We start from the raw sequence: 72,089 nt of genomic DNA, 5'->3' as shown, positions 1-72,089 counted from the left end.
TGGTGTAGGAGTCATTTAAGGCTCCCGAATATTTTTAAGTAGATCAGACACCATGGCCTTTTCTCATAATTTTTTTCATTTTTTTCATTAAAAAATGATCCAAGGAGAACTGTTCTCCTTATCCTTCAGTTCAAAGGGGGGTAGGAATCCTTCTACAGTTGGGAGTGGGGTGCAGACGACTTATTCTAGAGGTGTATTGATGTCTACTTGGTTCACTATTGGGTTCTTTTTTGACAGAGAGAAGCAGAGTATTGCAAGTGTATGATATATTACCCAAAAGATGAGTAAGTCAGGGGTGATCCTTTGTTTTTTTTTTTTTTTTGGTAAGGATGGAAGGATGTCAGGAATGGGTAGCTATTACTGTAGAAGAGGACAAGAATGCAGACAGGAGGAATCTTGTTATCCCTGTTGGTTAAATCTATCAACATAGTGTGGCTGCTGCTGGAGTAATGCTTTGTCTGGTGGGGGATGGGCAGATGAGTAAGAGAGAAGCCTGTGAATATTCTCTTGCATGTGCGGAAAGGATTGGGTCCCTTTTAGAATAAAGTTGCCCATATTGAGTATGTATGTATCATCACTGAATGTTAAGAGTGATTAGTCAGCCTTGTAAGTGTTGCATGGGGCAGTGATATAGATTATAGCTGCATGCATTCTGAGGAGGCTATTAATGCAGCATTTTGTGATATCTTGCAGCTGTCTATCATTAGGCTGTATAACCCTGTGAGTGTTGGACAATTTACGATAGTTTGTACCAAGAACATAACCCAAACACCTATGTGGCCTGTTGCTGTGATTTCATTCCATTTGCCAAAGTTCAGAACTTGAAATTAGAATAACTATCTGTTCTGAATGCTCTTTATTAACTTTCTTTGATATTTACAAAGAATTATATATGCTAAATAAGGAAAATTAAGTGCAGAGATAACACTTTTTTCTGTTTGATAATTCTAGAAATTTAGGAAATACTTTTTAAAACAAGTGGAGTATCTGATTTCTGTTCAGTGTAGCAAGGTTGCTGATTACTTTTTTCTGTAAAGTGGTCCAGTATTTTGGAACAGTTTTATATATTCTTACACTATTTATTGCGGTAATTTTCTAAAAGCATACTCATAAAGTGTTCTGTCTGGGTACTTGTAATGCACATAATGCTTAATGAATGCTCTGCAGTAAAACTGCATGTACCTTAGGATATAGTACAGAGACAGTAACACATATTGGCATCAGAGGAAAGCTACTTCACTCATTCAGTCCACTTTCATCTCGACATACTACAAGCTCTGCAAAGCATACCCTACCACTTTCTCTCTCTCTTTTTTTTTTCTGTTACTGTGTCTTTCATGTACACATTTGACATGACCACTATCGATCAATTGTCAAGCTTATTTATTTAACATTTATTTACTGGGAAAGTCCAACTGGACACAGGTCCTTTTTCAGCGGATGCCAAGGGGAGAAAAGCTCCATGAGTAACAGTAAATTTTAATGCACACATTACAATAATCAATAAAGTATAAAGTAAACAAAATGTAGTATACATACGAAAATACAAATTTGTTACATCTTGACAACAAAACCTAGGCTTTGAAGATAGCTAGTACTATTTGTAGGTATGACTTATGTCACGATATAAGGATAAGACAGGTCGGTAGGAATAAAGGATTAAATACCGATGAAGAAGTTGGATATGGTTGGGGTATACTATGATGTATCAGAGAATTCATGAGGGGTTAGTACAGGAACATAGCCACTTATTTTTTAGATAAGCTTTATGTGATGGCTTATGAACTACTCTCCTTTCTAAAGCTTAATTTCCATAACCTTATGTTGATGTTTTTACTTCACTGTATGTGTACACACATACATAAACACAGGGTATCAGCCACAGGTTGAGCAATGAAAGATTATATCAGCAAACTCTATCTGAACCAAAACACAGATAAAGTACTACATCAGTCACTAGGTTTTGGAAAAAAGATGCTGGTCAAAATCTAGGAGTACAGTATAAAACAAAATGCATGTTTCAACTAGGATTCAAACCAGCCCTTCAATGTTACTGCTGTGGCTAGTGAAGCAGTTGAAACTCGGTCAATGTTTTGAAGCTTCATCTCTCTCCCTCAAATATAGGTTATTACTAGGCTAGCTGTTCTTGTGGGCCATTGTAAGCCTTGCCAATTTCCCTTTCAAAGGTGAGAGTCAAACCCTGTACCTTGTGTCTATGAGGTAAACACCTTAACCATTATGCCAGCCACATCCCAATAAAAAGAATAATAAGAACACAGAAAGTACAGGTACATATTTATATTTCTTTATTATTTGCAATTTAATTATATATTTTCCCAAAGTAATTGGATTGGTCTACAAACCCTTTTTTCACCCAAAACTAAAGCTAATTATGGAGCAAATACAGAATTAAAAGCAGGAATACCTTCTTCCCACAACTCAGTATATGAGTAATCAGACAAAGAGTAAAAAAGGAGAGAGTATCTCAGAAAACTGTCCGAACCAGAACACAAATAAACTGCAATATTAATTAGAAGCTTTTGAAAGCACAGATTATATTAACACAGGATTTAGTCAAATATTTATATCTATATCTATCTATCTATCTCTCTCTCTCTCTCTCTATATATATATATATATATATGGGGCCAATAAATTGCATCAACAAAGCACAATGCCAATGGCTGACTGATCGACCACAAAAGATATACATATGCAGGTGCTCGACAGGTGTGATAGTTCGACAATCCCTTGGTGGGGGAATATTCCCTCTTTCTGAGGAGTGTACAATCTCAGAGTTAGTATATATAATCAGCAATGTGTGTTTGTGTCACACCTGTCGAGCACCTGCATATGTATATCTTTTGTGTGTGTTATTTTGTTTTTTTTTTTTTTTTTGGTTGTATGCAGCGAGGATTTTACTTGTGCATGAGCAGTTGACTATCGGTGTTTCCATTGTCAACTTTTTGTGCTTGACATTCTTGCCTTCGACATTGTGGTGTGTCCACATAATTCAGTAATCCCGTATATATGATTATATCATGAAAAGCTGAAAATTCAAAAGAGAGAATCACAAAACACTGAATACTTCTCTCCCACTAAAAAAGTCCTATATCATTAAACTGCAGCTACATAACCAAGATCAAGTGTCATCTTGATAGCGGTACAGTTACTAAAAGTGTTTTTAGTTCTGTAATGTGTAGGATAAAGGTTATGGTAAGGCTAAGCACCCACATCAGTAAGGTGGGCAAGGTTACCCTAATGTAGTGTGATGATCGTGGATCTGGTGTAGGGGATGGGGGCTAGAGGGAGCTTGCCCCTTCCAAAAATATTTTTTTTGATGATGGTCGATATTTTGAGTATATGTCTATGTTATTTAATTTTTTATATATATATATATATATATATATATATATATATATATATATATATATATATATATATATATATATATATATTTATATAGACATATATGGATCTGGTAGGAATAGTTGATTTGACATTAGGTTGACATGCTTAATATCAACACCATAACCTTGAATCACAAAATGTTGACACCTCTTGCACATGCTATGAGCTTACTCCTTGGGACATGCAAGTAGAAAGACGGTGTTTTTAAAGTTGGGAAAGTCCCCTTGCATCCTCCATGTTGGATGCTGTACTAGCACATCCCTTGCTAATTATATATATCCTAACTCTGAGATTGCATAATGCCAGAAGAAGGGGCATATTTCCCTTCCCCTGGGGTCATCCTTTCTCATGCAAATGTCAACTTTATGCACTGTCGACCAATATGGGTCAACCATACACAGGTCGCTCTTCATCATGATTGACCCATCTAATGGTAACCGCATATGTATTTATGTGTGTGTGTGTGTGTGTGTGTGTGTATCTATGTAGCTATATATCTATCTATATATATATATATATATATATATATATATATATATATATATATGTGTCTCTCTCTTTATATATATATATATATATATACACACACACACACACACACACACACACACACACACACACACACGCACACACACACACACACATGGATTACCTTCAAGTGATCTACCAATCACTTCATCTAGTCATAAATGGTCTGAAAAAGGTGATCTGATAGCAGTTCATCTAATGTTAGCCTACACTGCATACTAACAGCTAAACTATAACTCTAATAATAAGGAAAGCTGATCATTTTGTAATCATTGATGTTAGTTTTCTGTTTGCAGTTTGCTTTACCAAAATGCATTGCATTATGCAATCTGATGGTGCTCTTTGTGTGGTTGTCCCTTTTTTCACTGAAGTGAGACAGTGGAGCTGGTATATACAAGTCAGGGGTTTGCAGGGAAGAAGCCCCTCACATTGGGGTGCAGGAGAGTTTGACCCCTTGCAAAAGGCAGAGTTTTTCATTGAATAGTAAAAAAGCCAGTACAGCTGATCGAGACTCACTTGATTGAAAAGTACTAGCTTTTTTACTGTTTGAGATTGCTGAACAGCAGGGTTCAGATAATTTACCCTTTCTCCACTGTAGAGCAATATTGGAGTTTGTATATATAAATAGCAGGGGTGTGGGGTGCAGGAAGGTGTGCCCCACTGCAAAAAAATATGTTTTTAAATTGTTTTTCAGTGATTGGAGGTCCAACCATTTGTGGTTGATAATTGTAGGTTCGCTATTATGCTTTGCTGATGGAACATTATGCTTCCTTTTTTTAATTTCTCCAAATCTTTTGGGTATCTACTATCATAACTGGAATAAACCCATTCCTAAGTCAAAGTACAATTCAAGTTTATGAAATTAGTATTGTTTCAATCTATGATGTTAACCAAAAATGCTCTTCTCAGCACCCGCAATGTGCCCAGTAATGACTCCTTCTGCAATTCGCATGGAGTTACATGTATTGGTAACATATCTAAATATGATTGTAGATTCATTTTTATAAGATCCTTTGCTCCTACTACTATTGGAACTGTCTGGGTATCTTTCCACCACATTGCTCTCATTTCTGCCTGCAAATCCTGATATTTTATGACTTTGTATCTCTCTGTATGCAAGACACTGTAGTCACTGGGTGTGTCGATTTCAATGATCAATGCTACTTTTGTCTTCTTTTCATGGGCTGCTATATGTATCTGTTTTTCTCGCATCCATCTTTTGAACTATTGGTAATGGGTGATCCCATGTGATGTAGACTTCATCATTTTCTGTGATGCTCTGTGGTTCATGTTTCCAGTGTTTTTCAGCCACTTCAGTACCATAACGTTTGCACAATCCCCAGTACAACAGTCTTGCCACATTGTTGTGCCTTTCAGCATACATTTCTTCTGCCATTAGTATATCACAACCAGCAACAAGGTGTGAAACTGTTTCCAAGGTTTTACAAAACCAACATTTGTCTGTTTATACCACATGTTCAATGGACTTTGTAAGCCAACATGTACATAGCCCATTATCTTGGGCCACCAATATTAACCTTTCATCTTTTGGTTTGAATTCACCTCTCCTTAACAATTCCTGCATTTGATCCTGATCAACATGAGGTTCTTCCAGAAGTTTTTTATACTTGAAACTATATTTATGCATTTTCTACATTTCTTGCCTTCTCATCTGATCATTCACCTTATATTCTTTCTTTTGTTTTTTGGCACATTCACTTGCTGCCTGATATTTATCTACTTCTAGTTTGATTTCCATTCTTGCTTGATGCCGATATGCTTTTGCTAGACTAAGCAGGGAAGTCATCTTAGATTTATTCTCCTCATGTTTCAAAACTTTCTCTACATTTGGATCTTGTGAGGTCAGCAGATATATGTGCAGTCCCACAATTGCAGATCTGTACATGTAATCAATTTCAAGGAGGCCCATTCCTCATTTGGAATGGGGAATATATAATCTTGGTATACACTGATTTTTATAAATCATTTGGTGAGCATGAAGCATCCTTCTTGTTTTCCTGTTTAATCTATCCAGCATGTTTTTTGGCTAGCCAGTCACTCCAAAACTGTAAGTTAGGACAGGAAGAGCAAATCAGTTTATAGCTTGAATCTTTTTTCATAGATGTCAACACTGTTTTCAGGATTAATTTAAGTCTTCTAAAATATTCCTTAGTAAGTTTTATTCATATTTGTTCATGTTTTATTGCTGATCCTTCAGCAATTTCCAAATATTTATACACTCCCTCTTGCTCAAATTCTTTTATATCACATTCTTGTTCCAAACTGATGTTTTCTTGGTGCTGCAGTTTTCCTGCTTTAAAACTTGCTTTTGCATATTTATAATGACCAAATGACATTCTTATATCCTCTGAAAACGTTTTGACTATTTGCAGTTGTGCTTTCAGCTCCTCATCTGGTGAGCTATACCATTTTAAATCATCGACAAAGAGAAGATGAGAGGTCTTTACATTTTATTGTTTTCTAGGAGCCAAATTATAGCCATGACCTAATCTGTTACGTAGACAGCTTAACGGGTTAAGGGCAAGACAGAATAGCAGCGGTGACAGGGAGTCACCCTGGAATATCTACCTTTGAATTTTTATCCCTGGAATACTAATTCGTCCTTTATCATGGCTTAATTGCAAAGTGGTCTGCCACTGTTTCATGGTCACTGTAATGTAATTGATCAGTGTAGGGTTTATCTTATACATTTTTAAGCACTGTTTTATCCATGAATATGTGATACTATCAAATGTTATTTTGTAGTCAATCCATGCCATACTTAGATTCTTCCCCTTTTTACAGTTCTCCATTATGACTTTATTTAGTAACAGATGAATCTTTGTTTCATATAACTTTCTTTTATTACCCTTTTGTTCTATTGCCATGATTGAATTTTCTTCTAAATGACTATAAATGCTATTGGCATCAATTTCAGTGTATAGTTTATATGTCACTGGAAGGCAGGTTATTGGTCTATAAGTTTTAGGATAACTTGCAGGTTCACTCTTAAGTAGGAGCATTTTCCTGTTGTTAACCAGGTTGATGTTGGTGTCTGTTCTGCGTGCACATATAAATAGTTTTTACTCATGGCTAAATCTTTGTGCAAAGACGTTAATACTTTTAGCCAGATGTTAGGTACTGCATCTGGGCCTGGGGTTTTCCAGTTGGAGGCTTTTCTTAAATTTGTCTCAATCTGGCTGTTACTTCGTCCCATTTCATATCCTGTATCTTTGATCTTCTTATTCTGTTCTTTTACTTCTTCTGCCCATGTAGCATCTTTGTTATGTTCCACAGGATCTTCATAGATATTTCTCCAAAATGTATCTATTTCTTCTTTTTTTTGGGTGGTCTTTCAATTCCTTTTACCTTTTTTCCCCAATTCTCTGTAGAACTTTTTAGGGACACCAATAAATTCCTTATTTTGTACTTTTCCTTTATATTTATGTGTGTATCTTCTAAGTTTTTCTGCCTGTGCTGAGATTTTTAGTTTATTATTTGCAGTAGTTCAAGACAGATCCTGATCTGTTATAATACCGTGCATTGCTTTTATCACGTCTATCTTTCTGAGTATTTTTGTTGATCCGTTCCCTGGTCTATACTCTTCTAACAGTGGCACTTGCCTTATTTGCTTTATAGTTTTCTTTATTTGATAATTCCATGATGGTATTCAATTTCTCCCCTTCATTTCCCTTACTACCCTGTGTTCTTGTGGTAGAATTTTATCTGTTATTAATTTAGCTGCACAGTTACATATCCTGTTTACTTCTGTTATATCGCATGGATCTATATGGACAGTCCTAATTACTGTACTCATTTGTTTTATCAAACCTTTGACTTTTTGGGTTTTATTAACCATCTGCAGTCTATTTCTTTCATTGATGTTAATATGTCTATCTACCTCTATTAAATTTATTTATTTATTTATTTTATTTATTATACATTTGTTTACCGGGCTAGTCCAACTGGATACATGTCCCTTTGTCCCCCTTTTCCGGGGAGGAAAAAGAAAAACTCTATACTACTACTAAACAAAGTACAAAACAATCAAAATGTATACATACATAGTCAAAAAATAAAAAAAAAATCAAAATCAAAACATACTTTAAAAACCTAATAAATTTATTTTAAACATTTGAATAAAATAGTAAAACTATCTAGTATCACTATTACATGTTACGTGTAGGAGTATAAATCCAATTAAGTAAATAGTTACTGTATTACATCTTATCTTTATGAAAAAAGTAGAGATTTTGTTGCCTTATTAGATTATGACATAATAGAAACAGTTTGTAGAGAGAGTAATAAAGAGTAGATATAATAGAAACAGAGAGGGTGGAAAGAGTCCCATAGCAGGGAGGTACAAAAGGTTAGTCTGGGTTATTGCAAGAGCAAAGCCAATGGTTGGAGAAGAGTTTCAGTTTAGTTTTAAATAAATAGATTTTGAGTTTGGGTAGTGAGGTCTATATTTTTCAACTGAAAAAAAAAGAGTCATTGATGTCACTGATGTTTAGATGAAGAAGTATGAAAGTATATTTTTTGTTTAAGGAAGGTTCAGGTTCTTTCTATTGTTATGTATGGGTGGGAGAGCATTGGAGTATTTATTGTTAGTAGTAGAAGGGCTTTATGGGCAATTGTAAGTTGCAAGCAACTCTTCTCTTAGCTCATTTTCTTCTAAACTAAGGGCACATTTTTTTGTTCTCCATTTCCTGCGGGCACTCTATAGACAGTTCTATAACATCTTTCTGTGGCACATTCTCTTCAGTTTCATCCTGTGTCATCCATTGCTCTGTTATATGGGACTCACTGTCATATCACTCCTCAACATTGACTGCATCAAAGTTACCATAAGTTTCCTGTTCCTTCCCTTACTGTCGAGCTTCAAGTGAATGTTTATACTGGTTTTCTGTGGAAGTCTCCAAAATATCTTCATATGGCAACTGCCCAGTTGCTTCCCGTTCCACTGGTTTCCCCTTAATTTGGATATCCATTGCTCAATCATGTTTTGGTGCTTTCTGAGTTAGATTTTCTACACTGAATCCTTCACTTCGCAGGTACTCCATAACCTCAGTTTCTATTTCATTAACTTCTCCATTACTAATCTTTTTTTCTACTTTTCTTGTTTGTCTTCTTATTTTTTCTGTTATAAAGTTTTCCATGTCAGGATTCTTTTGCCTGTATTTCTCTTCACATATCTTTAGTGCTGCTCTTTTTGTATCTGGCTCAGTATAGGTGGCTCCATTTACAGTGAGCTCTGCACACAACTGTGTATTGCCTTTGAGGCTGTGGACATAGCTAAATAATGCATTGGGGTTCTCCTTGGCCTGGGAGGCCAAATTTAGCTCAAATTTGGCTTTGGTAGATTTTATCTGTCCTCTGAGTTGATTGTTTAGTTTGATGAGAGTGCTTTTATCCTGCTGGGAGCTACACCTCATCATTTTTGCCATGATTTTCTTCCTTCTGTTATGCAGCCTATTGTTTTTGTGATTCCACCAGGGTTGCTTGTTTTTTGAGTTAGTTCTGTACTTCTTCCTGGTGGGTACAGCTGCCTTTATGCAACTATTAACATGCTTGTACAGGGTTTCTGTGAACGGTTCTGCATATGGAGCAGTGTTCTCAGGGTTTATGGGAGCTTGTAATTTTGTCAGGTTATCATTTAATAGCAGAAGTTAGTCTTAGAGTACTTAGTAAATATTCCAGGGTTAGCTGGGTGTCACAATTTTATTTTTACTTCAAAGGAAATTATTTTGTGGACTGACCCTACCAGTGAAGACATTGCATTAGGGGGTGTGCAGCACTCTCCCATATCGTTGACGACCAGATCCAATATGGTTGCACCCTTGGTTGGTGTACTGACAGTCTGGTCCAGGGAGTTTGTGTTTACAAAATCCTAGAATCTCTGTGCTTGTATGTTTGGTGTTGTATGTGATTCCCAGTTAATAGTGGGGTAATTAAAGTCACCCATTAATACAGTGAATGTTTCCAATAGATTTAAATACATAGTATGGGTTTTCTGGGTCATAGAAGAGGACCTATAGCTTGCAAGGAAGTGGCAATGGGTTTGCATATGGTGATTTGAACATGGAGAAGCTCAAGTGCATTGTTCTGTTTGGCCAGTCTTGAGGCATATTTATTTTTGATGTAAATCGAGACAACTCCACCTTTAGTCCCTGTCTGTGTCATAGCTGGTGTAAATGTGTGGAAGGCATTATAACATTGCACTGTTGCTGTGCTCTCCGTGGATTTATACCAAGTCTCAGTGACCTCACAGACATCAGCATTCCCTAGGGTGAAAAGAGCTTCTATGGAGTGGATTTTTTTGTTTAGACTCCTAGCATTGAGCAGTAATACCTTTAGATTTTCTTGGTATTGATTTGCTATGCTGGAAGTACTTTCAGTTTGGCATTGCCTAAAAAGGCACTCTGGGGGAAGACAGTGTTTTAGTTAATATTCAAAAGCCTAGAGGGCAGAGGTGCAGATCATCCCTGGCAAAGCAGCATGGTCTGTTAACCATCTTCTTTCATACTGACAAATGTTGCACCCTCTTGGAATGACACCAGAAATTAAGCCAATTATTTAAGTCAGTCATCTTTTGTTCATATTGTGACATCGTCCTTAGAGAAGGTAAAATGCTGCTCAATGCTAGGCTTATACCAGCCTGCGACACACATTCTGAGAGCTCCATGATGTCTTTCTTCATATAGTCTAGGGAGGTAAGTCTCAGGTCATTTACACCCACATGAACTATGACTGAGTTATAGTGATACTTGTGGTCCAGTGACCTGAGTGCATGTGTAATGTGACAGATCCTAGCCCCTGATAAGCAACTGACTCTGACTATCTCCTTACTCAGCCAGGTGAAAGGGACATCAGTGTGTCACACAATAGAGCCCCCAATGTCCAGAATGCTGGATTGTGTAGTGGTTTGCCTTATGGACTTAGAAGTAGAGGTTCCATGAGATTTGGCTGTATGTGTTGATGTGTGTATTGTTTTGAAAGAATACATTCGGGGTTGCTGAGGGTATTTGTTGTGTGTACTTCATTTAGGAGGTCTTTGGGGTTTAGGAGGGTTACATTTAAGTGCCTCAGCATATGTGGGTCTATGTGTCTGCTTTGAATTGTGAGTGAGGGGTGCAACAGGTGTACTACTGACATCCTTATTGACATTAGAAGCACTTATGTAAGAGCTTTGCCTCCAGTGACATTGTGTAAATACATCTCTCACATATCATATGAGTTTGTTTGAGAATTAACTGGTTGTCAATAAACATGAGGCAATTTCTACATTGCCTCAGGATGTCCATATCCACTAAGCTGGTAATGGAGATACTGGGAAAGTACATATCCATGGCAACAGACCCTTTTTTATTGATTAGACAGTTGAAGTGAAAATATAAGGTAATGTCAGGAGTATCCAGTTTGCAACTCTGGGGACAGTGCTTGTCACTACAAACTAGTTGTCTTGTGTTCAACTAGGTATTGGTGAAATTTTAATTGTGCTTTACAAGAAAAGTGTCACTCAAGGTGTCTGTATCTATACAGGGCTCACTGCCAAACACTCGAGGGAAAACTAAATAAGTAGACCCTGATGGTTTATGGAAATGATGTACATGTGCTGACAACCTGTTTGTCATTTGATTTGTCAGTATGTGAGAGTCGTGTCTCAATTTTCGTAATGTAACTATATCTCTCACATACTGTGTTTGTTTGTTTCACATTAAGTGGTTGTTAGTATACATGATAAAACTGCTACATTGTTTAATGATGCTCATGTCGACCAGGTTGTCCACAGAGATAGTAGGAAATTGCCTATTCATGGTTTCAGGATTTTTACATGGGTTTGGCCAGGGAGAAGAGTGGGGAGATGTAACTGGACTGGGATGAAAGCACAAGTACAAAGTATGGGTGTTATACTCACTCTGTACTGCAGCTATCCAGCAAGGCAATGCTGGTCATCCTGCAACTGAGATGCTCCTACAGGAGTAGGGGGACTGGGAAGTTTGCAGAGACAGTTATTCAAATTGAAAATTTAACTTGATAGTGTTTGCATCTATACGTGGCACTGCTAACCGCCACTGTGTGGTAAGCAGCCTAGCACAAACACTGGGCTTATATAGAATCAGAAAAACAAAGTTTACAACAGCAAGGCCTACAGACCAATCAGGAAAACACACAATAAGCTTACAGCCAGCAGCCCCAACTCAGATACATTTGCTACAGCACACTTATACCACAAGAGTGCAGTCAGAAAACCCTCTTAATGCAAAGATGCTGGTTTTAGAGCTCAAGTGCAGGGAAACCACACAATCTAGATGCTACAGTACTGTAAAACTATCAGACACAATGTAAACTCTACTAAAGTGTGAGACATGTGCAGTTAATACAGGATTCATAAAATACAGTAAAAATAATCAACTGAAGTGCAAAATGATAAACATTTTGTTCTTTTATCAGCAGATGGCTTTAGGTGCAGCAAATTCTGTGTAAATCTCAGGCAAAGTAGCCAAACCAAGGGCAGCTCTGAGGAACTGAGCACAGACCCACACAAAGACTGGGCTTCTATAGAATCAGAAAAACAAGTTTTACAACAACAAGGACTACAGGCTAGTCAGGAAAAATGCACAATAAGCTTTCAGCCAGCAGCCACCCCCAACTCAGTAGGTTTGCTACAGCACAAGTCTGTCACAAGAGTGCAGTCAGAAAACTGAATTTTGCAATAATGGATTACATATATTAACACAGACCCCCCCCCCACACACACACACACGGGAGGCCTAAAGTCTAAGTAGCCAAACTTGCTATTGAAGCAGCAAAACTTTATAGGGGAATTTAAAATATTAGATTATACCACCTTTCAATTGGAAAGGCTATTTTAGAAATTACACATTTTGTAAACTTTGCAGGTTTGCATTTATACCGTAAGTCTTAATTTTACAGGCCATGCCCCCAAAGAGGTCATATTTATACTTTATATCCTCCCCCAGGGGAGGGAGTTTGTGCATAAGCAAATTTTGAGTGCTATGATTTTAGACCCTCTGTTATAATTTTTGATTGACCCTGCTATGATTTTGAAAGTGGAGAGGCATGGGTTATTGATTTCTTATACTCAGCACTGATTAGGCTAATTATAGACTACAATGTCCCTTTGGGATGTATTGATCTGTTATATTCAGTAGTGACATACTTCATCAAACATATCAAACAGTTGGAAGGACTCCAGAGGTCCCTAATAAAGTGAATCTCAGGCTTAAAATCCTTAAGCTGCCAGAAAAGACTACAAACCCCTTCTTTTCTGTGTTGCATATGCTCCTCAGTAGAGATCTCTGTCTTGCCTTCTGAACAATCAGGGCACAGATCAAACAGTTCCACAAATACCAAATAAAGATCTAAGTCTTCTTCAGCAGATCAATAAAATAAGGGGGAGACAGAGATGTATTACCTAGTATCTCCATCACCTCAGGAATAGTCTCTCCCTGCATATAAGGAAGTGTGATACACTATCTTCCTTCAGACCGGACCTGGCTAATTGGTTGGGTATTCATAACTTCACCTTGGGCTTGACTGGCCTTACCTTTCTTGAGAGGGATGTACAGAACATGGTGGGAACCTGCCAGGCATAATGGTTGCAAAACTCAGTAGCCTTCAACTTTGTATGATTCCTACAGTCTTGAATAAAGAATGCAGATAGGGAGCATAATAGAATTTTATTTATTTATTGATTTATTTATTTTCCATTTGTTTACCGGGTTAGTCCGACTGGATACAAGGTGACCGTTTTCAGTGGAGACCTGGGGAGAAAAGCTCCAGTTGCATAGTAAAAAATTATAAAAATAATAAAAATTATACAAACATAGCTATTTTGTACAAAGAGCATAGAACATATAAAAGGAGTAAAAATCAGAGTTTTACAATTGATGCGGCATACAGTGGTTAGAATACTGAGAAACAATTAAACAAGATATTATACAACAAATATAGAATTGCTTGAACAGAATCTTTAAAGTATGTCAGTGAATTCATAAAGTATCTTTTAACATAACAAATACATGCAAACAAAAGAATACAAAAACATGGAAAAGGATAATTCATGGGAGTCACAAGCAGTTATAATTTTGCAAAAATACTAGTTAATGAGTAGATAGCATTTCCTGCGGTATGGTCAGAAACAGTGATGACATTCAAAAATGTGTGAGATGGACATTTTTATCAGGGCTGGGAATAAAGAAATAATATGTTAGTTAGGCAGAATGTGCTGTTTAACCAATGCATAAAAATCAATGAATTATATTGGTCAAGCATCTTAATCTGCCAGCAAAATCTGTAAATTTCCATGTATGGAGGTACTGCACCTGTCAGTGCTGAAGGCACAAGTGACCAAGTGAAAACAAAAACGATAAGAGGGTCACTAAGTAAACAATCCCACATTGAAAATGTTCTTAAACCTTTTTCCTGGGTGCTTTTTCCCTTCTACCTGTTACCCGTTAAGCCTCTTCCCATCAGACTTGACGCTCATTCAATCCCTAGTTTTGGAGGATATTCCCTTCCATCCCTTGGGGCAGGAGCCATCTGGAGGGACTGCCATCCAGGCAACATTTGGAGTGTTTGCTGCTTTCACTAATGTTGGTGCTATGATAGCATTTTATATGAATGGCCCTAACTCTTCTCCTTGGGAGTGTGATAAGAACAACTACATCACCTAGGCCTTACCACTGCCCATCTAACAACTATCATGTGCTCTTATGTGCATGGCTATTATGGGCTTCTGTCACCGGGCTGGGTGCTCATACCCATCTTTGCCTTTTCCCCCACCCATTGACTCTGTTTCTGTCCTTCAGCAGGATTCTCATATCGCAGTAATGGCATATGAATGGCTGGGTCCACACCCTCTTACCAGAATGGGCTCATCCATCCTACCTTGCTGTGCTGTCAAGCATCTGCTCAGGTCATAGTAAGCACTTTATTCCTCTGTGGTCTTAAACATTCACTCAAAAGTTGCTTTATTTTGCTGTCATCTCATCTCTTTGGGGATTGTCATTTAAAACCAGAAGACATGAAATGACACTGTGGAACTTCTATAATATTCTAGTAGCAGGAAAGTGAAAAATATGTATCAAGTCGAATACCTAAGTGAGAAAAGCACGCCATCATTAAGATTTTTTTATCTAGCTGATTTTTGATAATTTGAATATTCTTTGACTCTCAGACAGCTTCATAAATCATGAAAATGCATGAAATACGGTAACTCAGGACTCTCTGAGTTGTTAACGTATGACTTTTTACTATGAATATGTTTATGTTATTTATCTTTTTTTTTTTATTTTAGGCTTTTCTGTTTCGTCTGCCTTCCTTTCCTTTCCTCTGTTGGCTCCTTTCCGGTAAGAAGAGACTGGGTAAAAAATACTTCTGAAATCCATGCAGGTAATTCTGCCTTTTTTTTTTTTTAATCGTTACTGAGTATTTTTTTTAGACAAGCAGTATTTGATAATGTTAATCTTTGAGGTTTTTCCAGTAACTTTTAGTTTCATGCCTCAGAAATCAAACAAAAAGCTTAAAGTGACCCAGTACAAAATCCTGTATTCAGCATCTTAAAGACAGTTCTAGCGGATCAGCACGTTTACATAATTAAGAACTCTGTGTTACTTATAGGCTGGGATTTAGAAACCCTTTTTGCAATGGTCAAACCTGTTTTGGGCAGGTTTGCTCAATGCAAAACAGGTTTATGATTCAAAGGCTGGTGTTATACAACTGCAGTAAGAAAGCTGTGGTCCAAAGTGCAATACCCACCTTGTCTGCAAAGGCCACATGCAAACGGTAGTGCAGGGGTGCAGCTAATGCTAATTAGCCATCTGCACCCACCTGTAACTTTTTGACAGTAATTAATAGCATGGTATAATTATTCAAAAAATAGCAGTACCATACTACTTGGAAAGAAAATTGAAAAAAGTATACACCATCAAAAGACAGTGTACACCCATTTGGTCCCTTGGCAGGAACATGGCTTTTATCCCTGTGGGAGGTAAGTACTGTACAGCAGGGCTGTATCTTTCTCACCTAGTGGCTGTTGCCCCACCTCAACTCTAGGATGAGGAGCAGGAAAAAAAAAAAGTTCTCTCTTTCCAAGTATAGCATATTGTTTGCTTACATTGTAGCAAGTGGTTTGCTACAGTTACAATGTCACCTACTAAGCTGCTAAGTGCTTAATTGACTCATCATTGACTACAATTACAGTATTCATTTCTGAAAGCTGGGACTGCAATAAAGCTGCAAAACTCTGTCTGCAAATGTTGATCATGGTCACACCACCGAAAGTCTTGTGAAAAGGGTGACTGTCCCCTTTACCTCGCCATAGCTATATTTATGCTGAAGAGCTCTGTGTGTGTGTGTGTGTGTGTGTGTGTGTGTGTGTGTGTGTGTGTGTGTGTGTGATAACTCTCAGCTGTCTAGATTTTCACAGTGTCCAGATTTTTGCCTCATATTTTTGTGCTACTCCTCATAAAATTTGTGATTTTCTGGCAAATCCCTGAGGCCTGAAGTCACTAAATAATGACACACAGTTGAGTTTCAGTCTTCTTATCCTTCAGAAAATTAATATGAACACAAATCCTGTTACTCCAGTAACTTTTTAATTATATAAGAACAATATTTAAAATCTGCCCCTATTTTTGGACCTTTGTCTCCCCACTATTTCAGGCTTTGTCCAGATTTCTTGCGCTAAAATGTTGAAAGGTATGGTGTGCATGTGTGTGTGCATGTGTGTGTGCGTGTGTGAGTGTGTGTGTGTGTGTGTGTGTGTGTGTGTGTGTGTGTGTGTGTGTGTGTGTGTGTGTGTGTGTGCCCGTGTGTGTGTGTGGCTGGCATAGTGTTTATGTGAGTGTGCACTAGTGTTGCTGTGTGTGCGCTTATGCGAGCACACATGTATGTTTGTAGGTGCTTGTGCAACTGAGTTGTGTGGGTTGGTAGTGAGAATACTTGAGTGGTTAGGTCTAAAACACAGTGTTCAATGCAAATAGTTGATAATGAACTGTTTCTCCATGTAGCTTTATCATACCTCTGAATCTCAGTATATGACTGATGTGCTATTGGGCAGTATGGCATTGCTTATATAACTTTGGTGACAATATGCTTTCTGAACCTTGGCCACATTATATTTAGATGAGTCGTTATCTTTAATGCTTGAAATTAATTTCTTATTTTGAAGCTCCTTCTTTTATTAGAAAAACACAAATGTTATCTGTGATAGCGGGAACTTCCACCTTACATAAAAACAATTCCAAGAAGTAGGAAATGCTCCAATTTATTAGATAATTTAGTGCTTTCATCCTAAAGGTACACAAGACTTCTTCAGAATGATCAGAGGGAGTGGCTTCACTACATTGGAACCAGTTTTTTGTAATTACATACATGTCGATGACTTCAAGGATAAGAAAGACCTTAAGTTTGAGATTTTAGGCCTTTGGAGTTCAATGCTGTGTTGATATTATCCAGATAAGAATCTGCTATGTTGGGATGTCCATCTGGTATACTCGGCCTAAAAAAGGCACAGTTCTGTGGTGGTAGTACAAATTTTAGCTAATATACAACAGAGGGGTGAAAAGTAAAGACCATCTCTGGCAAGGCAAGTGAGTCTGTTGATCATTTCAACCCATGTAGATGTACTCTAGATCCCATAAAATGATACCTGTTTATTAGCCAATTATTTAAGCCAGATACTAAATCTTTGAATCGGCCATTTCTGATGGTAACAGTGTAACTAGTGGGGTATCTCAAGTCATCTACCTTACTGGAATTTATTTCTCCTACCTACAAACGGTAAACCCAGGCCTATGGCTAATTAAAGTTGCCAGTGACTGTAAGCTGGGTGTTATTATTTCAACCCAGCCCAGATAACAGAACCACTACAGCAAGAACTAATCTTTACAAACTGCTGTAAAAAAACAGTTAGCATTAATGCAAAAATGTAGTTTTGTCACATTCAATAAACAACCATAATCTACAACCTATAGTATAGCTGATATCCCAGTCCAAACTAGCTCCGTAGCAGTGATTTTGGCATCTTGGTCAATAACTCTCTCTCTCATTTTACTGCCCTGCAACATCAGAATTTAGACAAATTCTTCATTCTAGGCTAACTAATATCTTGAGGTAACTCATCTAGGTCAAAATAAGTTAACACTCCTCTGTGCTTAGTCTGTATTAGACCAGTTGTATAGTACACTCTCCCTTTGGTATGTAACTAACTCAGATAGCTACAAAGCCTCCAGAGGTTTCTAGCTAAAAACCTTATTGGCCTAAAAGACCCTTAGCTACCAAGATGGACTTCAAACCCCTATCCCTATACACATGTTCTCTTATATCCTCCTGTGTAGAGATTATGTCTTGGACTGTGTGCCATTAAGGACCCAGCCCTACTTTCTTTTGGATTTGCACAAGACAAACAGATGCACAAATATGTAAATTAAGGATTTAAATATTCACTAACATATAAATAAAACACCCTGGAGGGACAGGTATATTATCCACAATTCCAACTCTGGAGCAAACTGCCCTTAAAGAATCTTGCCCTCACATCCATTAAGAAAAGCCTTGATGATTAGATGGGTATCTCCAAATTCATTATTGCCTTGACATGCAAAATAAGAAATTCATACTCCTGTTTTATTAACTAGTTCTGCTTTTGAAACACAAGTTAGTAAGACAACACACAATATTTTATTTTATTTGACATTTATTAATTGAAATGGTCCAAGGTGTCTTTTCAGCAATGACCTGGTCAGGTTAGATAAACACAAACAGATGAAAATGGTACATACAATGAATAACAACAAAGCAGATAGTATAAATGATAAAAGAGAACACTCACAATCAGATAGTGCACTGGATACCACATGTCAAAGGTGTACATTTCCAACCTCTGGTAGTGCAGTTAACCAATGGCATTATTGTATTGCATAAAAATGAATATAGTAATTCTGTGATATGCAATATATAACTTGTACATCATTTACAGCGTATAAAAGTGTAGCATTTCATTCCAAGACATTCTACTGAGACTTGAACAGGGAACCTTGCATCTGTGGTGAAAATTGTGCCTCAGCCTGTCCAGAATATTACTATTTCACAGATGCAGACTTAGTGTCATGCTAATCCTTGGTGGTGATGGTGGTGGTGGTGGTGGGGAGTTACAAAGCAGCAAATGCAGCTGTTAAAATGGTTACTAGTAAATGAGTCCTTCCCCCCGCAGTTGAATTCTCTGTCCTTCAACTTGCAGAACTACTGTGGAACTAAGCTATATAACAGCTATATCAAACTCAATCACTCTCACATTAGTGGCACATTCCTTCACAAGTAATCTAATTGTACATACTAGCCACTCTCAGTTTGTTAACTAAGAGCGTATGTCACTGCTGGAACACAGTACAACAAAGCAAATTGAGGTGTTTAAGGCTTCTAAAAAGTAATCATGCACGGAGAATTTTTTTTTTGCTGAGCTTTGAAAATGCTCGGGTTTCAGATTTTATGTTTGATTACATCCACCTTTCTATTTGTTTTTATTCTCAAGCTCAGACTTTGCCATTGAAAATAGTAGACTATCTGCACTTGACAGCACATGTCAGCATCTGTCCTTTTAAAACAATGCACAGAAAGTAAATGATATTTAACCAGCTGTTTACTTCAGTTCTGCTGGCCATGATGGCTGCAGTGTACATAATGGTGAATGCCCATGTTTTAACATACGTGCCTTTAGAATATTTATTGCACCTGCATATTTACTGACAATGTATTTTGTAACCACATCTTTTGTAATAGTTACTTTACATGGCCCTTGAGTTTTTCAGAAAATTCTGGCTTGCTTAGAATTACACTACAGAAATCTCAAAAAGCACAAATAAAATTAAAGGCAATGTGCTCACTTGTTTAAAAAATATATTGTTCCACCATTCCCAGTCCTGTTGTTTTTGAACTGGGTGAAAGGGATTAAGAGGGGCATTCCTCTTACAAATCAAGCAAACAGCAGAGGTACAGGATGCACATAATGCCGTATTATTATTGTCACATGTTGTTATCTTTCTACTGTATTCTCTGGCCTGGTAGAAATTGTTCTGTTTGGACCAGTTTACTTTTCAGTTATAAAATATATATAGCTAGATAGTTAGAAAGACAGATAGATGGATTGACAGATAGATTGTTAGTAAGCACACAGCCAAAGAGACAATCAAGAAACTCAATCACATGACGCTCAGTTGTGTTTACTTTGTAACTACCTCTCCAGCCCTCATGTCATTGTTATGATACTGAATTGCCTGCTGTGCTGCACTAAACTCTATCTGGGTACTACTCTCAGCTCTGACTTTATTACATAATTACTTCCCTGTCCATTCGGGTAGTAGCTGCATCACTGTTTGCACGTCATTGCCTCACTTAGAGCATCTTTACCTAACGTATCTTCTCTGTCTACTGGCTACATTGGTTCAGTATGTCTTCCTGCCTTTGGTGATTCTACCTAAGTAACAAACACAGATGACCAGTCTACCTCTAACCTTTCTGTCATAAGCCTCATTGCACTTACCCACCAACAACTAACCACTACTACACCACCAATATAACATGATTTGTGAGAGGTGTAGTTATCTACATAATCTGGAGGCCACCCTCTTACTTACACAGATGGTTAGTAAGCAACATATAAACTCAGCAATACTTCCAAAAGATGACACTAAAGGATTGCCTGAACCTTTTATTGCCCAGATTCCACATACTAGCCAATGCATTTTCTGCCATCAAAGAAACTATGATGGCAACTCTCCTTATGGACCACGTTAAGCCTAGCCAATTACCCCATGTGAGAATAAAACCCTGCACCTTGGGTGTATAAGGTAAACACCTTAACCATTAAGCCAATCTTCCACTCCAGATTCCACATACTAGCCAAAGCATTTTCTGCCATCATAGTTTCTTTTTTAAGCAACGTCCACCTTTTGGACATTCCAGCATACCAAAAAGGCTTCCAACAAATTCCAGTCTGGACCATAGCAAGGTTGCCCTGCTCAGTGCCAGAAATGTTAAATATAAATTGCCAGAGCTTGAGGCTGTCTTGCAATTTGAGCACATTCCTATATTTGCTGTAACAAAGGGTTGATTTCAACATAATGACAACATTCCCTGTTTCCTGGGTTTCAGCACCTCTCATGCATTCAGACTTATTGGAAACTACGGGAAGCATCAGCAGTTATTAGAGAATTGATTATCACTAGCCAGATTATCCACAGCCCACAAACAGAACTTACTGAATTTCGATGGGATTTGGATTTTCTGAGGTGCAGCATGTCCATTAATTCCAGGTTGGACATGGCTTTATACGTCAGGCACAGATCGCCTCTGAGCAGGCAGTATGCCACTGAGTAGAGCTGGAGTTTCTTTAACCGGGCAGCATATGGCATCTGTTTGAGCCCTTTGATCCTCTTGGTGAGGTACTTTTGGGGTCTTTCCAGTTGCTGCAGGTGTCTGCTAAGGTACATCCCAAAAGGGGCATTGTACTCAATTATGGGCCTGATGAGGGATGAATAAAGAGGCATGATGACCTCCCCTGATCTAGATGTGAATCCCTTCATGATTAGGTGGGCTATATAAAATGTTTTTCTAACCACTTTGGCCACGTGGTTGTCAAATGAGAGATTGCTATCAACTTGGGTCCCCAGGTCCCTAATTACTTCTTCTGTACTTAATGGATTACCAGCTATGTGGTAATTTGTGGGCACTTTGTTTTTGCCAAAGGGGATGACTATACACTTTTTGGCATTTAGCTTGAGGCCATGGCTCTGGCACTAGTTGTCTGTTTCTATGAGGCCCTTTTGAAGGATGCTTGTGTCGGCTGGAGAGTCGATTATGGCGCCCAGTTTGCAGTCATCTGCGAACTTGGTCAGCCACAGTCCTTCCGTGTTGGCCTGTACCTCCGAGAAATATATACCGAACAAGAGAGGTCCCAGGACTGAGCCTTGTGGGACGACACTTGTTACTGGTTTGGAGTCTGACATGGCTCCAGCAATTCTAACCATGTGGGTTCTGTCCTTGAGCCAGTTTGCAACCCATCTAGTGACATAGGGGTTTATATTTAAGCTGGTGAGCTTATCTATAATGCCCGAGTGGGGTATTGTATCGAAGGCTTTTGCAAGGTCCAGGTAGGCTGTGTGGACCACCTTCCCCTCGTCAATGGCCTTGGTGACTGTTTCAAAGAAATCGACCAGGTTTAAGAGGCAGGATCTGCCCTTAACAAAGCCAAACTGGGTAGGATCCAGTGTCTGAAGGTCCCCAATATCTTTATTTATGAGGTCCATGATGATCCTTTCCATAGCTTTGCATACCAAGCTAGTCAGGCTTATGGGGCGATAGTTTCCAGGATCCGTTGAGGCACCACCTTTGTGGAGAGGGACCACTGTTGCTGTACACCACTCTTTGGGTACATATCCTGTAGTAAGGCTGAGACTGAACAGTAGTTTTATGTTTGGGTTTAGCTCTTCTTGGAGTTCATGTAGGACGCAGCCTGGGACACCGTCTGGTCCCATTGATGCTGTGTTTTTTGTTTTGGAGAGGGCGGCTCTTACTTGAGCATCTGAGATGTCAGGGGGGCAGCACTCTGCTGGGATAGATATTTGCCCTTTTGGTGGGTAGGGGAGGGAGAAGTTTGCGCTGAACCTGTCAGCTAGGATGTTGGCAATGTCTGTGGGTTCGGTGTATTTTTTGTCATTTTGGACTAATTCTGAGCATATCTTGGAAATCCCACCCAGGTTCCTAACATAACTAAAGAAAGCCTTGTGATTATCCTTAGTGTCCTGTGCAATTTTTCTCTCGAAGCTGGCCTTAGACGATTTTATGAGTGCCCGTAGTTTTTTGCTAATACTGATCAGAGATGCCTTCCCTTTTTGGGATTTTGCTCTATCATGTAGTAGCTTCCTCCTTCTGTTGTATAGTTTGTTTATGGCTGGGATCCACCAGACAGGACGACTGCCTTTGAAGGATTGGGTCTTGGTTTTATTTGGGATTGCATGATCCATGCATTCATGAAGGTGTTCATAGAATGCGTTTATAAAGGATTCTGCGGTCTGGGCCGTATTTTCCACGGGCCCGGGGGCTTTGAAGGATTCCACCTCAGTTTTGAGGAGTGTGAAATTTGCTTTAGAGAAGTTTTTCTCTGTGGATTTCTGGGCAGGGGGTGGGGTCGGGAAGTGAATATCCAGTGAGATTAGTTTATGGTCTGATCTTACCAGTGAGGGATACACTTCTGGTCTGGAGCATAGAGTCCCTATGTTGGTGATGATCAGGTCCAGTATGTTTCCCCTGTTGTGGGAGTGGTAACAAGTTGTTCCATAGCATTTGAGTTTATAAATTCTAGGAACCTTTGGGCTAGGGTGTTGGAGCTAGAGTAATGCTCCCAGTCTATGTTTGGGTAGTTGAAGTCGCCCAATATAATGATGTTTGGAGAGACCTTCATATTTTCCAGTGTTCTCAGGAAGGCCGAGTGGGGTTCCTGGGTTTGGGAGGGTGGTCTGTAGCAGGCTATAAACTGGAAGGCAGTTTTACCAACTGTTAGTTGCACATGGATAGTCTCTGATGCTTCGTGCTGTGCCACCAACCTGGAGGTGTGGGTATCTTTGACGAATATTGATACTCCCCCTTCTTTTGTGGTTTGGTCCAAGTTTTGGGGCCGAAAAGCATGGTATGAGGTATAACCTGGTAGTGCTGGGGTGCTCTCGGGAGCCTTGAACCAAGTTTCTGTTACTGCACAGATATCGATGTTCTCCATGTAAATATATATTTATATTTATATATGACTCTTCCAGTAAATGTTGTCCATCAGAAATATTGGCACACATGATGTTGAAACTGGCACATCAACACCAGACTTACTGAACATGCACACAATTGTAAAAAAAAAAACAAACAAAAAAGGAAAGTATATTATTTTCCAGTTAGATGAAAAAATACAAACCACAAAGTTTCAGATATAATTTGCAGTATTGTTAGGGGAAAGAGGTTCCTTCACCCCTCTACTGCACTCCACCGTACTCATGTGCTAACCCTAACCCATCACATTACCTTACAAAAACCCATTCCTTAATACTGACATTACACAGACACCAGGATACAGACCCACACAAAAACAAGCATGTATAACACTAAATCTATCCCCTTCCCACGTCTTTATTCTAACAGTAACCTGCAAACACTTGCACAAATACTGAGAAACACACAATGTCAAACTTGAACAACACTAAATCTATACTCTTCCATACTGCTCACTTTAACACCAACGAATAAATACTCACACAAACACTCACCCCCATTTACTGCTACCATACGCACATCATTTCAGTAAAAGCAACAGCCAACTTTGCTCTTTGATAATGCTTATATTTGACCACCAGAGAACACGACTATCTGTGACAGCAAAAATAGGTGTCAATGTTGTCTGTTTAAAAAAAAAATGGTCTCAGATGTTAAATGACAATATCAGTAATTAAAATCCCTTCCCCGATGTTTGAAGGTACCAGAGAAGTGTCAAATCAAGTAAAAATAGGCCAAATCTGGTTCCAGCAATAGCTCATACGCACAACTCACAACATTCCAGACAAAAGGGGTTACTGTTTCTTATCCTCGTGAATGTGCAATACTTTTACTGCCTTTTAATGAAAAGATTCTTTTTTTTTTACATTCAAATTAAATTTACGTAAGTGTTACCATACTAAGTATAGTAATACTTCCAGCTCCCTATCATAGGTTCATAGGTTCATAGGTAAGTACTAGGCTATCATCATTTCAAACATTAGCATTAATTAATTTAACAGTGGTACAATAAGAGAAGGCAGACGACTCCTCTGTCAGATAATTATTTACATTCTATAGGTGTAACAACAACATGGGTCTTATTAATTATAACTTTCATATATATAACAGTCTTGTAGTGTACCGAGCACCATGATTATACTCCAAAATTAGAACTGCTAGACTGTAACAATGTTTTCAAAGATGTGTAACAAATGTTACACAGCCTCTAAGCACTGTTACAGTCTGGTATAAGGGAAGGGACATTCCTTCAGTATCAACGGTCGCTGAATTCCTTTCCTTCTATGTCCACATAAGTTTACAGATGTCAGCCTGTAAGTAACTTATTTAAATTAGGGATCATTTTTTTTACTTACTTGCTGTCTATGTGATAGCATTTGCTAAATGCTTTCTTTACTGGCTTTCAAAGCCGGTTAAACACTTAGGCTTTTTTTTGTAACAGATAGTACATGGAGTAGATAACACTTCATGCATTACAAAGAGTCATGATCGGATATCACCAGTCGTAACCTGTTATTGTGTGTTCTCGATATAGATGCCCAGATTCGCTTTCTTGGCATCTATGTCTTGAACACATAATAACATGCTTACATTCGGAGACCTGATCATAATCCTGTATGCTATTGCTAGTATAAAATCTAGCTTTGTGATGTTTTTACCACACTTAAGTTTTCAATATTTGTATAACCAGATTTTGGTATAGATTTTGAAACAGTTTTGGGCTGTTCAGATTTAAACTAGATTTTATTACACAACCGTCTCTCTATTAATATTGCAAAGTTTTCAGCAGTCTGTGGATCACTGTGAAATAGCCATTTTCTCAGTGTAGTAGCCAAAGCCCACTTGTGCTTATCAGTGATCAGTGTGTCTATAATTTTCTGTTTAGTAATACCATCTTTGGCGTTCATCCCTAATTTCAGAATATGTTTAAGATCACATAGTTTCTAGTCATGGAACCTCTGAGCATGTGACTGAAGTGACACCTGTTTGTGATAAGAAGGCTTTGTACACCTTATCATAGCTCAGGAACTTAGCCCTACCTTTTCTGTAAATGCTGTTAGGGCTTGCCCATCAGCGGTGTCGAGAAGACTCTTGCCCACTCATCGTGGTTTCATCCCTCTTGTTGGACGTAGTGTCCAAAGGTGACTAAGTATGGTCCAAGGTCTTCCTCCTCAGTTAGCCAGATAAGAGGCAGCACTTCCTGGGGACAATATGGATCTGGTCACCACTGCTATTACTTCAGGAACAGCAGCTGTAATTTGCAGAAGCTGCTACATGGTATGTGACACCTCAGCAACACCAGAATGTATTTCACTTCATAATACAGATACAAATCTTGGATGGGGAAAGCTTTCACTCATACTTTAAGAAGGAATAGGTAGCATGGAATCTCATCTGGTGCTAAGGAAGTACATCAGCTTTAGTTTGCTGCATCCATCAATAAGGAACTTTAAAGCAAGCAGTCAGGAGACAATTTCTTTCAAAAAACAATGCAGATTTATTTACAGTGATAACTGAAACTCAAAGCAACATATTTTTGCTTTGCAAAAACATAAAAAGACTAATAGATTAGTACTAGGCTAGTTGCCCTTGTGAGCCATTTTAAGCCCAGTCAATTATCCCTTGTGAGACTCAAACCCTGCACCTTGTGTTTGTAAGGCAAACACCTTAACCATTAGACCACCCTCCCAACCCTGACAATGCTGATTGCAGTTTTATTTTTATGTCACTGCTGGGGGCTGCTTGTTTTTGTTTCCTGAATAGAAAACAGACAAGCTCTTCTAGACCATCTTCTTCTTGGCCAAGTAAACTATGCAGAACTCCTGCTGCAGACAAGCATTTTGTAGACAAAGGCCCACGTCTCACTGACTGTCAAGGCTGAAGCTCTTCTTTTATTTACCCTATAACTGAATGATTGGAACTTGATAAGCAATCCACTGAGATTCTCTCCATCTATTACATGGGCGTTCCTGTCTACTTTAAGCAAATACCAACAGATTTCCAAATTTACATTAGCACTGGGTAAACATACCAAAATCCACATTGCTATGCTACTATATGCCTATATTCATGCCTTTCAATGTTGCTCTCTAGAATAGACTGTGGATGCACAGTGGGACTTGTCCTTAAGGCAGTGAGGACACTAGTTGGATGGATCCTGAGGTGGGGAAATACACAAACATATCCCATTGCAAGTCTGGCCCTGAAGGTTGCGAGTGCATGCAAGGGGAGAGGAAGTTATGGCATGGAAAAAATTCCCCAGCAGCAATAAGACACTACCCCAGGTGCCTCCGTCTCCTCAATGGGCGCCAACATGAGTCAGAGTTAGTTTGGAGCACTAAAGGAGAATAAGATAAATCTAGAGAATGAGAAATAGGCCCTGAGAGCAGCCAAAGGTCAGCTACAAGGAGCCAAAAAAAGAAAAAAAAAACTCTATATATAGAGAGAAAGACAAAAACTGGCACTATATGCCTTTCTGGGGCTTCCATTTCAATGTTTTCATAGGTAAATGCTACTAATCCATAAACCTAGAAAGTAACCAGAAGTCAGAATCAAACCCTGTACTTTGTGTAAAGACCATAAGCATTATAAAAACCTTGCTTTCCATTCTTGATGCTTATCTTCCCATTATTTTACTGAACTGAGCCTTTGTTAAGCAGAAACAAATAAACAATGAGTCATTCCTCATAAAGTAAAATAAATTGTATTAGATTCCTGTTGCACCAAAGCAGATACATCTCATTCTGCAGATATATTTCAGAGTTCCATAATTACATGCGTATTTTGTATGCATATTTGTAGCTGTTATCTATCACCTCCTAACTAAAAAGGGATCATTAGAAGTTTACGATTCTCAAAGGATTTTCATTAAAAGTAAACAACTGCATGATATAAACTGCAGTAGATAGGGTTTTAAGATCTTCAGCAAAGAAAAAGCTGCTTGTAGTAGACACTTCACAGTCATGCAAATGTTCTTTTAAAGTCTGCTGATCATTAAACATTTATGGTTGTTATAATGCAGTTGTGAGAGCTTTATGAGTGCAGTTTGTGTTTGCTTAAATTTTCGTTATTAAAGCTGCTCATAGTCTTGTTTCTAAAACAGATTACTAGGGTATGTATAATTAAAAACATTAATACGACTGTGCAAAAAAGGAATTTTTTAAAGAAAACTTTGTTTCTGTAAACCGTATGCAGTGAAGCAGTGCAGATCTCATGTACGTTTACTTGTTTTAATTGTACCATTTTTCTTGTAATGAAGCAATGCTCTCCAAAGTGCGCTGTATCCCATAAGAGAACATCTTTTCGTGTATGAAGGAGAAGCATGTCAGGTTGTTCAACAGTCCTGAACATTCTGTTATCAAGACATGCATATCTCATCATGTGCTATTGGCTTTTTAGGTGTTTGAAGTGCAGCCATAATTTAGAATATGTTTAAAGTCACATAGTTTCCAGTATTCAAACCTCTGAGCCTGTGACTCTGAACTGATGCTTATGCTAAGAAGGCTTTGCTGACTTTATCATGGCTCAGGCACTCAGTTCCTACCTTGTCTGTAAATGTTTTTCTGGCTTCTATCATACATATTTCATGATGAATTTGTAATGCCTTCAGTATTGGGAAAGGGAGACACGTACAGACTGAAAACAGAAAAGCAGTCAGTGTTAATAAAGCAGGGAAATAATAGGAATGGAAAAGCAAGCAGATCTGTTTCAATACATTTTATCGACTTATAAATGCATGTATACTATGATTCTGTGTAGTTATTAATAACTGATATACGTCATCCATCACACAGGATTAAAGGTATGATTTTGTGTAGTTATTAGTAACTGATATACGTCATCCATCACACAGGATTAAAGGTATGATTTTGTGTAGTTATTAGTAACTGATATGCGTCATCCATCCCACAGGATGAAAGGTATGATTCTGTGTAGTTATTAGTAACTGATATGCGTCATCCATCCCACAGGATGAAAGGTATGATTCTGTGTAGTTATTAGTAACTGATATACGTCATCCACCACACAGGATTAAAGGTATGATTTTGTGTAGTTATTAGTAACTGATATACGTCATCCACCACACAGGATTAAAGGTATGATTTTGTGTAGTTATTAGTAACTGATATACGTCATCCATCACACAGGATTAAAGGTATGATTTTGTGTAGTTATTAGTAACTGATATATGTCATCCATCACACAGGATTAAAGGTATGATTTTGTGTAGTTATTAGTAACTGATATACATCATCCACCACACAGGATTAAAGGTATGATTTTGTGTAGTTATTAGTAACTGATATACGTCATCCACCACACAGGATTAAAGGTATGATTCTGTGTAGTTATTAGTAACTGATATATGTCATCCACCACACAGGATTAAAGGTATGATTTTGTGTAGTTATTAATAACTGATATACGTCATTCATCACACAGGATTAAAGGTATGATTTTGTGTAGTTATTAGTAACTGATATACGTCATCCACCACACAGGATTAAAGGTATGATTTTGTGTAGTTATTAGTAACTGATATACGTCATCCACCACACAGGATTAAAGGTATGATTTTGTGTAGTTATTAGTAACTGATATACGTCATCCACCACACAGGATTAAAGGTATGATTTTGTATGGTTATTAGTAACTGATATACGTCATCCATCACACAGGATTAAAGGTATGATTCTGTGTAGTTATTAGTAACTGATATACGTCATCCACCACACAGGATTAAAGGTATGATTTTGTGTAGTTATTAGTAACTGATATACGTCATCCATCACACAGGATTAAAGGTATGATTTTGTATAGTTATTATTAACTGATGTAGGTCATCCATCACACAGGATTAAAGGTATGATTTTGTGTAGTTATTAGTAACTGATATACGTCATCCATCACACAGGATTAAAGGTATGATTTTGTATAGTTATTAGTAACTGATATACGTCATCCATCACACAGGATTAAAGGTATGATTTTGTGTAGTTATTAGTAACTGATATACTTTATCCATCACACAGGATTAAAGTTATGATTTTGTATAGTTATTAGTAACTGATATACGTCATCCACCAGACAGGATTAAAGGTATGATTCTGTGTAGTTATTAGTAACTGATATACGTCATCCATCACACAGGATTAAAGGTATGATTTTGTGTAGTTATTAGTAACTGATATACGTCATCCACCACACAGGATTAAAGGAATGATTTTGTGTAGTTATTAGTAACTGATATACGTCATCCATCACACAGGATTAAAGGTATGATTTTGTATAGTTATTAGTAACTGATATACGTCATCCATCACACAGGATTAAAGGTATGATTTTGTGTAGTTATTAGTAACTGATATACTTCATCCATCACACAGGATTAAAGGTATGATTTTGTATAGTTATTAGTAACTGATATACGTCATCCACCAGACAGGATTAAAGGTATGATTCTGTGTAGTTATTAGTAACTGATATACATCATCCACCACACAGGGTTAAAGGTATGATTTTGTGTAGTTATTAGTAACTGATATACGTCATCCACCACACAGGATTAAAGGTATGATTTTGTGTAGTTATTAGTAACTGATATACGTCATCCATCACACAGGATTAAAGGTATGATTTTGTGTAGTTATTAGTAACTGATATACGTCATCCATCACACAGGATTAAAGGTATGATTTTGTATAGTTATTAGTAACTGATATACGTCATCCATCACACAGGATTAAAGGTATGATTTTGTGTAGTTATTAGTAACTGATATACGTCATCCACCACACAGGATTAAAGGTATGATTTTGTATAGTTATTAGTAACTGATATACGTCATCCATCACACAGGATTAAAGGTATGATTTTGTGTAGTTATTAGTAACTGATATACTTCATCCACCACACAGGATTAAAGGTATGATTCTGTGTAGTTATTAGTAACTGATATATGTCATCCACCACACAGGGTTAAAGGTATGATTTTGTGTAGTTATTAGTAACTGATATACGTAATCCATCACACAGGATTAAAGGTATGATTTTGTGTAGTTATTAGTAACTGATATATGTCATCCATCACACAGGATTAAAGGTATGATTTTGTGTAGTTATTAGTAACTGATATACGTCATCCACCACACAGGATTAAAGGTATGATTTTGGGTAGTTATTAATAACTGATATACGTCATTCATCACACAGGATTAAAGGTATGATTTTGTGTAGTTATTAGTAACTGATATACGTCATCCACCACACAGGATTAAAGGTATGATTTTGTGTAGTTATTAGTAACTGATATACGTCATCCACCACACAGGATTAAAGGTATGATTTTGTGTAGTTATTAGTAACTGATATACGTCATCCATCACACAGGATTAAAGGTATGATTTTGTGTAGTTATTAGTAACTGATATACGTCATCCATCACACAGGATTAAAGGTATGATTTTGTGCAGTTATTAGTAACTGATATGCGTCATCCATCACACAGGATTAAAGGTATGATTTTGTATAGTTATTATAACTGATATACGTCATCCATCACACAGGATTAAAGGTATGATTTTGTATAGTTATTAGTAATTGATATACGTCATCCATCACACAGGATTAAAGGTATGATTTTGTATAGTTATTAGTAACTGATATACGTCATCCATCACACAGGATTAAAGGTATGATTTTGTGTAGTTATTAATAACTGATATACGTCATCCATCACACAGGATTAAAGGTATGATTTTGTGTAGTTATTAATAACTGATATACGTCATCCATCACACAGGATTAAAGGTATGATTTTGTGCAGTTATTAGTAACTGATATACGTCATCCATCACACAGGATTAAAGGTATGATTTTATATAGTTATTAGTAACTGATATACGTCATCCATCACACAGGATTAAAGGTATGATTTTGTGTAGTTATTAGTAACTGATATACGTCATCCATCACACAGGATTAAAGGTATGATTTTGTATAGTTATTAGTAACTGATATACGTCACCCATCACACAGGATTAAAGGTATGATTTTGTGTAGTTATTAATAACTGATGTACGTCATCCATCACACAGGATTAAAGGTATGATTTTGTATAGTTATTAGTAACTGATATACGTCATCCATCACACAGGATTAAAGGTACGATTTTGTGTAGTTATTAATAACTGATGTACGTCATCCATCACACAGGATTAAAGGTATGATTTTGTGTAGTTATTAATAACTGATGTATGTCATCCATCACACAGGATTAAAGGTATGATTTTGTATCGTTATTAGTAACTGATATATGTCATCCATCACACAGGATTAAAGGTATGATTTTGTGTAGTTATTAATAACTGATATACGTCATCCATCACACAGGATTAAAGGTATGATTTTGTGTAGTTATTAATAACTGATATACGTCATCCATCACACAGGATTAAAGGTATGATTTTGTGTAGTTATTAATAACTGATATACGTCATCCATCCCACAGGATTAAAGGTACGATTTTGTGTAGTTATTAATAACTGATGTACGTCATCCACCACACAGGATTAAAGGTATGATTTTGTGTAGTTATTAATAACTGATATACGTCATCCACCAGACAGGATTAAAGGTATGATTTTGTGTAGTTATTAGTAACTGATATACGTCATCCATCACACAGGATTAAAGGTATTATTTTGTGTAGTTATTAGTAACTGATATACGTCATCCGTCACACAGGATTAAAGGTATGATTTTGTGTAGTTATTAGTAACTGATATACGTCATCCATCACACAGGATTAAAGGTATGATTTTGTATAGTTATTAGTAACTGATATACGTCATCCACCACACAGGATTAAAGGTATGATTTTGTGTAGTTATTAGTAACTGATATACATCATCCATCACACAGGATTAAAAGTATGATTTTGTATAGTTATTAGTAACTGATATACGTCATCCATCACACAGAATTAAAGGTATGATTTTGTATAGTTATTAGTAACTGATATACGTCATCCATCACACAAGATTAAAGGTAAGATTTTGTGTAGTTATTAGTAACTGATATACGTCATCCATCACACAGGATTAAAGGTATGATTTTGTGTAGTTATTAATAACTGATATACGTCATCCACCACACAGGATTAAAGGTATGATTTTGTGTAGTTATTAGTAACTGATATACGTCATCCATCACACAGGATTAAAGGTATGATTTTGTGTAGTTATTAGTAACTGATATACGTCATCCACCACACAGGATTAAAGGTATGATTTTGTGTAGTTATTAATAACTGATATACGTCATTCATCACACAGGATTAAAGGTATGATTTTGTGTAGTTATCAGTAACTGATATACGTCATCCACCACACAGGATTAAAGGTATGATTTTGTGTAGTTATTAGTAACTGATATACGTCATCCACCACACAGGATTAAAGGTATGATTTTGTGTAGTTATTAATAACTGATATACGTCATCCACCACACAGGATTAAAGGTATGATTTTGTGTAGTTATTAATAACTGATATACGTCATCCATCACACAGGATTAAAGGTATGATTTTGTGTAGTTATTAATAACTGATATACATCATCCATCACACAGGATTAAAGGTATGATTTTGTGTAGTTATTAATAACTGATATACGTCATCCATCCCACAGGATTAAAGGTACGATTTTGTGTAGTTATTAATAACTGATGTACGTCATCCACCACACAGGATTAAAGGTATGATTTTGTGTAGTTATTAATAACTGATGTACGTCATCCACCAGACAGGATTAAAGGTATGATTTTGTGTAGTTATTAGTAACTGATATACGTCATCCATCACACAGGATTAAAGGTATGATTTTGTGTAGTTATTAGTAACTGATATACGTCATCCATCACACAGGATTAAAGGTATGATTTTGTATAGTTATTAGTAACTGATATACGTCACCATCACACAGGATTAAAGGTATGATTTTGTGTAGTTATTAGTAACTGATATACGTCATCCACCACACAGGATTAAAGGTATGATTTTGTGTAGTTATTAATAACTGATATACGTCATCCATCACACAGGATTAAAGGTATGATTTTGTGTAGTTATTAATAACTGATATACGTCATCCATCACACAGGATTAAAGGTATGATTTTGTGTAGTTATTAATAACTGATATACGTCATCCATCCCACAGGATTAAAGGTACGATTTTGTGTAGTTATTAATAACTGATGTACGTCATCCACCACACAGGATTAAAGGTATGATTTTGTGTAGTTATTAATAACTGATATACGTCATCCACCAGACAGGATTAATGGTATAATTTTGTGTAGTTATTAGTAACTGATATACGTCATCCATCACATAGGATTAAAGGTATTATTTTGTGTAGTTATTAGGAACTGATATACGTCATCCACCACACAGGATTAAAGGTATGATTTTGTGTAGTTATTAGTAACTGATATACGTCATCCATCACACAGGATTAAAGGTATGATTTTGTATAGTTATTAGTAACTGATATACGTCATCCATCACACAGGATTAAAGGTATGATTTTGTATAGTTATTAGTAACTGATATACGTCATCCATCACACAGGATTAAAGGTATGATTTTGTATAGTTATTAGTAACTGATATACGTCATCCATCACACAGGATTAAAGGTATGATTTTGTATAGTTATTAGTAACTGATATACGTCATCCATCACACAGGATTAAAGGTATGATTTTGTGTAGTTATTAGTAACTGATATATGTCATCCATCACACAGGATTAAAGGTATGATTTTGAATAGTTATTGGTAACTGATATACGTCATCCATCACACAAGATTAAAGGTATGATTTTGTGTAGTTATTAGTAACTGATATACGTCATCCACCACACAGGATTAAAGGTATGATTTTGTGTAGTTATTAATAACTGATATACGTCATTCATCACACAGGATTAAAGGTATGATTTTGTGTAGTTATTAGTAACTGATATACGTCATCCACCACACAGGATTAAAGGTATGATTTTGTGTAGTTATTAGTAACTGATATACGTCATCCACCACACAGGATTAAAGGTATGATTTTGTGTAGTTATTAGTAACTGATATCGTCATCCATCACACAGGATTAAAGGTATGATTTTGTGTAGTTATTAGTAACTGATATACGTCATCCATCACACAGGATTAAAGGTATGATTTTGTGTAGTTATTAGTAACTGATATACGTCATCCATCACACAGGATTAAAGGTATGATTTTGTGCAGTTATTAGTAACTGATATACGTCATCCGTCACACAGGATTAAAGGTATGATTTTGTATAGTTATTAGTAACTGATATACGTCATCCATCACACAGGATTAAAGGTATGATTTTGTATAGTTATTAGTAATTGATATACGTCATCCATCACACAGGATTAAAGGTATGATTTTGTATAGTTATTAGTAACTGATATACGTCATCCATCACACAGGATTAAAGGTATGATTTTGTGTAGTTATTAATAACTGATATACGTCATCCATCACACAGGATTAAAGGTATGATTTTGTGTAGTTATTAATAACTGATATACGTCATCCATCACACAGGATTAAAGGTATGATTTTGTGCAGTTATTAGTAACTGATATACGTCATCCATCACACAGGATTAAAGGTATGATTTTATATAGTTATTAGTAACTGATATACGTCATCCATCACACAGGATTAAAGGTATGATTTTGTGTAGTTATTAGTAACTGATATCGTCATCCATCACACAGGATTAAAGGTATGATTTTGTATAGTTATTAGTAACTGATATCGTCACCCATGACACAGGATTAAAGGTATGATTTTGTGTAGTTATTAATAACTGATGTACGTCATCCATCACACAGGATTAAAGGTATGATTTTGTATAGTTATTAGTAACTGATATACGTCATCCATCACACAGGATTAAAGGTACGATTTTGTGTAGTTATTAATAACTGATGTACGTCATCCATCACACAGGATTAAAGGTATGATTTTGTGTAGTTATTAATAACTGATGTATGTCATCCATCACACAGGATTAAAGGTATGATTTTGTATCGTTATTAGTAACTGATATACGTCATCCACCACACAGGATTAAAGGTATGATTTTGTGTAGTTATTAATAACTGATATACGTCATCCATCACACAGGATTAAAGGTATGATTTTGTGTAGTTATTAATAACTGATATACGTCATCCATCACACAGGATTAAAGGTATGATTTTGTGTAGTTATTAATAACTGATATACGTCATCCATCCCACAGGATTAAAGGTACGATTTTGTGTAGTTATTAATAACTGATGTACGTCATCCACCACACAGGATTAAAGGTATGATTTTGTGTAGTTATTAATAACTGATATACGTCATCCACCAGACAGGATTAAAGGTATGATTTTGTGTAGTTATTAGTAACTGATATACGTCATCCATCACACAGGATTAAAGGTATTATTTTGTGTAGTTATTAGCAACTGATATACGTCATCCATCACACAGGATTAAAGGTATGATTTTGTGTAGTTATTAGTAACTGATATACGTCATCCATCACACAGGATTAAAGGTATGATTTTGTATAGTTATTAGTAACTGATATACGTCATCCACCACACAGGATTAAAGGTATGATTTTGTGTAGTTATTAATAACTGATATACATCATCCATCACACAGGATTAAAGGTATGATTTTGTATAGTTATTAGTAACTGATATACGTCATCCATCACACAGGATTAAAGGTATGATTTTGTATAGTTATTAGTAACTGATATACGTCATCCATCACACAGGATTAAAGGTATGATTTTGTGTAGTTATTAGTAACTGATATACGTCATCCACCACACAGGATTAAAGGTATGATTTTGTGTAGTTATTAATAACTGATATACGTCATCCACCACACAGGATTAAAGGTATGATTTTGTGTAGTTATTAGTAACTGATATACGTCATCCATCACACAGAATTAAAGGTATGATTTTGTGTAGTTATTAGTAACTGATATATGTCATCCATCACACAGGATTAAAGGTATGATTTTGTGTAGTTATTAGTAACTGATATACGTCATCCACCACACAGGATTAAAGGTATGATTTTGTGTAGTTATTAATAACTGATATCGTCATTCATCACACAGGATTAAAGGTATGATTTTGTGTAGTTATTAGTAACTGATATACATCATCCACCACACAGGATTAAAGGTATGATTTTGTGTAGTTATTAGTAACTGATATACGTCATCCACCACACAGGATTAAAGGTATGATTTTGTGTAGTTATTAATAACTGATATCGTCATCCACCACACAGGATTAAAGGTATGATTTTGTGTAGTTATTAATAACTGATATACGTCATCCATCACACAGGATTAAAGGTATGATTTTGTGTAGTTATTAATAACTGATATCGTCATCCATCACACAGGATTAAAGGTATGATTTTGTGTAGTTATTAATAACTGATATACGTCATCCATCCCACAGGATTAAAGGTACGATTTTGTGTAGTTATTAATAACTGATGTACGTCATCCACCACACAGGATTAAAGGTATGATTTTGTGTAATTATTAATAACTGATATACATCATCCACCAGACAGGATTAAAGGTATGATTTTGTGTAGTTATTAGTAACTGATATATGTCATCCATCACACAGGATTAAAGGTATGATTTTGTGTAGTTATTAGTATCTGATATACGTCATCCATCACACAGGATTAAAGGTATGATTTTGTATAGTTATTAGTAACTGATATACGTCACCATCACACAGGATTAAAGGTATGATTGTGTGTAGTTATTAGTAACTGATATACGTCATCCACCACACAGGATTAAAGGTATGATTTTGTGTAGTTATTAATAACTGATATACGTCATCCATCACACAGGATTAAAGGTATGATTTTGTGTAGTTATTAATAACTGATATACGTCATCCATCACACAGGATTAAAGGTATGATTTTGTGTAGTTATTAATAACTGATATACGTCATCCATCCCACAGGATTAAAGGTACGATTTTGTGTAGTTATTAATAACTGATGTACGTCATCCACCACACAGGATTAAAGGTATGATTTTGTGTAGTTATTAATAACTGATATACGTCATCCACCAGACAGGATTAAAGGTATGATTTTGTGTAGTTATTAGTAACTGATATACGTCATCCATCACACAGGATTAAAGGTATTATTTTGTGTAGTTATTAGTAACTGATATACGTCATCCATCACACAGGATTAAAGGTATGATTTTGTGTAGTTATTAGTAACTGATATACGTCATCCATCACACAGGATTAAATGTATGATTTTGTATAGTTATTAGTAACTGATATACGTCATCCACCACACAGGATTAAAGGTATGATTTTGTGTAGTTATTAGTAACTGATATACGTCATCCATCACACAGGATTAAAGGTATGATTTTGTATAGTTATTAGTAACTGATATACATCATCCATCACACAGGATTAAAGGTATGATTTTGTATAGTTATTAGTAACTGATATACGTCATCCATCACACAGGATTAAAGGTATGATTTTGTATAGTTATTAGTAACTGATATCGTCATCCATCACACAGGATTAAAGGTATGATTTTGTATAGTTATTAGTAACTGATATCGTCATCCATCACACAGGATTAAAGGTATGATTTTGTGTAGTTATTAGTAACTGATATCGTCATCCATCACACAGGATTAAAGGTATGATTTTGTATAGTTATTGGTAACTGATATACGTCATCCATCACACAAGATTAAAGGTATGATTTTGTGTAGTTATTAGTAACTGATGTACGTCATCCACCACACAGGATTAAAGGTATGATTTTGTGTAGTTATTAATAACTGATATACGTCATCCACCACACAGGATTAAAGGTATGATTCTGTGTAGTTATTAGTAACTGATATACGTCATCCATCACACAGGATTAAAGGTACGATTTTGTGTAGTTATTAATAACTGATATACGTCATCCATCACACAGGATTAAAGGTATGATTTTGTGTAGTTATTAGTAACTGATATACCCCATCCACCACACAGGATTAAAGGTATGATTTTGTGTAGTTATTAATAACTGGTATACGTCATCCATCACACAGGATTAAAGGTATGATTCTGTGTAGTTATTAGTAACTGATATACGTCATCCACCACACAGGATTAAAGGTATGATTCTGTGTAGTTATTAGTAACTGATATACGTCATCCATCACACAGGATTAAAGGTATGATTTTGTGTAGTTATTAATAACTGATATACGTCATCCATCACACAGGATTAAAGGTATGATTTTGTGTAGTTATTAATAACTGATATACGTCATCCATCCCACAGGATTAAAGGTACGATTTTGTGTAGTTATTAATAACTGATGTACGTCATCCACCACACAGGATTAAAGGTATGATTTTGTGTAGTTATTAATAACTGATATACGTCATCCACCAGACAGGATTAAAGGTATGATTTTGTGTAGTTATTAGTAACTGATATACGTCATCCATCACACAGGATTAAAGGTATTATTTTGTGTAGTTATTAGTAACTGATATACGTCATCTATCACACAGGATTAAAGGTATGATTTTGTGTAGTTATTAGTAACTGATATACGTCATCCATCACACAGGATTAAAGGTATGATTTTGTATAGTTATTAGTAACTGATATACGTCATCCACCACACAGGATTAAAGGTATGATTTTGTGTAGTTATTAATAACTGATATACATCATCCATCACACAGGATTAAAGGTATGATTTTGTATAGTTATTAGTAACTGATATACGTCATCCATCACACAGGATTAAAGGTATGATTTTGTATAGTTATTAGTAACTGATATACGTCATCCATCACACAGGATTAAAGGTATGATTTTGTGTAGTTATAAGTAACTGATATACGTCATCCACCACACAGGATTAAAGGTATGATTTTGTGTAGTTATTAATAACTGATATACGTCATCCACCACACAGGATTAAAGGTATGATTTTGTGTAGTTATTAGTAACTGATATACGTCATCCATCACACAGAATTAAAGGTATGATTTTGTGTAGTTATTAGTAACTGATATATGTCATCCATCACACAGGATTAAAGGTATGATTTTGTGTAGTTATTAGTAACTGATATACGTCATCCACCACACAGGATTAAAGGTATGATTTTGTGTAGTTATTAATAACTGATATACGTCATTCATCACACAGGATTAAAGGTATGATTTTGTGTAGTTATTAGTAACTGATATACATCATCCACCACACAGGATTAAAGGTATGATTTTGTGTAGTTATTAGTAACTGATATACGTCATCCACCACACAGGATTAAAGGTATGATTTTGTGTAGTTATTAATAACTGATATACGTCATCCACCACACAGGATTAAAGGTATGATTTTGTGTAGTTATTAATAACTGATATACGTCATCCATCACACAGGATTAAAGGTATGATTTTGTGTAGTTATTAATAACTGATATACGTCATCCATCACACAGGATTAAAGGTATGATTTTGTGTAGTTATTAATAACTGATATACGTCATCCATCCCACAGGATTAAAGGTACGATTTTGTGTAGTTATTAATAACTGATGTACGTCATCCACCACACAGGATTAAAGGTATGATTTTGTGTAATTATTAATAACTGATATACATCATCCACCAGACAGGATTAAAGGTATGATTTTGTGTAGTTATTAGTAACTGATATATGTCATCCATCACACAGGATTAAAGGTATGATTTTGTGTAGTTATTAGTAACTGATATACGTCATCCATCACACAGGATTAAAGGTATGATTTTGTATAGTTATTAGTAACTGATATACGTCACCATCACACACGATTAAAGGTATGATTGTGTGTAGTTACTACTAACTGCTATCGTCATCCACCACACAGGATTAAAGGTATGATTTTGTGTAGTTATTAATAACTGATATCGTCATCCATCACACAGGATTAAAGGTATGATTTTGTGTAGTTATTAATAACTGATATCGTCATCCATCACACAGGATTAAAGGTATGATTTTGTGTAGTTATTAATAACTGATATACGTCATCCATCCCACAGGATTAAAGGTACGATTTTGTGTAGTTATTAATAACTGATGTACGTCATCCACCACACAGGATTAAAGGTATGATTTTGTGTAGTTATTAATAACTGATATACGTCATCCACCAGACAGGATTAAAGGTATGATTTTGTGTAGTTATTAGTAACTGATATACGTCATCCATCACACAGGATTAAAGGTATTATTTTGTGTAGTTATTAGTAACTGATATACGTCATCCATCACACAAGATTAAAGGTATGATTTTGTGTAGTTATTAGTAACTGATATACGTCATCCATCACACAGGATTAAAGGTATGATTTTGTATAGTTATTAGTAACTGATATACGTCATCCACCACACAGGATTAAAGGTATGATTTTGTGTAGTTATTAGTAACTGATATACGTCATCCATCACACAGGATTAAAGGTATGATTTTGTATAGTTATTAGTAACTGATATACGTCATCCATCACACAGGATTAAAGGTATGATTTTGTATAGTTATTAGTAACTGATATCGTCATCCATCACACAGGATTAAAGGTATGATTTTGTATAGTTATTAGTAACTGATATACGTCATCCATCACACAGGATTAAAGGTATGATTTTGTATAGTTATTAGTAACTGATATACGTCATCCATCACACAGGATTAAAGGTATGATTTTGTGTAGTTATTAGTAACTGATATACGTCATCCATCACACAGGATTAAAGATATGATTTTGTATAGTTATTGGTAACTGATATACGTCATCCATCACACAAGATTAAAGGTATGATTTTGTGTAGTTATTAGTAACTGATGTACGTCATCCACCACACAGGATTAAAGGTATGATTTTGTGTAGTTATTAATAACTGATATACGTCATCCACCACACAGGATTAAAGGTATGATTCTGTGTAGTTATTAGTAACTGATATACGTCATCCATCACACAGGATTAAAGGTACGATTTTGTGTAGTTATTAATAAGTGATATACGTCATCCATCACACAGGATTAAAGGTATGATTTTGTGTAGTTATTAGTAACTGATATACCCCATCCACCACACAGGATTAAAGGTATGATTTTGTGTAGTTATTAATAACTGGTATACGTCATCCATCACACAGGATTAAAGGTATGATTCTGTGTAGTTATTAGTAACTGATATACGTCATCCACCACACAGGATTAAAGGTATGATTCTGTGTAGTTATTAGTAACTGATATACGTCATCCATCACACAGGATTAAAGGTATGATTTTGTGTAGTTATTAATAACTGATATACCTCATCCATCACACAGGATTAATGGTATGATTTTGTGTAGTTATTAGTAACTGATATACGTCATCCATCACACAGGATTAAAGGTATGATTTTGTGTAGTTATTAATAACTGATATACGTCATCCACCACACAGGATTAAAGGTATGATTTTGTGTAGTTATTAGTAACTGATATACGTCATCCATCACACAGGATTAAAGGTATGATTCTGTGTAGTTATTAGTAACTGATATACGTCATCCATCACACAGGATTAAAGGTATGATTTTGTGTAGTTATTAATAACTGATATACGTCATCCATCACACAGGATTAAAGGTATGATTTTGTGTAGTTATTAATAACTGATATACGTCATCCATCACACAGGATTAAAGGTATGATTTTGTGTAGTTATTAATAACTGATGTACGTCATCCATCACACAGGATTAAAGGTATGATTTTGTGTAGTTATTAGTAACTGATATACGTCATCCATCACACAGGATTAAAGGTATGATTTTGTGTAGTTATTAATAACTGATATAAGTCATCCACCACACAGGATTAAAGGTATGATTTTGTGTAGTTATTAGTAACTGATATACGTCATCCATCACACAGGATTAAAGGTATGATTTTGTGTAGTTATTAGTAACTGATGTACGTCATCCATCACACAGGATTAAAGGAGATGCTGCTTATAGCTTCATCCTAGAGTCCAGGATTGATTCCCGCCATCTTTGCCCTTTTGTCCTCATTATGAGAGTTGACTGAAGTCCTCATTGTAGATACCGTCTGCTAAACTACAAACATTACTTAACGTGAGACCTGTCCAGCCATCTTGATACTCACAAGTCCTTTCTTTGTGATGCTAAGAAGAGTCACACTGATATAAGTTGAAGATAATCACACCACTTGACTTACGCAAGTGCCTCATTTTCTTACTGAAGTTCCCCAGATGGGTCTTCTTCAAACATGTCTGTTCTTAGGAAAAAAAAACAGATACCATATTATTACTTTTATACAGCAGACCCGTCAGTTCTATACAGGGGATATAATGCAACAGTGAGAAAGAACTTAGGGAAAAGAAAAAATACATGCACCAGCAAACCTGTTAAAAGCTACAAATAAAAATGTATGATCATGAATACAGCAGATGTTAAGAAAACATTAACCGGGTAAATGAACACTGGACCATCTGGAAAATGATCCAGCTGCAGAAGAGCTACAAGAAAAAGAAAAGATGGTATGAAATCTCATAGTGAAGGAATACAGATTTGGGAAAGAAATATAGATTTGATATAGTAAAGTATTTCTACAGAAAAGAAAGCTGTATTAACCAGTACAGGTGCTACAGCTTCGAAGATATTCAAAGATACATACAGGCAGAGACATCTTGACATGACAAACCTTACAAAAAAGATGATAACAAGACAAAAATGGAATATATTGAAAAGCAAATAGTTTAATGATGTAAGAAGGCAACAAACTAAAAGTGAAGTGATTAATGTGTAGAGTTCAATACAGTCAATATCCCAAAATTAATAGTCAATAACTCTATGGGAAATGGAGCAATATACAGAGCAGGATACTTTTCTTAATGATATACCACAAAGAAAAAATTCTGAACATCATCAGATAATTTCGTTGAAGGTCCAGTTAGGATTACAGAGCAAAGGAAACAGCAAGAATAGTTTAAACAAGAGACTGTCAGCCAAGAAGAGAATGGTCTAAGGGAAGACCTGTTTAATATTATTGAAAGGAACAGACATGTTAAGATAGATAATAAGATGAAAAATGCAAAATCCAGAGCATATACAGGAGCAACAGGCAGTCCACCAAAATGAAAATGGTATGACAATTCCAAAAGTCAAAACGAATTCAAAGACTCCCGTTCGTAAAAACACCTTTTATTCGAACAAACAGTAGTAAGCGCTTTCACCCTAAGGCTTCTTCAGACTATAAAACAACATAAACTGCCTGTCTTTATAAAGCAGATGGTAAAACCAATAAATCAATTAAGTTTCACCTTAGGGTGAAAGCGCTTACTATACTGTTTGTTCGAATAAAAGGTGTTGTTTATACGAACGGGAGTCTTTGAATTCGTTTTGACTTTTGGAATTGTCATACCATTTTCATTTTGGTGGACTGCCTGTTGCTCCTGTATATGCTCTGGATTTTGCGTTTTTTTATATATTTGTCTTATTATCACAGGAGCAATTTTCCTGTCGTGGTTTTTTCTGGTTTTTATTCATTATTTATACAGATAATAAGATGAGACTGCAAAAAGGGTATATGATCTAGAGTTTTTGAGAACTGATAACCAGGGCCATTAAGACAGAGATAGCCATATGATATAAAACAAATAAACTGAATGCACTACCATGCAGCTAAACTAATATCAGATAAAGTGTTACCACAAAAATGCAGAATAATAAAGGAAAATAAGGCAACAAGTAGAATTCCACCATGGAAACATTGAGTAGACAGAAGTATAAAACACCTAAGACATCTAAGACAAGAAGTATCACTACTAGAAGGTTGTGAGAAAGAGACTAGATCATCAAAAACTCTTTAGAAAACAGACTTGATAAAAGCAACACAAGCATTAACTCAAATCAGGGTTTTTCATCTCTGGTGGTATAGGGGACAGAACCCTAACTACAGCCCAGGTGACCCAGCTGTGAGTAACTAATGGATCCTGCAGGGAAGATGACAGTGAACTGGCTCACCCATCCTGAGGGCAGTGGTGCTGCACTGGCTTGCCACTTGGATGACACCTAGGAGGACCCCTAGGTGTTGTTCCTGTGATGCATGACCCTAAAAGCATGCACTGCCCTTCCATGTGCATTAGCATGTTGTGAAGAGACCATGCTCCCTGCAGTAAGCAGCTGTAATGGGGATCCCATAGCTACTGTGAGGGAGGAGGTGCTCCAGTGGGAGAGAGATAGGCCACCCCATCGAACCCGGAAGCTGCTCAGCTCCCTACCTACTACCTGACTGTCACCATAAGGGGAATGAATGGATTAATGGGGTACCATAAGCAGGAATACATAGGTTGTAGGACTGTTACCTAGCCTGGGGATGCCTATCGTCTTGTCCCCAGTGAAGCAAAAATGCTGTTATGCTGTTGGGTAAAGGCAGTGGAGCCACTGAGTATGTCTGGATGTACACATCAGGATTTATTCTACACCATGTGCTAGTAATAAATGTAAAATATCAGGAAAAACTCAGATGCTATACACAGAATAATAAAGAAAAAGTACAAAACAAGCAATGTGTTGACCTAAAACATTTTATAGGGAACTGGAAATGAAAAAAAAAATAACAATAATAACATCACCCAAAAAAGGAAACATAAAAAGATGCTGAATGGATAAAAAAGGTATAAGAAACAGTAAGAAATGCTAGAAAACAGGATATGAAATGGAAAAGTTCCAAAAGGGAAAATGCCAGGTCAAGGTGCTGTATCTTCTAGCTAAAGGTGTAGGTTCATAGATAGTTTCTAGGCATGAGTCTACTGAGGAGCCTAGCCCAATTTCCCAAATGCACCAAAGCACTGTTTGGTTAAGTGATTTGCTCAAAGTTGCACAGTGTGCAAATGAAGAACGTGGAAATTAAATCCTGTACCACAGGAAGCAGGTCATTAGCAGCACCTAACCTTAATGGTCTGCCTAGCTGGCAGACTATAACATTTGCAACCATCTTTGAATAATGACTTAGCCTTGAGAAATAAATACTTATATGCACATCCCAAACTTCCACTAGGGTGGAAGAAAGGGGGTAGGCACCCTAGGAACATGGTGTGAGGGGGGGAAATGGTTGACAGTACTGGTATTCAGTTTCTGTATGTAGCTGCAGCATGTGTTGTCAAGTCTGAAGCACCTGAGTGCTCTGTTTGTGGTGTGGTCAGGTCTGAAGCACCTGAGTGCTGTGTTTGTGGTGTGGTCAGGTCTGAAGCACCTGAGTGCTCTGTTTGTGGTGTGGTCAGTCTGAAGCACCTGAGTGCTCTGTTTGTAGTGTGGTCAGGTCTGAAACACCTGAGTGCTCTGTTTGTGGTGTGGTCAGGTCTGAAGCACCTGAGTACTCTGTTTGTGGTGTGGCCATGTCTGAAGCACCTGAATGCTCTGTTTGTGGTGTTGCATTACTGCCATTTGGGTTTATACTATACTCCAACCTTGGTAAATGCATGCACCTCTCACATATAGTTACATCTTATGGAAGAAGCAAATAGTTGTCAGTCAGCATGAGGTTGTTACACTGTGTCAGGGTGTCTAACTCTAGTAGACTGAGTAGGGGTGGAATGGAAGACTACAACCTCATGTTTCATAGTATCTACTATATAAGGAATGCAGTGATGAAGTTGATTGTAAGGAGAGTTTTTGTCTTAAACTGGAGATCAGATGAGGTTTGCTAAATAAGATAAATCAGCACAACAGAGGTAAACACAAGAAGTAAAAGGGTATAGCCCCAGTAGAGGTATTTCACATAATGAATATTGAGTCCAACAAGTTGGTACAATTTACACAAACAGTAGTTACTCGGTACTCAACTACTTGGAGTGTGGCTTAGCAGGCCAATTTAATTGATGCAGCTAGAGAATTATAATTTACTCTTAGCCTTGAACAAGGAAGAAAGTTCAAGCTATAAATCAGCTTCCAGTTCATTTTCTAACTTACAGCTTTGGTGTATTTCACTGGCCTGAAAAAGTGTTTGATCATTTGGAGAAGAAAACAAGAAAACTGTTCCTTGCTTATCAATTAAAATGAAAATAAAAGTGACAGTGCATGCCAAGATTATATATCCCCTCAGTCTAAAGGAGATACAGGCCTCCTTGAAATTAACTATAACTGTAAGTCTGCAATCATGGGACTACATGCATATTTTCTGCCATCCTCACATCCAAATATAGTAAAAATTCTAAACGATGAAGAATAAACGTTTAACATGACATCCTTGTCCAGATTAGCAAGAAGGATTTCAGAAATGTAACAAAACCAGATGCGGAAAAAACAGGTAGTAACAGAAAGTGACAACAAAAGAAAAAAGAATATAAAAGAGTCTGACCAGAAAAACAAGAGAAAGAAAGAAAGCTGGAATGCCTACAAATGTACTGTCGGAACAACTATTTTTTTATCAAGAGTTGATGCATGAATGACTAAAAAGAGGTGAATTGAAACCAAAACGTGAAAGGTTAATAGCAGCACAGTCTAGCAGACTAGGTATCACACAGGTTTACAAAATGAATAGAAACTACAGAAAGAGGCAATTCTGAGTATATTTAAGTGTAGAGAAGATCCCTCCTGGCTACCATAAAATACTGAAGCATTACTGATTTCATGAATTTTAACTGAATAACTGAACACTGAACAAGAAATAGAGTTTGTTTAGGTTACACATTTATAAACCCTAAATATCTAGGAGAAACTAAACATTAAAAAAGAAACTTCCTTTTTACCTTTTTTGTGGTTTCATTAAAAAATAACTAAACAAAGGATTGCGGCTTAGTTAACTTCTAAAAGAAACTGGTAAGTAATATGCAAGAATTTTTATGACATAATAATTAGTTGTATTAGTGCAGGACATGGGACACAGTCTTCACAATAATGAGTCAAGTTTCACTTATTTTAAGATTAAAGTTGTTCGTCAGAAAGGTGTCTCCTACCCTTTGCTTGTACTTGTCCACTCAATGCCCAGTGCTATACTTATCTGTTTATTCAGTGCTGAAACACTAACTATTGTATTCAGACATGTTTTTCACAGATTTTCATTTCATTGTACATTTAAAATCAATTACATTTCATGTGTTCAATTCTTTTGTGTTACATTATTCCACATGTCATTTTGGTGGCAAAAATACTTTTTGCATTGACCACTTTTATTTTTGTGGTTTCTACAAAGATTCTCTGGATTTGGCTGTCTTATTCATAGACTAATTAAGGTCCATTCGCCTGTTCAGGTAGAGCTGGCCAACTGGATGAAAATTCAGTCATTTTCATGAGTGACAAATCGCACCATACTGCATACAAATGGGGCCTCCTACAGCTCAGTCTTTAACTTAACAAGCTCAGATACCACCAAACCTCAGGATAAGGTAAATTTTATACCAGTGTATCTCATTTGGCACTACTGAATCATTTGCAGAATAACCACTCAGATACCACCTTATGCATATAGAGAAAATCACTCAGAAGCCAGTTTTCTAAGGTCTAAGATTAACAACAGGTATTGCTATGGTTTGCCATCGCACTGTTCCATAACAGCATTGACTATTTATGGTTTTCCATTCAGCACAATGCGGTATTATTATATAAGAAGCATGCATATAACATTGAATTTCATTTATTTTTCCAACATGAAAATAATTTTACATTTCATTTTGTTTTTAGGAGATGTTGTGGAATGTTTTTCTGATTACATGGAGTTATTTATACCAAAAAGACAGGAAGAAGGCTTTAAGCAGTGGCTTTCAAAAACTCTAAGGATTCCAGGTAAGAGAGTTTAATGAGTCATAACTTGCTTATTAACAACTTAGACTAGAAAAGACCATATTTTATATAGTAGAGTGAAGCTGTGATTATGAGCAGACCTCCTAGAATATATAGAAAATGGACATACGCATAACATTTTTGACATTGTAGTAAGAAAGTACATGTATTTTTCATAGTGCAGGCTGCTACTGCTGCTTTTGTTGCAGGCAGTTTGTTGACAGCTCAGTGCCACTGATAGAACTGTGTACCTTGCTTTTGGTCATTACATTGGAGGCAGTCACCTTTACCCAGATGTGCAGTGACCTCACAGTTGACTATATTAAGTAAGGAAATTCAGGGAACACCATTGCATAGGGTTTGCAGTGGGTGTGCCCTCCCAAAAATGAAAATTAGTTTTTGGTGCTTTAATGAATGAAGTTTTGTTTTCAGCAACACTACTTTGGTTACCTTTAAGGCAAGTCTTGATGATTGGATGGGGAGACACAAAATTATATATAAATTAATACCAGGGTTTTCCTATATAGCTCTGCTTGTTCATAGTTTAGTACTAAGCTAACTGCCCTTGTAAGCCATTTTAAGCCTAGCTAATTACACCTTAGCCATTATGCCACCCTCCCTCCTTATAAATGGTGGCAAAAGCTTTCATGTGTGTCTACTTAAAGGTGCATATGGCTAGGCATCATATGGTCCTTGTGATCACTTGTCTAGTATTGTTTGTATGTTTCTTTGTTCCTATTTTCACACAGTTTGCTGATTCATTTTTTCCCTTTAAACACGTGCTGCAATCATCTAATTTGTAACAACCTATAATACTAATCAATTTTTGTAGCTAGCCACTGCATAGCTATCAGTGAGCTGCCGATGAGTTTCATCCTGTAGTACTGGATTCCATTCTCTCACTGTCTCAACATTTGATCAGCTACCTTTTGGGACTGTGAAATTTCATTCTGATTTTGAAAGCCAGATAGTAAGGGCATACTTTATCTCTTTAGTTACGGTAGATAGAGACTAGCTAGTTAATATCCAATATTTTCTAGATTTTATCTATCTATTCCGTGTACTATATGCATTTTTGTTTGTAAAGAAAATGCTTTAAATTATTTATTATAGGATCATATGAAGTCATTAAGCCCTTACAAGCCTAGCCAAGAATTGGCCCATGTTCTGACAAGTCAGCACCTGATGCCCCTGTCCAGCAGAGACGCAGGTGGAATCCCATGGGGTGTATTTTATGTTCCCCATCCAGTTATCCAGGTTTCCCTTAAAAAAGATTAATGAGGTGCTCTGCTTGATGTGGAGAGGGAGTCTATTCCACAGAAGGGGGGAGTCTCTGGGACACAAATCTGTCCTGCCAACAAGTCCTATTGATGTCACAGGCAAAGTTGAGGTTGCATGTGTGGGTTACACAAGTGGAGCTTGACTTACAGATATGCAGCAGTCCCATCAAGGTGGTGTCTGAGATGCTTTGAATGTCAGGCAGAGGTCAACTGTGAGAAACCAGTATGAGACTGAATAGAGGGATAAGGCTTTTAGCTTATCTGTGTAGGGTAGATGTTTGAGGCCCCGGATGCTCCTGGTGAGGAATCTCTGTGGTCTCTCCAGCTGCTGCATGTGCTTTGTGAAGTACATGCTGAAAGGGGTGTTGTACTCAATAATGGGTCTTATAAGGGAAGAATACAGGGATGTTATGACTTCCTTCAACCTGGGTGAGATACCCTTCTTAATAAGGTGGGCCATGTAGAAAGCTTTCCCTACAATGGAGGAAATATGGTGGTCAAAAGTCAGTTTGCTATCAACCTGGGTGCCCAAGTCTTTCATGACTGATTGAGTGCTTAGGACCTTGTTATTAATGTGATAATTTGTGGGGACGTCACTCTCCCCAAAGGGGATGATGATGAATTTTCTGGCATTCAGTCTGAGGCCATGTTTCTGGCACCAGTCATTTGTATGGGTGAGACCCTCTTGGAGGATGTCCACATCACTAAGGGAATTGATGACAGTGCCTAGCTTGCAATCATCTGCAAACTTGGTCAGTCATACCCCACTGACTTTGGCCTGCACCTCAGAAAAGTATATCCCAAACAGAGGCCCCAACACCAATCACTGGGGTAGACCACCTGTTATGGGTCTACTGCCTGAGGTGGCTTCCCCAGTTTTGACAAGGTGGGTTCTATCTATGAGCCAGTTTGCTACCCATCTGGTAACACATGGATTGATGCTTAGTTGAGAGAGTTTAGCATATTCGAGTGGGAAATAGTATTGAAGGTTTTGGGTAGGGCAAGGTAGGCAGTGTGCACTGTCTTTCCCTCGTCCATGGCTTTGGTGACAGTCTCAAAGAAGTCAACCAGATTTAACAGGCATGACCTCCCCTTGATGAACCAAACTGTGTGGGATCGAGTATATGGAGGTTGCCAGTGTCCTTGTTAATGAGGTCCATGAGTAAAAAATGTTATTATTCAGCCTTAAATACTTGTTTCTGATGGTTTATTTACTAGCTTAAGAGCTTATTGCATTTTACAAGTGTCCTTACAACTATTTCATGTCTACCAATGAAGGCGAATGTTCAGTGGTAATTGCTAGCAGTTAAATGTTTAAATGCTGGCTTATTTTAAGGTAAGGTGTGTTCTTGTTTTGGTAATTTTGGCTAACTGTTGAGAGTGATACTGAACGGCTCAGACTATGGTTGATATACCTATATTCTACAGCAGTCCTGGGATCGCCTACTTAGAGGCGATCGCTGTGCTTGACTTACAAAGCCATGTCTCACCCAGCTCTTTTAGAAATGCTACATCTAAAGAAATTCCGCTCCCTCCTCACCACACACTCAAGATATCTCAACCTCATTACCACAATCAACAGAATGTGCTGGAGGGACAGGTTCATAACCCAGAGACTTCCCATGCTATGGAATATTGTAAAGGGACAGTGCATTAGGGGAGCCAGGATGTCATCTACAAGAATTGAAATGGAGAATGAGATGCAATTAATTAGACAACTTTTCTTGGATAGAGGCTATCCAAAACACTTAATAGAGGACACGATTAAATATGTCTCCACTCAATGGGATTGTAAGTATATTCCATTATTAGGAAAACATGTTACTAATGAGAATACAAGCTCCACAAATATTTTTTCAGCAGGTAGAGTTTGTGTACTTACACACCATATGTTGATAGTATCAAGGAGATTATAACTAGACATTGGGACATAGTGACAGTATCTGATGTATATAGAGACAAATTAGGACATTATCCAAAAATAGTATATAAGACTGCACCTAACCTTAAAAAAAAATACTTGAAAAAGTGGGGAGTGGTAAAAGTAATAACAAAATAATAAAGGACTCCACTAAGAGATGTGGGAGATGCAAGCAATGTAAATACATTAATAATCAATCATATATAATATTAGATGATTTGAATTGTACGAAGATTAAAAGTAGGGATGGTAATTGTAATACTAAACAGATAGTGTATTTAGCGAAGTGTATAGAATGCCCTGCATTCTATATAGGCAAAACTGATAAGACAACTGAGGAAACGCATTTATGAACATTACTATAGGATCAAAAGTAAAGATCCTAATAATGCCTTATATAAACACATTAGTGAGGCTGGGGAACAACACATTTTTCAGTTCTCTATTATTGATAAAGAACATTCCAACCCTTTGGGTGGTGACTGGAAAACTAGATTGGCATGTAGAGAAAGTAAATGGCAAATTTTAGTTGATGCCACTAGGAAACCAGGCCTTAATGATTTCATTAGTATTAAGCCATTTCTTCAAATGCAGTAGATATGCTATTGTATATATATTTATCTCATCTAATCATTCATTCATTTATTTATTTATTAATTTATTTAATAATATATATATATATTTATTTACATTATATGATTGTTATTAATTTTTTACATTTTTATACATTCAGTATATGAGTATTTGTTGTACTTACATGCTGCATTAACTATCACTGATTGTTGACACCCTAACTATATATAAATTGAAGGGACATACAATTATTATTCCTATCATATTAGTGTTCAATACACAATTGTCATTTATAACATTTAATATTTAATATTTATTATTTTATGTCATATCCTATATACTATTAGGTTTTAGATATAAGGACAGATGTGAGTATTTTGCTCATGGGTAGATTGCATATATTTTGATATTTTCATAAATTTAAAATGTATTTTATCATCTAGGACACAAGTTATCACTTATGCGTTTTATGCCTTTAAGAAATTTTACATTTAAAAGTTGTTGTCGCCAAAATTTATATATAACATTCAGCATTTGCTGATGCTAACTGTTCTGATGAAGTCTGCCATTGGTGGATGAAAGCGCTTAACAGTGTGTTTTTATGTAGTGGATCCAGTTCCTGTCGTGTATTTTGATGTTTTTAGCATATTAAACAGACTTGCTGTGGAAGCTGCGTTAATCCTTTATTGCCTAGAACCAGACCAGTCGGGTTAACATTTGTGTGAGTTGTTCACGTAACTGCTGACATGCTATGGAATAGACTTCCCATACATGTCAAGCAGAGCACCTCATTGGGCCTCTTCAAGAGAAATCTTGATGAATGGATGGGAAATAGAAAATTCACCCTGGGGATCACTCCAGTGGCTTTACTCGACAGAGGCACTGGGAACTAAGGTTGGGTGGCACGATGCCAGGGTAATCCTATGGGCTAGGCTTGTAAAGACTCCAGGGCCATTAACCTAGTACACACCTATGAACCTATGATTTGCACAGTGTCCATTTGCCTACTGTGTGACCATAGAGCTATTCACTTAACCAGATGGTGCTCCTGGGCTGGACCTGAAAAGGAGCTAAGCTTTTTTTTTTTTTACTTTCAAACCTTTTGTGATTAGAATATATTTTCCCTACATTTACATGTTTACAATCAAATATATATTTATTATGTATTACTGCATGTAAGTCTAATTAATTCTTTTTACTGTATCACACTGTTGTGTGATATCCTACACTTCCATTCGAACTCTTTCTGCATATACAGTTACTAGTCTTCTTGTTGCAGTATTGACCTGTTACTGTATGACTTATTGATGTGCTCTATAATTGGATATGCTTTATATTATTGCTAAATGTATATAAATGTTGCCATAGCCATTTTTCCCAGGTTACCACGGAAAATAGGCGACTAACCAGCTGGACAACCCAGTAGCTAAAATATAAATAAATGAATGAATGTGCTTATAATGTGGTATTTGAACTTCAAAACATGCATGTTAAATCTTTTTGCATCCACTATAAATCTTCTGTTGACCTTAGCTGTATCTATATCAAACTACTTCCATTATTCGTTTTTGCTATAATTAATTTACCAAGTCCTTTTGATCTTCTGTATTGCAAAGCACAATTCCTCATAACTCATAGGTTATTCTTGGGTTGTTACTTTTATCAAAATGCATCGTCCTATATTTATCTGTATAAATCCTTTTCTTATGCTTTCAAGTCCAGGTGTTAAGCATTCCAAGCCTCATACTTGTGTTATACTTTCAAGTCCAGGTGTTAAGCATCTCTAAGCCTCATGCCTTTGTTACACTTTCAAGTCCAGTATTAAGCATCTCCAAGCCTCATACCTTTGCTGATTCCACACTCACTTGCTTCATGGTTCTATCTCTTTGGTAACCACGTGCTGCATGCTTCTACCTCTTCTGTAACCACATGCTGCATGCTTCTACCTCTTCTGTAACCACATGCTGCATGCTTCTAACACTTCTGTAACCACATGCTGCATGCTTCTAACACTTCTGTAACCACATGCTGCATGCTTCTATCTCTTCTGTAACCATGTGCTGCATGCTTCTACCTCTTCTGTAACCACATGGTGCATGCTTCTACCTCTTCTGTAACCACATGCTGCATGTTTCTACCTCTTCTGTAACCACATGCTGCATGCTTCTAACGCTTCTGTAACCACATGCTGCATGCTTCTAACACTTCTGTAACCACATGCTGCATGCTTCTATCTCTTCTGTAACCATGTGCTGCATGCTTCTACCTCTTCTGTAACCACATGGTGCATGCTTCTACCTCTTCTGTAACCACATGCTGCATGTTTCTAACACTTCTGTAACCATGTGCTACATGCTTCTACCTCTTCTGTAACCACGTGCTGCATGCTTCTACCTCTTCTGTAACCACGTGCTGCATGCTTCTACCTTTTCTGTAACCACGTGCTGCATAGGTTCATAGGATCATAGGTAGGTACTAGGTTATCAGCCTAAGGGCCTAAGTAAGCCTAGCCAACAAGGTTCCCTGGCTTACGCTACCCAAGAAAGTTAATTTCCTGTCCCCATGTTGAGCAGAGCCACAGAAGTGATCCCCAGGGTGTATTTCCTATTTCCTATCCACTTATCAAGATTTTTCTTGAAGAGTGCTAATGAGGAACTTTGCTTGACATAGATGGGTAGCTTGTTCCAGAGTATAGGAAGTCTCTGGGATAGGAATCTATCCCTCCAGCATGTCCTGTTTATTGTGGTGACAAGGTTTAGGTCCACAGAGTGTGTAGCTCAGAGGGATTGGGATTTCTTTAGGTGAAGCGTGTCCAACAGCTCTGGGTTTAACATAGCTTTATATTGTTAGGCAGAGATCTCCTCGGAGTAGGTGATATGCTACAGAGTAAAGCTGGAGTTTTTTGAGACGGTCAGTGTAGGGCATCTGTTTGAGGCCAGTAATCCTCTTTGTGAGGTACTTCTGTGGCCTTTCCAGCTGCTGCAGATGTCTTGTGAGGTACATTCCAAAAGGGGCATTGTACTCTATAATGGGTCTAATGAGTGCTGAGTAGAAGGGAACAATGACCTCTTTTTTCCTCGATGAGAACCCTTTTGTGATGAGGTGTGCCACATAGAAGGATTTCCTGACTACTATGGCGATGTGATTATCAAAGGAGAGACTACTGTCCACCTGGGTCCCAAGGTCTCTTATCACACATTTGGCATTAAGGAGACTGCCGTTTATGTGGTAGTTCATAGGTACAGAGTTTTTACCAAAGGGGATGACAGTGCACTTTTTGGCATTGAGCTTGAGGCCATACCTCTGACACTAGGCATCTGTCTCAGTGAGGCCCTTCTGTAGGATGTCCACATCATTTGGGGACTCAGCTACGGCTCCTAGTTTGTAGTCATCTGTGAACTTCATTAGTCAGAGGCCTTCTGTGTTAGCCTGTACTTCAGAGAAGTAGATACCAAACAGGAGAGGTCCCAGGACTGAACCCTGTGGTACTCCACTTGTCACTGGTTTGAAGTCAGATTTGGAGTCTGCAATGTTTACAGTGTGGGTTCTGTCAGTGAGCCAGTTGGCAACCCATCTTGTGATGTAGGGATTTATACCTAGTTTAGTGAGTTTAGCTATAATTCCAGAATGGGGGATGGTGTTAAAAGCCTTGGCGAGGTCAAGATAGGCTGTGTGAACCATGTTACCCTCATTTACGGCTTTGGTGACTGCCTCAAAGAAGTCGATCAGGTTCAGAAGGCATAATCTGCCTTTCACAAACCCGAATTGGGTGGGGTCCAGAGTTTGGAGGTTACCAATGTCTTTGTTTATGAGTTCCATGATAATATGTTCCATGGCCTTGCAAACCAGGCTCGTCAGGCTAATAGGGCAATAGTTCCCAGGATCAGTGGTGGCTCCCCCTTTGTGGAGTTGGGTAACTGTTGCTGTGCACCATTCAGTGGGCACAAAGCCTGACATGAGACTATGACTGAACATGGTGCTTAGGTGGGGAGCCAGTTTATTCTGAAGTTCGTGTAAAACGCAGCCTGGGATGTTGTCCAGTCCCATGGATGCTGTGTTTTTGGTTTTAGAGAGTGCAGCTTTCACTTGCATAGATATGATTGCAGGGACTCTGCATTCTTCCTGTATAGATATGGGCCCTTTAGGGGGTGAGAGGGGGTAAAGTTAGCACTGAACCTATCTGCCAGGATGTTGGCAATATCAGTTGGTTCTGTAATTTTCATGCCATTGTGCTGTAACTCAGAGCAGATCTAGGTCTTGCCATTGAGATTCTTGACATAGCTATAGAATGCTTTGTGGTTGTCCTTCAAATCAGTGGTGATTTTGTTTTAGTAGCTAGCTTTGGAGGATCTTATAACGGATCTCAGCTTCTTATTGAGGCTGACCAGGGAGCTCCTCCACTCATGGGATTTTACTCTCTTTTGCAACAGTTTCTTCCTCCTGTTGTAGAGTTTGTTTATGGCAGGGGACCACCAGATTGGCTTCCTTTTTTTTTTTGGAGGATAGCGTCTTGGTTCTGTTTGAGATAGCACAATCCATGCACTCATGTAAGTGCTTATAGAGTGCATTTGTGTAGGATTCAGCAGTTGTAACTATATTGTCCATCTGCATGGGTGTCATGAAGTTCGCCACTTCTGTCTTAAGAAACATGAAGTTGGCTTTGGAGAAAATTGTTACCATGGTTTCCTTAATGGTGGGTGGGGGTGGGATGCAGATATCTAGGGTGATTATAGCTTATGGTCGGATCTGACCAATGAGAAGTTGACTTCAGGTGTGGAACACCGGTCACTCATGTTGGTAATGACTAGGTCTAGGATATTGTTGCCCCTGGTGGGGGTGTGGATAAGTTGATCCAGGGCATTGGAATTTATGAATTCCAGAAAGTGTTGAGTGAAGGAGTTGGTACATGAGTAGTTTTCCCAGTTAATGGTGGGGTAGTTGAAATCACCCATTATTAGGGTGTTTGGTTGAACCCTAATATTTTCCAGTATATCAAGAAAAGAGGAGTGGGAATCATGGGGCATGGTGGGGGATCTGTAGCAAGCTACAATTTGGATTGCAGTTTTGCCCAGAGTTAGTTGCACATGGATAACCTTGGATGCATTATGCTGCACAACTAGCCTGGCTGTGTGGATATCCTTAATGAATATGGACACCTCTCCGCCTTTGGTATTCTGGTCCAGGTTAGAGGGCTGAAAAATGTGGTATGAGTTATAGCCTGGTAATGGAGGGGTGCTCTCTAGAGCCTTGAACCAGGTCTCAGTCACTGCAAAGATATTTGATGTTCTCCATTTTAAGGAGTGCCTCGAGTGAGTGCATTTTGAGATTTAGACTTCTAGCATTGAGTAGCATTACCCTCAATTTTTGCTTGCCTGTTCCTGTTACTGTGGTGAATTTGTTATTTGAACCTTGCCTAGAAAAGGCACTATAGGGACAGCAAGACCCTTAGCCAGTATCCAGAATCCCAGGGGCGATAGGTGCAGGCCATCTCTGGCAAAGCTTCGTGGTCTGTCGACTATGTCATCCCAGGCAGACAGATACTGGATCCCCTTAGAATGACACCAGAAGCTTAGCCAAATGTTGAAGTCAATCATTTTGTTCTTGTACTGTGGTATCATTCTGGGCGATGGCAGGATGCTACTCAGGGCTAGGGTCATACCTGCCTGGGTACATGATCGGAGAGCTCTTCCATGTCTTTTTTCATGTAGTCCAGGGAGGTACGTCTCAGGTCATTTATACCAACATGGACAATGACAGAGTCATATTTGTACTTGTTGTGGAGTAACCTGTTTGCATGGGTTATGTGGTGGATCCTGGCACCCGACAGCTAGCTGACAGTAACCTTCTCCTTGTTTAGCCTGGTGAGTGGGACATCAGTGTGCCTGACTATAGGGTCATGCTTCTAACTTTCCTGTAAGCACATGCTGCATGCTTCTAACTCTTCTGTAACCATGTACTACATGCTTCTAACTTTTCTGTAACCTGTAAATACATTTTCACACACACAGTGTTATGAAGTAAAGAGCTTGATACAGACTCCTGAAGTAACACTCTGATTCTTCTTTCATGGGTGCAGATATCATTTACCATTATTATCTGCCTTGCATTTGTCATACAGGCTCTTAACTTTCAGTAGTAAATTCTTTTAATTTCTCAGCTATTCTCTTGTGTGGAATTTTATCAGACTTTGCTGAAGTAAAAATATGCAGCACTGGGCTTACATCTATCAGTTTTCAGAATCACACATTTGTAGGGAATTTGTCCGATTTATTTTATCTTATTGAATCTTCTTTTTCTGACATCCTTTAACAAATTCTTAACAAGGTGTGCCACTGTGGCAGTTCGGAACATTTTTGCCTTACCTTACTCAGTATTAATGGTGACATCACTAGTATTTACGCCATCTACCTGGCCCTTTCATAATGGCATTACATTAGCTATTGTCCAGTTATTAGATAAAGGTTGTTCTTTTAAAGAATCATTTAATAACTTCTCTAAATGAACACCAACTATCCTGTCTAATGCTTTTGAAAGTTAACAGAGGCAGTTCCTCAGATTACTGTGTCTCGTTCTTACTGGACGTACTTAAATTCCTCTCTCACCTCAAAGAATGCAGGCATTCTAAACAATTGTCATACTTTTCTCAAACAATCTTTCTTATTATTATTCTATGGATACTGACTTAAAATAATCATTAAATATTCAAACCTGAACATTCTGATCTACAATTTTATTATACTCTCCGTAGATTGGAATGTGAATACATTCCTTTTTTTTCAAATTCACAGCTACACTTAACAGCATAATTTTTATCATTCCTTTATAAGTAAGTTTCTTGTTTTGTTACTTGAATTATTCACCATAAGTTTTCCCATATTAGTTTCTTCTTTTCTTGAAATGTTTTTCTTACTCTTTTTTTAGATGCTACCCATACCTCATTTACTTCTAAATTAGCATCTGTAGGTCTTTAATATTTACATTTTGACACTTGTTTAGATTTTCTGTTTTTGTTTTTATAGTTTAATTCTTATTGGTAACCTTTGTTTAATCTCAGACTTTTGCTTTGGGCGCCATCCCCACTATAAATCATACCATTGTGGTTACCCTTAGGGAATGGCTCATGTACCACACTTACCTTTATTTTAGCTGAATATGAGAAACTTGTAGGATATATCTTTTACCTTTTACTTGTTTATTTGCTTGTCAAAGATGTTACATGTATAGGTTATGGGGGTATAGCCAGAGCTTTTATTGTATGTTAACTTCCAGAACATATCCCCACCCCAAAAATGTATAGCCTCTTCAACCACAGTTCAGGTTTAAGAAAAAATAGTAACTGGGATATTTTGAAAAAAAAGAAGGCCATTTATCAAAATATGCAACTTTAAGTCATGATAACTATGCAGATATTTAAAAAAATTTAATTTATTTTACATTTGTTTACTGGGGTAATCCAAATGGATACATGTCCATTTTCAGCGGAGGCCCGGGGAAAAAAGCTCCACTTGTTGTACAAAAACAATTACAAAAACTGAGCAAAAACAGAAGAAAAAGATGCAATATTTCTCAAAGGTTAACACAAGGTACAAAACAGGCAAAGCTATCAATTATACAATAATTCATTTGAAACGTAGGATGGTTAGTTTGCTAATAAGCAGTTGAGTAAAGAAACACCGATTGTAGGGTTGGGTTAGTCAGGGTTTAAGCAAGGGCAAAGCCAGTGTGATTTAAAGTATTTTTTGAGGCCTTTTTTAAATAGGGGTAATGAAGATTCCTGGGTAAGGTCTGCAGGAAGTAGGTTCCACGTTTTACCAACAGAGTTGGCAAACAGAGAATCCCCAGCAGAGTTATTGGACTTTAGGGTTAGGACCAATAGTTTATTTGATGATCATAGTGGCCTGAGAGCACTATGAGGGCTGATAATGTTTTTGAGGGCAGGGGTACTTTCAGGTTGGTTGAGTACTTTGTGCACAACTAACAAACTCAACTAACCAAGCAAAACTGGTAAAAAAAACAAATGGATGACGCTCCAGTGCCAGCAGGTAAAATTAAAAACGAGCCAAGCAGTAAAATGAATTCAAGTAGACCCAGTGGCAAGTACGATAGAATCAGCCAAGCCTCACAAATCGTCTCTCAGGTTAAAAAACAGTTTATTAAGCACCAAAAAATGAGCTTTTTGTTGGAACACACGCCAACTTCCTGAGAACGAACAGTATACAGTGTCTCACTACTAGCCGTTAACTTATATAAAAAAAAATTTGAAATTACTTAATCAGTAATTACTAATTAGAGTTCAGTTAAATACTGACACACTCCCCATTTTAAAAAAAACAGGATGTTTTGACAAAAAAACACCTGACATGTTAACAACAATAAAGAATAAAATATAAAATGCCATAACATGGACTGTTGCCCAAGATAACAAACTTCGGTCATACCAACATAACTGTATGCCGAAGTTGAATTGTATCCCGACACAATATAAAATCAGAGCATGATCGGTAATTGTAGTAAGCACAACAGACGGTATACACATAGAACAATATACAAACACATAATCACCTGGTGAACACCGGGCCCCTTATAGGATGAATGGTTATTTTATATATATATATATATATATATATATATATATATATATATATTTTTTTTTTATCAAAGAGACCGTTACAAAGGGGTGGCGAAAGCCACATAACTATGGGCTAGGCTTATAAATGCCCTTGGGCAGATAGCCTAGTATGAACCTAAACCTATGAACAATTGTATTTGAGTTTACCATTTAGACCTATCGGGGCTACCCGAGTGGTGCCTACAGAACTAACTGTCATCGATCACCAGGTGATTATGTGTTTGTATATTGTTCTATGTGTATACCGACTGTTGTGCTTACCACAATTACCGATCATGCTCTGATTTTATATTGTGTCGGGATACAATTCAACTTCGGCGTACAGTTATGTTGGTACGACCGAAGTTTGTTATCTTGGGCAACAGTCCATGTTATGGCATTTTATATTTTATTCTTTATTGTTGTTAACATGTCAGGTGTTTTTTTGTCAAAACATCCTGTTTTTTTAAAATGGGGAGTGTGTCAGCATTTAACTGAACTCTAATTAGTAATTACTGATTAAGTAATTTCAAATTGTTTTTTTATATAAGTTAACAGCTAGTAGTGAGACACTGTATACTGTTCGTTCTCAGGAAGTTGGAGTGTGTTCCAACGAAAAGCTCATTTTATGTTGCTTAATAAACTGTTTTTTAACCTGAGAGACGATTTGTGAGGTTTGGCTGATTCTATCGTACTTGCCACTGGGTCTACTTGAATTCATTTTACTGCTTGGCTCATTTTTAATTTTACCTGCTGGCACTGGAGCATCATCCATTTGTTTTTTTACCTACTTTGTGCACTACTATAAACTGGTTGAACTGCAGAAGGGTAGGAAATTGTAGCCAGTCAAGTTGTTTTAAGTTGTTACAGTGGTGAGTCCTATATGCCATATCAGTAGCAAATCTAGCTATGTGGTTGTAACAGGAAGACAGTTTGTTGAGGTCAGTTTTGGAAAGGTTGGTAAATACTGGAGATGCATAAAGAAGGGTAGAGAGAAAATGGGTACATGCAATAGCAACCCTAGGAAGAAGGGGGAGGAAAGGTTTAAGCTTGACCAGGGAGCCAAGTGTTTTGTTGATGGACTTAATAGTGCAGCTAACATACATATCAAATTTAAGGTTATTATCTATTAGTACTCCTAGGAGCTTAGTTTGGTCATCTGAGGAGATAATGTTGCCATTGTTAGACTTAATAGTGAAGAATGGAGGAGAGGACCTACGGGTAGGGGAGAAAAGTAGCAGCTTGGTTTTGTTAGGATTCAGGAGAAGTCGGTGATTAGCTAGCCAGTTTTCTATGGTGTCAAAGGTATTCTGGGTTAGGGATAGCAGATTTGTTGGAGAGGAGGCAGAACATATCAAGGTTGAATCGTCTGCATATTGGATGCAGTGTGCATTTGGGATTTGGGATGGTGGAGTGAAGATGATTAATAAAGACTGAAAAGAAAAGGGGACCTAGTATGGACTCCTGGGGTGATTGGGAGATGAGTTGACAGCTTATCCTGCCATTTGACAGCCTGCTGTCTACCAGGTAGGTAGGACTGAAACCGTTGTAGAGAGTGATGGTCTAAGAAGATAGCTTTCAGGGTACTGAGAAGTAGCTGATGGTTAACCATGTCGAAGACCTTTGAAAGGTCAGGAAAGAGTGCTGAGGATAGTTTGTTGTTGTTTCGATTAAGGTTAAAGATGTTAAAGAAAGCTAGGAGAGCCAAAGTGGTACTATGGTATGGTCTGAAGCTTTGCTGAGAGTCAGCCAGCAGTTTGTTTTGATTAAGATAGTGCAACTTTCTGGCTTAAAAACGCGCGTGTTTGCACATTTTTCACATCGTGCAGCACTACGAGGCTACAGTTAAACTATTCCAGGTGCCAGAAAATTTGCTCTTCAAAGTTTCCCTTAAAACTAGCTGGTGTCTCAGTAGTAACACGAAACTCTGAACCCCTGTGACTAGCACTTGCTCTAGAACCTGCTGTAAAGCACTAGGAAGCCTGAACCTGATACAAGATCTCAGCTCTCCTTGTCAAAAAGGAGAAATTAATCATAGGCACTAAACAGCCTACAATTGCAAAGTACCTTGCAAAGGTAAGGGAAAACAGCTCTTAAACCTTACAAAAAAGCACCTAAACAGGCATGTCCAAGGGTCAGCTTCCGGTGGTTTCTCCTGTCCACCTGGTGAATCTGGGCATACTCAGGCAATGCGGCAACTGCCTCATGTACACAGACAATCCTCTCCTCCTACCACCCAACACTACAACCTGCGAGAGATGCACTTACATAGCCAAACTGGAAGCAAAGCTCTCTCCAGTCAAGACTGTGCTAGACAGTCAAGAGGATAAGGCTAACACCTGCATTACACCTCTAGAAACTCATAGCCCTTCAAAACCCACACCATCAACTCCCACACATAGCAACACTAAACCCACATATGTGGAGGCCCTTAACATTAACCTGCCCAAGCAACAAGGACCTCCAGCGAAACGCAAACAAACACCAGTCACAACCAAAGTGACACATAGCTCACAACACCAGTGTGCCACCCAACAACAGCCCCTAAGGCAAGACAATGTACCCAACACTTTAGTCATAGGTGACTCTATAGTCAGGCACACTGATGTCCCACTCACCAGGCCGAACAAGGAGAAAATTACAGTCAGCTGCCTGTCGGGTGCCAGGATCCACCACATAATGCATGCACTCAAGTCACTCCACAACAAGTACAAATACGACTCTGTCATTGTCCATGCTGGAGTAAATGACTTCAGATGTACCTCCCTGGACTACATGAAAAGAGACATGGAAGAGCTCTTGGATCATGTGACCCAGGCAGGTGTGACCCTAGCCCTGAGTGGCATCCTGCCTTCGCCCAGAATGATACCACAGTATAAGGACAAAATGATTGACTTCAACAATTGGCTAAGCTTCTGGTGTCATTCAAAAGGGATCCAGTATTTGTCTGCCTGGGACGACATGATCGACAGACCACGATGCTTTGCCAGAGATGGTCTGCACCTGTCCCCCCTGGGATTCAGGTTACTGGCTAAAGCTCTTGCCACCCCTGTAGTGCCTTTTTTAGGCAAGGTTCAAAGGATAAAACCACCACCGTAACAGATACAAGCATGCAAAATCTGAGGGTAATGCTACTCAATGCTAGAAGTCTAAACCTCAAAATGCACTCTCTCGAGGCACTCCTAAAAATGGAGAACATCGATATCTGTGCAGTGACTGAGACCTGGTTCAAGGCTCCAGAGAGCACCCCTGCAATACCAGGCTACAATTCTTACCACACTCTTTGGCCACAAAATGAATACCGAAATACTAAAGGTGGAGGAGTGTCCATATTCACCAAGGATATTCACACCTCCAGGCTAGTTGCCCAACACAATGCATCTGAAATTCTCCAGGTGCAACTAACACTAGGTAAGACTGCAATCCAAATTGTAGCTTGCTACAGATCCCCCACCATACCCCAAGATTCTCACTACACCTTCCTAAACATACTGGAAAATATTAAGATACAACCAAACACCCTAATACTAGTTGATTTCAACTTCCCTGCCATTAACTGGGAAAACTACTCGGGTACCAACTCCTTTTCCCAACGGTTCTTGGAATTCATAAATTCCAACACCCTGGATCAACTAATCCATTGTCCCACCAGGGGCTCCAATATCCTAGACCTGGTCATTACCAACATGGGGGATAGATGCTCCACACCAGTGGTCTCCCCCTCATTGGTCAGGTCTGACCATAAGCAAATCACCCTTGACATCCACATCCCACTCCCACCCCCCAGTAAGGAAACCTCCTTAAAAAACTTCTCCAAAGCCAACTTCATGCTACTGAAGTCAGAAGTGACAAACTTCACAACACCCACACAGATAGGATCTGGAAGTTCGACTGCAGAATCCTACACTAAGGCACTGTACGAGCACATCCACTCATGCATGAATCGTGCCATCCCAAATAGAACCAATATGCTCTTCTCCAAAAAAAGGAAGCTAATCTGGTGGTCCCCTGCTATAAACAAACTATACAACAGAAGGAAGAAACTGTTGCAGAAAAGAGGAAAATCCCAGGATGCAAAAAACTCCCACACCAGCCTCAGTAAGAAGCTGAGATCACTCATAAAATCCTCAAAAGCTAGTTACGAAAATAAAATTGCCAAAGATTCCAAAGACAACCACAAGGCATTCTAGAGTTATGTCAAGAATCTAAATGGCAATGCTCAGATCTGCTCTGAGCTACAACAGAATGGCATTAAATATACTGATCCCAAGGATATTGCCAATATCCTGGCAGATCGAGTTAGTGTCAACTTCACTCCCCTCTCACCCCTTAAAGGGCCCATCTCAATACCAGAAGATTGCCAAATTCTAATAATCACAGCCTCACAGGTAGAAACAGCACTCTCCAAAGCTAAGAATACAGCATCCATGGGACCAGATGACATCCCAGGCTGTGTACTACATGAACTACAAAATGAACTGGCACCCCACCTAAGTATCATGTTTAATCATAGCCACACTTCAGGCTTCGTGCCCACTGAGTGGCGCACAGCTACAGTATCCCGCTCCACAAGGGAGAATCCACCTTGGATCCTGGGAACAACCATCCCATCAGTCTGACAAGCCTGATCTGCAAGGGCATGGAATTCATTATCATGGAACTTATAAACAAAGACATTGGCAACCTCCAGACACTGGACCCCACCCAGTTTGGGTTTGTGAAGGGCCGATCTTATCTCCTGAATCTGATTGACTTCTTCGAATCGGTCTCCAGAGCTGTGGACGAGGGTAAGGTGGCCCACACAGCCTATCTGGACCTTGCTAAGGCCTTCGACACCATCCCCCACTCTGGAATCATAGATAAACTTACTAAGCTGGGCATAAATCCCTACATCACTTGATGGGTTGCCAACTGGCTTACTGACAGAACCCAGACTGTAAAAGTAGCCGACTCCAAATCCAGCTCCAGACAAGTGACAAGTGGAGTACCTCAGGGTTCAGTCCTGGGACCAGTCTTGTTTGGCATCTACTTCTCTGAAGTACAGGCCAACATTAAGGGACTCCGGCTAACAAAGTTTGCAGATGACTGCAAACTGGGAGCCATTATTGAATCCCCAAATGATGTGGCTATTCTACAAAAGGGCCTTACAGAAACAGATGCCTGGTGCTAGAGCCATGGGCTCAAGCTTAATGTCAAGAAATGTATAGTCACCCCCTTTGGAAAAAAACATGTACCCATGAACTACCACATAGGTGGCAGGACACTAAACATCGAAAGTGTGATGAGAGACTTAGGGACACAAGTGGAAAGTGGTCTCACTTTCAATAACCACATCGCCCCAACAGTCAGGAAATCCTTCTACGTGGCACACCTCATCACTAAGGGCTTTTCATCCAGAAAAAAGGAGGTCATTGTCCCACTGTACTCATCCCTCATTAGACCCATTATCAAGTATAATGCCCCATTTGGTATGTACCTCACAAGACATCTGCAACAGCTGGAAAGGCCACAGAAATACCTCATTAAAAGAATCACTGCCATATGCTGACCATCTAAAAAAACTCCAGCTATACTCTGTGGCATATCGTCTACTCAGAGGCGATCTCTGCTTAACATACAAGGCCATGTCAAACCCTGAGCTGCTGGACATGCTCCACTTAAAGAAAACCCAATCCCTCAGAGCCACACACTCCAGGGATCTAAACCTTATCATCACAATGAACAAAACATGCTGGAGGGATAGGTTCCTGACCCAGAGGCTCCCCATACTCTGGATAGACTGCCCATACATGTCAAGCAGAGCACCTCATTGGCCCTCTTCAAAAGGAACCTTGATGATTGGATGGGAGATAGGAAATGCACCCCGGGGATCATGTCATTCGCCCTGCTAGACAGGGGCCCAGAGAAGTAAATATTGTGGGAAAAAAATTTCCAGGGAATTGTTATGGCTAGGCTTGCATAGGTCTTAGGGCCAATAGCCTAGTACCAACCTATGAACATGAGTTGTTTGTGGATGCATTTTTCCAAGATTTTAGCTAGTGGTGACAGAATGGCTATAGGTCTAAAGTTAGATAGTTCTATGGAACTACTTTCTTTATGGAGAGGTATTACATGTGATATTTTCCATATTGATGGGATGGTTGCCTCAGAAATGGATCTATTAATGAGGCTAGAGACAGGGAGTGCTATGGTATCCATGACTTTTTGTAAGTATTCTGCAGGGAGGAGGTCAACAGCTAAAGTAGTGGGTTTCAGTTTTTTAATAAGGGCTCAGATTAGGGGAGAAGGGACAGGTTGAAAGCTAAAGGAGAGTTGAGTATTGGGTAGGTTAGGGCTGTCTGTAGCAGTGCTAGAGTTGGAGCAGATGGGAATGAGGTGGGTGGCTAGTGCCTGAATAGTCTCAGTAAAGAAGCTACTGAAGGTGTTAGCAATTTCAACGGGTGATTTGTCAAGGGCTGCTGATGGGGTAGGAGTGGTGGTATGGCCTGGGTGGAGGAGATTATTTATTCCAGCCCAGAACTTTTGAGGTTTGTTTTGGTGTTTCTGTTGCAGGAGGGTATAGTAGTTCTTTTTATCTAGAATGATAACACTTTTACTGTCATTCCTTAATTGACAATATCTGACTTGATCTAGTGGGTCTTTAGTAACATACCAAGTGGCCCAGGCCTTATTTCTACTTGTGATTTTGGATTTTGTGTCTCTAGTAAGCCATTGGGCAGTTCTTGTTTTGGCTCGGATGGTGCGGGTGGGAGCGTGTGAGTTAAGGATAGTGAGGAATTTAGTATTAAAGAAAGCCACGGCCTCATCTAGTGGCCAGTTGCAAGCCTTGAGATCACATTGGAAGTTGTCAAGGTTAAAGTTTTTATTGTTATGTATTGCTTTATAGGTGTGTTGATGGGATTGTCAGCTTTGAGCCTAATAATATAGGTAAGGCAGTGATCACTTAAATCATCAGGTAGTGTGCCTGGCTTGTACATTTGGGGGTGGCCATTGATAAGAATCCAGTCTAGGATGCTATCTTTGCCTTTGTTTTTGCTATACATAGTGGGTTAGGATGTGGTCTGAGTAAACCCAAGAAGGTTTATGTGAGTACTAGGAGATTCAGAGGAACAGGTGTTCGAGTCAGTGTTGAAGTCACCTAACACTATGGTTTCCTGGGGATAGTTGCAGGCTAGCCAGTGAAGGATGTTTTCTAGGGTGCTGACATTTTACCAAGAGGGTATATAAATGCAGGCAATATATCTACATTTATTTTTATTTATTTGTAGTTTGGTGATGAGAATTTCATCATTGTTAACCTGGGGAGGTTGCTGGGTATCATTAGTAACTGTTAGGGTAGACTTACATAGCACAGCTACCCCACCACCTTTCTTAGAGGTCCTGTCTAGTCTAAGAATGTTATACCCTGGGGGTGTTTCTTCAATGTCTTTAGTTGCTGGTTTTAACCAGGTTTCAGTGCGGCAGAGAATGTCTGGGGAGTGAACAGCTAGGAGGGCATAGAGGTTGTGGATCTTATTATTTAGGCTTTTGATGTTAAGATGGCAGTCCAGAAATGAATTTGGGTGCCTATTTAACAGAGTAAAGTTGGTAGAACTGTTAGTCACAGAGCTAGGGTCGGCAGGTGAGGATGGGCCAGGGTTAGGGTGGATGTCACCATCTTTCATAAGGTTATATTTCAAGCTCTTTATAAGTTTCAGGATTTCATTTACAAGTTTTTGATGGTGCCTGTTTTTATGGCTAATGTAACTGGATCTAAGAGGTTAGTCATATTTGGGGGTATAGAATTAGGTGAGAAGGTAATAATAAAGTGCTCTAGTTTATTAAGTACAAGAGTGGTGGAGATTTGGAATGTTGGGCATCAGCATTCTGTATAGTGTAGGTTTTCATAAGAGGTGAGGTGGTGGGGAATAATGAACAGCAGTAGTAAAGAGAAAGGTGAGAACAATTTGGGTGCAATCATTGCAACTGCTAGGGCTATTGTCAAGTAAAACGTTTTAGTAGAATTAGTAAATAAATGATAAAGAGCTATAACGTTTGAACAGAAGTAGATGAGAAAGCTCTATTGTATGGAATTGCATTCAAGTAAGAGATAGATGAGAAGTTTAGCAAGTGGGCAGTATCATTAACTCACAGGTTGTGATTGGTTAAAGAAGAAAGGGTGTGGTAATAGCACTACAAATTTAGCAGCACTAGGGGTGGGTAAATTCTGCACATCTTATCATATTAAATAAACTATTTTTAAAATAGGGCACGCCATGGCATGCATGGTGTATGTCTGTCTGCACTGATGACAGATAAGAATGCAGTGCATACATTTAGCACACAATTCCATGAAGATATATAGAACAACAGTTAAATATTTTATTTCATTTGTTTTCTGGGGAGAGCACTGATCTCCAGGGAACTTTTTCAGACTCAGCCTGGGAGCAGTGAATGGTTAAGTGACTTGCTCAGAGTCATTCATTCTTTCATCCTTTTTCAGTTCATGCTTCATCAAATTTGGGTCACATGAAGCCTGAAACATTCCTGGCAAGCAGTGTCTGGTAGGAATCAGCCCCAGAATCATAATTTGCATCACCAATCAACATGCAAACATGGTTATGTCACATAGGATATCCAAGACACAATCAGAGTGTAAATCCACACAGACATATGGAGAACATGAAAATTCCATAAATAAGGCACTCAAGCTCATAAATGAATCAGGTGCTACGACTGTGAGTCAGTAATGCTAACTGCTAAATCACAGTGCTGTCCTTAAGGTAAAGATGTAATTACAAATAAACTGTAACCTAATCATTGTGATAGCAAAGAGCAAAAAGTTACTAATTAACATAGTGGTTTGAGTGGCAGCATTCATCTATTCAGCTTATTGAAGCTGACAGCTGAAGACCTGAGCTATGGCACAGTGGTGCAGCGGTAGTGTTGTTGCCTCACAGCAAGAGGTTCTCCATTTTGATGCTTGCCTGGGGTGCCTTCTGTGTGGAGTCTGTATGTCCTCCCTGCATTTTTATGGGTTTCCTCCCACGTTACAAAGACATGGGTATGGAGAGTTTCTCCCTGGGTCTCCACTGAAAATTGACTTGTTCCAAGTCAGAACTTCCCAGTTAACAAATGTAAAAAAATAAATAAAATGTATATATACCCCCATATATATATATATATATATATATATATATATATATATATATATATATATATATATATATATTCACTTTATAACACTGAAATATCACAATACTGAAACTCAGAACACTTCCTGACAGTTCAAAATACTGAAAACACACAGCATACATATACTGAGTTTAAACAACATAAAACATATTACTTGCCACCAAGTATAAGCAAGGGGCCAAGCTCCCCTGCACCCCCCACACCCCCCTACTACTTAAATATATCAACTCCAAGATTGCACTTCACTACATTAAGTGCAGTCTTGGAGTTGATATATTTAAGTAGCAGGGGGTGATATAAATGGATGCACTAGACAATCTCGAAGTACTGAAATGTTGAATTTCAGTACTTCGAGACTGAATAGTCGAAAGTGCAGTTACATGAAACTGCACTATGTCGAATGCAAAAATGTTGAATCTGCTATCGTGGTGTCGCGTTTGTGATGTGCGTTGCGGTTTGTGGTTTTATCTGGGGTTTCAGATAAGTGGGGGGTGCAGGGGGCTTGCCCCCCTGCTTATAGGTAGGGTAGGTGTTTGTGTGTTATGTTGTGTTTGTGTGTGTTGTTTTGTTTGTTTTAGTGTAGTTAGGTAGGTGCATGTGTGTGTGTTTATGTGCTGGTTTGTGTGTGTGTGTGTTTGTGTATGGTCACGATTGTGCTATTCCCGGGTTTTGGTTGTTCGGGTATGTGGGTTTTCGACTATTCAGTCTCAAAAAACTGAAATTTGACATTTCAGTATTTCGAGACTGTCTAGTGAATCCATATATATATATATATATATATATATATATATATATATATATATATATAGTTAGTATATATAGTTAGGGGAGGTGTGGTGGGACAGCCCACCTCATTGGGGGATGGGCAGGGGCGTAGCCCCCACTTAGTTTGAGTACATATTGTCTTCTGGAGATAGTCAGTCATTGGTGTTATAACTATGCATATCTATTGTGTAAAATGTATTGTTTGATGTTTTTGGGAAAATACAATATAAAACAAAAAATGCTCCCCACAACCCCCTATGTGGGGGGTTGTGCCCTCCACACACTCCAACTATATATGCTAACTCCAGGATCGTACTACAGTGGGAAAAGGGGCATATACCTTTTACTTGCCTTACAGTACTCTACACAGTGCCATATATGCTAAGTTCAATTCAGTGAAATAAGTTTTCAGTAATTTGTTTTTACAGCGATGTAGTTGGGGTGAAATGAAATTCAGTGAAATGAGATTTATCAAAGTAGACCCACACACACACGCACACACACACACACATATATATATATATATATATATATATATATATATATATATATATAATAGGTAAGGGGATAGTTTTACTGTTGTGCATGTGTGTTATCAATGATATATATTTTATTTTTATTTATTTAGCGTTTGTTGACCAGGTTAGTCCCACTAGGCTAGTCAGCTTTTTTCGGGGGAGACCTTAGGTGGAATTTATACTACTAGGAGTAATTTGGCCAGGGCATCGGGAAACTTCCACTATTTTTTCAATAAGTGCCATGGGATCTTTTACATTCACCTGAAATATCAGTAACTCAAAATGTTGGGGCCTTGGTTTAACATCTCATTCAAAGGGTGTCACACTCAGAAGTGCAGTACCCCCATTATGCTGCACTGCAGTGTCAGCAATCGATTTACCTGGTGTGGGAATAGAGTCCTCAGCCTTCTGCATGGAAGGCATGTGTGTTACCCATTGTACCACTGAGTGTGTGTGTGTGTGTGTGTGTGTGTGTGTGTGTGTGTGTGTGTG

Source organism: Protopterus annectens, chromosome 2.part1 (genome assembly GCF_019279795.1).
Source record: "Protopterus annectens isolate FY-2018-M chromosome 2.part1, PAN1.0, whole genome shotgun sequence".
Classification (NCBI taxonomy): Eukaryota; Metazoa; Chordata; order Ceratodontiformes; family Protopteridae; genus Protopterus; species Protopterus annectens.
The sequence above is the reverse complement of the archived record's forward strand: the minus strand, read 5'-3'. Positions refer to the sequence as shown.